The sequence below is a fragment of the Oxyura jamaicensis genome, chromosome 5 (assembly GCF_011077185.1).
Source record: "Oxyura jamaicensis isolate SHBP4307 breed ruddy duck chromosome 5, BPBGC_Ojam_1.0, whole genome shotgun sequence".
Classification (NCBI taxonomy): Eukaryota; Metazoa; Chordata; class Aves; order Anseriformes; family Anatidae; genus Oxyura; species Oxyura jamaicensis.
Genome location: NC_048897.1, coordinates 33,614,277 through 33,686,365, shown reverse-complemented (window position 1 = coordinate 33,686,365; position 72,089 = coordinate 33,614,277). Strand labels below are relative to the sequence as shown.

Genomic DNA, 72,089 nt, shown 5'->3' with positions numbered 1-72,089 from the left:
TTAGGAGTGGGTCAGGGAAGGACTTTTTAGATGCAGTTGGTAAGAATGTTGGCTAAGAAAACATTAACTCTCCACTGAGAATGAGTAAACTTTTAGAAGAAAGTAGCATGCCAAATTCAAGTCAGAAATTTGATATTTTCCTGCATTATCTGCCTTAATCTAGTTCTTTAGTTAATTCTTCTTTCCAGTAGCTGTTTCTCTTGGAAAACATTTTGCTTGCAAAGTCTCTCTTTGTGTAAAGAACTCTGATTTCAGCTGTTATTTCGCTGATAGCTCTCTGGGATATAGAATCCTCAAAGTTAAACATACTATGCCGAATACAAGCGCAGCATGTATAAATTGAATCCAAGTCGTAAAAGTACAGCTCATGGCAAATACTTAGTGATGCTGAATGATAGCATCATCATCACTTAACCTTTGTGATGTTCTATAATCTATGTCTTTGAAGCATCTTGGCATTGTGGTGCGTCTTTATCTACAAAACTGTTTTCTCTGCAGGAGATTACTTCTTGGTTGTCATTTTGTTACCTTTTTTCTTTCAGACAAGCTCCTTTTTTTCAGTGATGATGTGAAGGCCTGTTAGCCTCCACCCTAGCAATATCAGCTTCTATTCTAGAATCTGCCCTCCAGTCATAACAAAGTTCTGAATTTGGTTCTGGGAAAGCAGGGGAAAGAGATTCCATATATGAGCCAGAAGTACTTTTCACTATTGTTGAGAGAAGAAAGACAAGGACAGTGCTAGAGTACAGATTATTGCTTTGTTGTTCCTCCTGGACAAGGGCTGCTTGTGTGGTACATGACACAGTAAAGCCCCAAGTCTGAGAGAGACTTTTGGCTCTAATATAAGATGAGCAGTTAATAGTAAATCTGCCATGGAGCATGACTCAGCTTTGGTAGTAAGCAGATGGAACAAAATAGGTCTCTTCTGTATCAGGTTTATATATACTGCAGATTCTAAGCTGAATTCAGCCCTGAAGCATGACATCCAAGCAAGAACATTTCACTGGATCTAAAGATTTATGAATCACAAGCAAGCCATATGAAATTGAAATTAGTACCTACAAAAATCGCTTCCTAAGAGTTGGAAAGAATCCTGTGAAGCACTGAGGTATATGGACAGATGTAACTTAGAGATAAGGTAATATGAAAGAAAATGCTTATATGATTACTTGAGTTAAGAAAATTAGATCTGGTAAGGGTTACCTGATATGTCTGAAGGCAGCCAGGAGCATAGACAATACTACAAGTAATGGTGACGTATAGAGGGAATAGGATTCCAGCGCAGATACCAACAGGGAAAACCTGAAGAGCTCTACAGGACTTCCTCTGTAAGCCCATTTAACTCAAGGTGAATCCACTAACTACTCCTTTCTGGTAGCCTTTAGATTGGCTCTTCCTCGCACCGTAAGAATAGGTTACAACCATTTTAAAATGAAGGAGTACAAAAGCAGCTTTGCCTGTGGAAATGCTTACTCACTTCCAAGAGCATGCAGCAGACAGAGCAAATGGGTGTGAAGGATAATTCCTTCTCTTTGCAGTTTTATGTTGACAGAAGCAGAGGAGAAAAATGACACAGACTGGTTTAATCCCTGTACATCTCTTTTACCTCAGGAAAATGTGCATGTGTGGTGAGAATTGTTGAGCCCAGAGCTCTAAATGGACATGTTTCAAGTTATACAATCAACAGGAAGACCAAATAAGGGGATCCATGTTACCCTTTTTCACACCCATTTCCAAGACTGCATCCATTCAGATGATTAGTGGTGTTAGTGTTTCTCAAAACTACATTTTTTTTTTTTCTCTCCAGGCATTGCTCTTGCCCACAGCAAGAGTACCGGTGGTTGAGCAGCTGCAAAGAGGTCTCAGCGTGATGTAGAGTGCTGACGCTACAGTTTTATTCTCACAAAGCAGAAATGCCAGTTCTTGCTATTCAAAAGGCTGTAAAAGGAAAACTGCTTAAAGTAGAAGTAGCAATGCTAGCAAATTTGGCTGTGTTGTTATTAATATATGTGCACCTACTTTTGGAAGAGACTATACTGCATTTAGACTGATTGTAGATGCTTTTTTGAGGACCTGAACCTGACCATGTTTTCTTGTGTTTGTTTATTGTCTTTAAAAAACAAACAAAAAAAGAGCAGCAGAAGATTTTAATCATGCTGCAGATTTCACACTTGAGAGAAATCACAAGATGTCCCATCCTTAGTCTGCTGAAGAGCTAGAAAAACAATTAGGCTTAGCTGGTCTAGCGTTGGAAACTGAAGAGAAGTATTTCCATCCAGCAATCAAAGGTGCATTGGAATGAAGAGAAAATTCACATCTAAGGAGGAATTGGAAGAGAATTATTATTTTCAGCTCATATTTTTAAGTTTTGTTCTCTCTTGGGTGAGATCCTGAAAACAGAGGATTAGAGAGTAAATGTTTTCACTCTTCATTCTCTCTATTGCAAGATTATATCAGAGTTGATGATGAGTTGTTAAAGTGATGAAATCCCCAAAGTTAGAGACACCAAACTGCTGCTGATGGCTATATTTTGTAGTTGTTAGTCCATCTTCATACAGAGAATTTAGGATTAAATCAGAACATTTCATTTTTCTTTCTCCTTTGAATGACCAGCAATTCAGAGATTTATAGGGTACGTGTTTGCCTTTCCTATAAGCTCAGTATCATCTTTTCATCTTTTCTTCCCATATGCCCACTCATCTGTGACAAAGGCATGAAAAAAGAATGAATGCTGCCTCTTCTATCCCACCCCCCTTAATACAGTTCTGCATCTTACTCAATACCAGAGATTGTGAAATTTCAAACAATGATCCATCAAGCTCATTCTGAATGCCTGAGGCTTCAGAGAAAGGCAGCACCCATATCACTTCTCTGTGTCTTTGGTCCACAGTTCAGAATTGTGGCTTCTTTAGAACACAGAACTGGATTTCATCACTGATCTTTGGTGATTTGCTGAAACAACAATTTATGAGCAGTTATTAACCCTCTATTAACATCTAGAATTACAGAAGCTAGTGGCATGAGTGTTTTCTTCCTGGAAATCTGTTTTAAGTACTTCTGAATAGATCTGAACAGCACATTGAACAACTGACTGTGTTATCAATTGGGAAAAGTTTCTCCTTTGTCCCCTTTGTTTGGTATTTCAAACATGCTTTTTTCAGTAAGGAAGTTCATGCATGACCATTTTTACATAGAGAAAGAAGTGAGTTGTTGAGAGGTAAGAGCTGTTCATTTAGATTCAGTAGTAGATAATTTGCAAAATGCACATTCCTAGTGTAGTCCTACTGCTCTTGTCCAACTCTATCTCCACATAGCTCAGATTTGGATATGGGGAGGCAAAGATGGGTCATAAAAAGATTTTGCAAACACCAGCAGTTGCAGTGCCTGAGCATAGGTGTGGATGGGAGGCAAGATGGGTCAAAATGACCCCCCCAAAGTGATTCTCTCTGTGTGAATGCTTGTATTGGAGACTTGTTCTTTCAGAGAGCCAATGTGGGGGCCAACCTTGTGGTCTGCTTATATCCCTTAAGGAAATGCAGTAGAATTCTGAACCCTCTTCCACATGAGAGCTGTTCCATATTTATACCCATTCCCCAATATTTTTGTTTCCCTTTTTATGTAAACAGAGATGTCTTTAGACATATGTACATTTGAGCCAGGTCTAAATCTTAGAAATCTCAGAGTACCTTATAGATGTTACAGTTGTTATGTAAACAGAGACAACTGGTCACAAAATTTTTTTCTTGCTCTGAGTTTGAGAAACGTGAATTTACACACTCCAAGAACATGTTGATGAGGGATCTTCTTCACTTTGTATTGAATTTCTCAAATTCTGTTCCCTTAACACAAGGTTTTTTTTTTTTTTTTTTTTTTTTTGATGCAAAGCAGTGACAGAATGAGAATAAATACATTTACCCCTCAGACTTCTCAGGAGAAAAGTAAATAGAATTACAAGTTTGAAAGTTTTCCTGGAACTTTCTGTGTCCCTCATATTTTTTCTCTCTGCCAGTTTGCTGAACCCAGTCACGACATAAAAGAGTGACTGGACATAACACGTTTTTTTTTGTTTTGGCTTTTTATTTGACCATATGACTCAGCAAGAGTTGTTAACTTAAGTCCAGATAAATGGTGTTAATACACTTTTAAAAAAATGTAGGTGTAGCTGAAATTATTGGTTGAAGGAAAACACTATGGGAGAAAAGCAAAGCCAGTGAGAAGGTGGTAATAAAAGAGCTGTGATACTTGTTTCATAGCAGAAGCAATGGCAATAGCATGTTTAATGAAACTGCTTCATCTTCTTTATCTTTCTTCCTTTGTCACATTTGTACTGTACTGTCCCAGAAGAACACACATTTTTTCATTTGCAGGAAAGTTTGCTTTGTTTCTTTCTTCCAATCTTTTCCCTACATACATTTAAAAAAGCTGTTCATGAGACATTCTATATTGTCAATATATCCTTTATGTGTCTGACTAGACGTGAGGTATGATTAGCCTCATGGGTTGTAAAGCATTTTTAGAGCTCAAGTTGGGGCTGGGAGGACGTTCAGTATTTATGCAACCTAAATATGCAAATGAAGGCAGCAATGCAGAAAGGGTAGTTGGGAAGTTGGTCACTGAAGTCTAAACTGCAGGCCTAGGAGACCACTTGTAAGCTCCTAAATACAGTCATATTTAGGGAAAGAATGAAGTGTACAACAGCCAGCTGCTGGTTTTGGCAAAGAAAACGTGCATGCATATTGCTTACAGCCCTTGTGAGGGGTACACTCAAAAACCAGATTAGATCTAGACATGGACAACCTAATATAACAAGTATTTTTGCATTGTTATAACAATGTTATCATGAGGTTTGTCCTCAGATGTGAGGTTGGTTTCTGTTAGACCACGTCACCTCATCTACCCATGCCTCAATCTACTTTTCTGAAAAGGAGATAGTGGTTTATCATCTTTCTCTTTAAAAAAGCTTTGAAATCTGTAGTGGTGGGGTAAAAAGTGCTAGTGATGATTTCAGTAGAGACTGATGAACTGCAGTGAAGAACAAAGTATTTTTTAAGTATCTGAAGAAATAGAGCACAGTGTTCTCACAGGGCGTAAACATGGAAAGGCTCCAGCTGATGTCAGTGGAGCTGTGCTGATCTACATCAGCTGAGAATCTGGCCCACTCTTTATGAAGACCATTTCATACTATTCTGCGTGTAAAGTGACCTACAAGGCCTCTGTCTCTGGCTGTCCTCTTATTGTTGGCTACTGGCTCAGTCCTTTCAGCACAAGATCTCCCTGCCAGAGGCACCTTGTGCTCCAGATGACAAATGGTATGTTGAGATTATGAAAACCCATTGTAATCAGAAGTCTGGCATCTGCGAAGCTGTAGTTTGCAGACTCTTCAGCCACTTTGCAATAATGTTTCAGGACTGGTGCACTAACAGGTTTAAATGTGCCTTAATCCACTTATGTAATTTAAGCTCCTCTGGAAGTGGTGGGCATTCATTAAATTTTTTTTTTTTTTTTTTATGGTGGGAGTTCTATAATATTGAGCCAGATGCTGCTTTCCATGAGATATCCTATTGTGTCTGGCCCAAACTAAGCTGAATAACTCCATCAAATTCGATTAGGCTATAAAATAGGTCTCTGCTATGTATTAGAAAGCATCAGAGCACATCCTTGGCTCCTCTAAGCACCTGAAAAGGTTTCCTGAATGTAACTTTATCAGCTATGCTACAGCTGCCAGTTTTTCCTTTTCTTTCAATATTACTTTTGACTTTTTCTACATCATTACCCATCCTACAGACAAATGCTCATAATGGCTGATTTAGTTGAGGAGGATAAATACATTGGTATGCAATGGCTCAGGGGTCTTCTTTATTGCTTAATATTGCAGGAAGGTATCCAAATTAGAGCAAACTTCATTCTGAAGGGAACAAAGAAAAATGATTCAAGACCATGTTCTACGTTATTTACTCATTCACCATTTAGTGAATTAATACATTTCACAGCAAAATAGCTCTGCATGTTTTGCAAATGTAGATCCAGTCCTGCGTTTCTGCCATGCTCAGAATGCTCTTCATCTTGCAGGAGTTTGGAATTTGCTAGGAATGTGAGGGCAAACAGTCATATAAGGCACGTGCTCTCTTGACATAAGCTACAGCTGAGATAAGGCCAGACCAGACGCTCTACAGGGGTAAATAATGTATACAACAGCAGTGACATTGTTTTTTCAGTTCCTTTTTGAAACATTTTCTCTAAGCATTCTATTTTATTTATTTATAGTTGAAATTGTCAGCATCTCCTGGATAGGCCTGAAATATATTTTCTGTCTTACTCTCTCTATTGGCTCCCAGGGAGGAATAGTTGTGTGTGTTTGCACATCACCAAGCACTATTCCTTTGTGGCTTTCATGCTCTGTAGTCAGTGCTTGGGCAAGTTCAGTTTGATTCTCTTGAACTGTCAGTTTAGATTGCAGCCAGTATGCTGATACTGCTTGATCTTTTGCTGCTGAGTTTTCTGGGACCTGCCTGGTGTTCTGCTTCCTGCCACGTTGCCCAAGTGCTGCATCACCTCGTACAGTTGCTGGGCGAGGCAGGACCTCATCAGTTACACTCTGCTTAGCCAGGTTGAGACACTCATATCTGTGTCCCCCATGTCAACAGGCCTGGTTCCTGAAGGCTCTGGGTCTTATTCACATCCCTAGTGCTCCTTCCCATACTCCTTACACTTTCATTTATTTAAAAAGCAAAATGGACAAAAGACAGCCTGTCCATGTCAGAAGTTGTGTAGCACAATCACTGTTAAATAATATGCCCTACAAGAACTATGTGTAGATTTCTGTAGGTATCTGTAACTTCAAGAAGTGTTTGGTTTAAGTCCTATAAATCCTTTCTTGAAAGAAACATATTTATGGTTTGAGCATAAGCCAGATATATATATATATATATATATATATATATATTTTTTTTTTCTGAGTCAAAGAAATAAAAGTAAGTTCTTATGTCATGTTTTGAAGATTACCTTTCTCAACTTGCAGACATTTAGGCATCTTTTGGAATATGAAATAATTAATTTTTTATAGAGTGGGGAGAAAAACAAAAACCCACAAGAAACACAATAACCATGTATATCATCTGTGTAATAAACTAAAAGGTAAAAAAAAAAAAAATAGTTTGACTGGAAATGTGGCCAACTTCAGTGTTCCCAGCTGCAACTATCTGAACTGAAGCTGCAAACTGTCACAGAGCAGCTCCCTGAGCAACTCCCTGAGACTCAAAAACTCCACCTGTAATTCCAGACAGGCTTAGCAAAAGTGAAGGCTACTGGGATGTGGCCTACACCACTCATTTCAGGCCTTGTGGCCAGGTCTTGTTTGATGAGGAGCTCTGGGGTTCAGCCCTGGCACAGGAGCTGGTTTAACTCTGTGCTGTCATGGACCCCTTCTGACCAATATCAAAGTGGAGAACATAGGGAGAAAAACCACCCCTGGAGGGAACCCAGCCTTCCTGGCACAGTGTCCTGGACCATGAGAGAGTGAGCTCTATGTTCCTTCCTTGACCTGTTTTCAAACCAGAGATTGCTGCCTGTAAAAACAGGAACATGTGCTTAGTTCAACACTGATCTTGTGCAGCTCCTGTACCTTTTCTTGTCTCTGCACAGCAGCAATCTTTTATCATTTATACAGCTGGAATACAGACCAATGCTAAAAACACCAGCAAAGTATGGTGCATGGAAGAATCTGTAAGCAACATATAGATGACCTGGCATTAGACTTCAGTGGGTCCCCAAATGTAGTGGCTAGACCACATTTTGGCTATTATCCTATTAGACTATTATCCTCCTAAAAATGAAATAAATCATGCTGCTGGTGAGGTGAGAGCGTCCCATACCATTCTAGGCCTGAGAATGACAATTTAAGCAGCACTATCCAAGGTAACTACAGTGTTGACTACAGAGCAAAACCTGAGAAAGTCACAGAAGTTAAATAAAAATGTTTTTATACACATGGAGTTTTATCACATGCATCTGGAGCCAATCAAACACTTCCCTAATGATATGTGTAATGGCAAGCATTACATTGTTCTTAAAGGTGGCACACAATTTAGTAAATGATTTTAAAGAGAGTTCATCAGCTCTGAAGGAAATATTACCAGCAGTGTTACAAGATTTAATGAGCGGAAGGGAGGGTTGTTACTGAAATGCCTAGCTCATTTAGGACTAAGAACAGTTAATGAGCTCCTGACATGGGAGGTCTTGTTCCAAGTAATTTCTCTGAATTCCTGGATTATATTAGCCCTGATCTTTTTCCACAGGAGTCAACGGGAATGCCACTACTATGCTGTGTGGGAGCAGGCCTGTCTTATTATTAGCTGCTTTATGGTAGCCAATGAAGACATGGTATTTTGGGTTTCTTCTGTTTAGTTTGAGATTGCAGATGGAATGTTATTGGCTTTGTGTCTATTTTGCTTTTATTTCTTACGTCTGTACCAAAAATACAAACAAGGGCAGAATGTAACATTCAAGATTCTATGTCTTAAATCTATTAGTAGGTAACTCATCACAAATGCTTTTTCCCCACCTAAAAGAAGAAAAAATATTTTTTTGATTTTCTTTAACTTCTTCGCTGATTATAACAGCTGAGATTTCTAAACAATGTTTACTACTCATAGATGACTCGGATACTATTCCACTGAAATTTTGTAAATATTATTTATATATTACTGTTTAGAGTCTGTTCTTTTTGTCCCAGATATCAGGTTCCTCAGGTAAACTTGAAGAAATGTTATTGTATCTAAATAGAAGAAAGCATTCCTTGACAAGACTGTGAAAAGACTATTGTGGGCTTTAGGGTAAATCTAGATTCCTGAAAGGTATTTTCTTCTATTAGTTCTTCTTACTGTGAATTTTGTGGTAGTTACCATCTCCAGTTTGATTTCTCCTGAATCGAAATCCTTCCTAGCTAAAATTTATAACATGGTGTCAGTAGAATTAGATGCTTCTTTCTTTGTGAGAGTTTCCCATTTTGCCTCCATCTGTTCAGCTGCTCAATGAAACACCAGTTTTTGTGAACCATTCACTATCTATGCAAGCTGTGGAGTTCCTCTCCTGTGACACCTTGGAAAGACGCATTATTTGGGAAAAGCTGAGTTGCTGTTCCTTGATGACCTAAGCCAATGTAAATGTGTTTTTTGAAGACCACCCAAATACTATCACTCATGTCTATCACTCTGTTCAGTTCATCCTGATGTTAAGTAACTCACTCTGATAAAATGGTGTGGTGGTTTTACCGTGCTAGGCAGTTGAACACCACAACCGCTCTCTCACTCCCCCTCCTCAGATGAGGAGGGGAAGAAGTAAAGGAAAGAACAACTCACGGGTTGAGATAAGGATGATTTAATTAAAAAGGGGAAATATATATATATATATAATTAAGGAAATATTATTATTAATTAAACAATTCAACTAAAGGGAAAAAAGGGAAAGGGGAAAAGGGAGGGGGAAAGGGAATAACTAAACAAAACAAGTAAAGGCTATGTGGAAGTGCAGAGGAAAGAAATTACTCTCTACTTCCCACAAATGAGCGATGCTTGACCACGTCCTTGAAGCAGGGCCTCAACGCACGTAGCCAGTGTTCGGGAGGAGGACAGACGTTTTCGCAACGAGAGCCCACCCCTCCGCTCTTCTTCCTTTTTCCACCTTTTATTGCTGAGTGTGACATCATATGGTATGGAATATCCCTTTGGTTGGTTTAGGTCAGCTGCCCTGCTGATGTTTCTTTCTCACTTTTTGCCCACCCCCTAGGAGGGTGAGAGAGAGTCCTGATGCTGTGCCAGCACTGCTCAGCAGCAGACACAACACTGGTGTGATACCACTGCTGTTCTAGCTACAAGTGCAGAGCGCAGCACTGTATGGGCTGCTGCAGGGAAAGTTAACATCCCAGCCAGACCCAGTACAAATGGGTAATAGAAAAAATAATAATAATAATAATAAAGCCTCCTCTGCTACTCGATAGACAGCTGTCTTTCCAAACATAGTTTTGGGTTTAAAATTTGTGTTATTAAAATACAGTGCATATGTTAAAATGTTAAGCAATTACATAAAAAATATACTGGAAGTTCTTACATGGAATAAGAACCCCGTTGCAAATTCTGGTGTGTGGCTGAGTAGTAGAACAGGCAAGCAGATGCTGAGAAAGTGATGTATGCCATTACAGAGTATGAAGCCTGGAGACAAAATACTAAAATGCAGAATCGCTTGCTAAAGCACATACGTAGTAGGAAAATATGAAGAAAATCTCAAAACTATTTACAGACTTTATAACTGAGGAAAGTTATGTTGTAAAGGATTTGTAATGACGGGCTGGAAGGGTACAAATTACCTGACACAATACAGTTATAGTGTAGAACAAAAATAGGGTAGTTTAGGAGTGGTCCTAACTTCAAAGCTACTCCCAGAATTGGAAGAACAACTCAAATGGACCAAAATAGTCATGGATGATGAGGTCCGAATGGCAGACACACCTATTGACATTTTTCTATCTGCCAATTTTTATAACCTTATAAACAATCGGCAAGTGGGACAAACACCACAGTTTCTTGCTTTCACCACCCACAGAAAAAAAAAAGTTTTTCTGAAGGAACCTCTGAGACCTAAGCAGCTCTGAGATTCTGGTGAACTTAGAATGAAATACAAAGCCAGAGTCCTGACCGTTTGTGGTCACCAACATTTTCATGGCACTTCTCGTGTGAGTAGGAGTGCTGGCACCAGCAGGCTGGCTGGAGCCAGAGGGGTCAGCACGTTCTGGTGACCTGAAAAGACCCAGCACAGTGTAGTATGCTCACGTGTCAGAGACCTTTAGGTTGTGCTGTGTGCAGCTAAACAGCTGCAAAGTTCCACCTCTGTGGTGGGTAAAGCAGGGACTGATGTGATTTACATTTTTTAGATGGAGATACACATCAATGAGCTAGATATACGTAAGAACTTTAATATAGATGTGAAGAACCTCAGAACTATATTGTGTCCATGGCTTATGCAGTCTGTATAGCTCTCTGGACCCCTTTCAACATAAGAAAGTCCAGTACACCTCTAGAAGGATATTCTGATGCAAATACTTGCTGTAAGAGGACAGAAAAGGAAAAATGCAATGGAAAGTTGGACTGGCATCCTGGTTCCATTCATGTTAATGGCAAAGAGCCCTATGATTTAAATAATTTAGGATATTGCCTTAATTGGTTCTGGATACACAATCTTCTGTTAATGTCTTTCCTCCCACAGTTTCTCTGAAGGAATGTGCTCTAATGAGAAAATGTTCTGTCTATTTTATTAAGGACTGAGTGCTAGCCATGAAGACAGTTCCCATAAAAATCACCATGCAGAGGTGGATTAAATCACGAACTCCAGAGCCAAGGGCCCCAGCTGCTGGAGTCATGTGATTATCACAGAATTCAAGCTTCTGTCTTTTGTTTAGGGGAAGATTAAAAAAAAAAAAAAAGAAATTTAAAAAACACAACTACTGTGTAACTGAGGAAGCAGTGTTTGAAAAACATGGAGAGCCCTGAGAGGTACAAACTGTATCTTAGTACAAAACCAATTCCAGATTCATTGGCTAGGTCAACACAACAAACCTCTTCATTTGCAAGTGCCTTAAAGCATTTTGTATGAAAAAAAAAGTCAGAATTTAACTGAAGTGCTTCCGCCCAGGCCACCTATGGATATTGACCCAGAGGTTAGGAACAAAGTCCTCATACTCCATTCTGCTCTGTGGACACAAGAAGTAGCCAATTTTTTTTTTTATTTATTTTTTTTCTCCTGACCAAGTGTGCCTCCTGATCACGCTTTGTACACCTGAAAGTCAGGCAGGCACGTGGCAGCTGTCACTGCTTGTCCCGGGCAAGGAATTAGGCTGCCTGCAGAGATCCCTTGCAGCGAGCTCTCTTCCCTCCACACCCCAGCTTTAGAGCCCTGGCTCAGCACAGGCTGTGAGTGAAAGTAATTGCAGCCAGCAGCTCTGCTGCAACCCAAACCAAGAGGATTTTTTTTAGAGATTCGTTACTTTAGGATATTTTGTTTACATTTATCCTCTTCTACTTGCAAAAGGGCATCAAGAAGTCTTGTCAGCAATTCAGAGTGAAGAGAGAAGGGAGAGGGAAATGGTTACACAGGGTTGTTGCTGGTGGTTCAGGCAGGCTTAAGATACAGTAAAATAGAAAGATTAACTAAAGGTTTGTGTTGCTTCATGTCAGAGCCTCATTGCATCACTTAAGGGCTCATCTGTGGGAAGAGCCTGACTTGGATGCTGCGAGGAAAGGTGAAATGCAGAATCTAGATAGTAAGTCATTTTGGGATGAGGGAATGAGTAGGGGCAACCCCAGTGTCACTCGTGTAGAAAAGAATCCTCTGACATTTTATCCCAGTAGGAAAAGATGACCATATGCTGGCCTGGGAGGGACAGAGACCCTTTGCCAGTGTGCTTGCAAGAGAGGAGAAGAGAGCCTTCTCTGTCTTTTCTAGGGCACCAGGGTGTCCTCTCCCAGCTCTGCAATTTAGATCAGTGGTTCTCTTTTCCTAGACACAGCAAGAGGTTAAAGCACAAGCATGTTTATCTGCCTGTGAGGAGGGTGAATAACTTTAACTATTTCTTGGATGGGAATTGTGTCCTCACATCTGTGTGCACATCTGTGTGTTTTTTTGTTGTTGTTGTTGTTGTTTTTATTCATATAACGTGTGATGATTTATTGTGGAAATTAAAAAGTTAAAATGCCTGTATAGAATTTAAGAGTAACTGTCTTATCTAGGCACTCCTACCTTTTCTGCAAACTCTGCACATAATAGATTATAGTTAAGTGAGCTTTCAGTATGAATAATAATTTCAGCAACTCTCTTCAGCAAGCTGTAATCACTGCATCTGCTTAATGGATTATTGATTATAAGGGTCCTTGAAATCTCTCTGCAGCCTGTCTCTGGTGCATTTTGAGATACATCCTCTATGGTCCTTCATGTCAGTCTATTGGTACATATAGCCGTGTATAACCCTTTGCATGCTATATATGTGAACAGATATGCTTTTATGTCACTCATCTGCATTTTCTCACAAATATATGCATTTCCTACCAAAAGCTGTAAAGGCTTGGATGACCTTGTATTGTTTTTCCTTCAGAGCAGTAGGTTTGTTCTGAATGTTTCATCAGGTGAACATCATGGTTGTCTAATATTGTTTCTTGAAAATTGGATCAAAGGTTTATATGTAACTCTCAAAATCTTAGCTGACACCTGAGCTCCTGAAAATTGGCAGTGAAGTTATTTTGCACTGCTTAAAAAATTGACGCCACTTAGTTTCCGGTGAAGACTGGTTCTGATTGAAGTTTTCTGATTTCCTAATGTATAGCTCAGGAGGGCTCTTGCTTTTGCATATACTTTTGTAAGAAGTTGGAAGGAGGTCTGCTCCCCAGCATTACCTGAAGTTAGAGATCAGTGTGTTGGGTCTTGTGGCACTGCAGTGATTTTGCTATGGAAAAGTTTTGTTTGAAGTGACCATGTGAAATGAACTGTGGCACTGCACTGAAGAGGTACTATGTGCAACCTTTTGCTAGGGATATGCAAATGCTTTCCTCCTGTTCAGGCATTCTGTGGTTGAATTTTTCTGTAAACATAGTGAAAGAATGAATGGTCAGTGGCACAGAGCAGGACTTTGATATTGATTGGTGTCACCATTGCATAACACATAGGGACCCTGGAAGAAGCAGGGACAAATCAATCTTAATGTGTTTAAATACCCAGAAAAAATGTGGTGGATTTTTTTTTGGAAAAAAATGATCAAATCTTACCAGAACATGATGTTCATTAAGCACTGAGCCAGACCAAACTCCCCTTGTCTTCAGCAAAGCCATGATTTCAGCAGCTGTTTTAGCTGAGGTAATGATAACAGGTAATTAATATTGAAATCAGTGGAAATGCAAGACAGTTTACATATCAAAATGTACTTTGCAGATTTATATCTTCATTTACTGAAATTAATAGTGTGGGCCACATACTTATGGCTTTTTGATGCAAGAATATATGGAATTTCTACATTTATGTCAAGGTAGAGCTAAAATCCCTAAAAATGTATATGTTTATATTGTTATGCTGAACATACACATGGGAGTGTGAGACACAGAGAGCATAAATGATTTGCTTAGATCACCTGGTAGATTCATGAGTAAAGTAGGCTATATTTTACTTGCCTTTATTAACCATCCCAGGAGCTACAAACAACCACTGCAGGCAGTGGGCAAATAGTAGAATGCAAGCCCTTCCTGTATCAGCTTTGTGTTAGAAGACTTCTATTGCTACATAAACACTCCTTCCACTTTGAAGTTCATGGCCCATTATTTTCACCTAAAAATGCCTTACCCTGGGAAGTAACCCTTACCCTGGAAAGTAACCTCTTTGGTATATAATTTGTTTTTGAAGCTGTTTTTACATGTGAAAGTATAGATTCCACCTGAGACTATTTTGGAGTGGCAGCAACTAAAGCTTGTATGTTTACTGGCAATCTGTATGTTATACACAGATCAAAAAATTAATTCTTTTGGGGGTGGGATTAGAACTTTAGTTTTAATTTAGATTCACACTCAGAATAAGACTACAAAATAAATTCTAGTTCTGTATCAAAATGTCCTCAGTATTGAACTAGGCTGAGATGTAACATTGTGGCTTCTGATTTGTATCCCCAGATTTTTCATTTTTTCATGATTCTTTTATGCTTTATTTATTTATTTATTTATTTTTAAACAAGGATAGTTTTTAATCTTGCCTATTGGCACATGAAACATTCAGCTTTCTGAGAGAAAGAATGTGTTTCTTAAATAGCTGAAGTAATGCTGTTTTAAAATCTTCTTTGAGTCTGGAAAAACTGTTCTGTGAGGTTTCCAGAGGTTCCTGCCAAAATGCCATGAGACCATTTTTTCACATTTGCTTCCAGATTTATCTGGAACCCAGAAGTGCAGACACAACATAGAAGAGCTGGAAGAAACAAGAGTTCACCAGCCATTTCTGAACTTTCAAAATGAATTATTTCTGGTTCAGTTTGAGAAAAACGTAGAACTGTGCAGGGAGGAAGTTGACTTTATTTCCCAACACTTTTCTATTCTAAAGCAAATCCGCTTCAGATTAAAGATCAGTTTGATTAATTAGAAGATAATTATCCATTTGCTGACTAAACAATAGTTTCTTCTGTTGAAACTAAACAATAGTTTCTTCTGTTGAAGTCTATGCTTAAAATATGGTCCTATTCAGAAAAAAAAAAAAAAAAAAAAAAGAATAATTGCCATAGAAAGTTTCTATATTTATTTCTCACCAATACCAGAAAAATATGCTTCATTTTAGAGAAAACAAGAATAGAAGACAATACTCATAAAATAACTAGTATTCCAGTGAGCAGGACAAACTAGTGTGTGTGTCAGGGTGACATTCAAGTATTTGATCAGAGTCAGACAGAAAAGGGACTGAGTACAAATCTCTCTTGTGCTGTCTAAAAGCACTGCCCATCAGCCAGGTACCTATTTTGGGCTTATCCAGTATCTGGTTTTGATCAGAGTTGCTATCCTGGAAGGAAGCTTTTCTTGAAGCTGTTCTACTTTTAAGAAGAATTTCAATTTCAACAAGCTGAGGTTTTCAGGCAAAACAAATTTCATAACAAGCTGCATTTGATTAAACATTTGCTTTTAGGGAGTTGATTTTTTTTCCCCTTTCTTAGTATCATCCTTCATTAAAAGGAAAAAAAAAAAAAAAAAAAAAAAAAAGTGGCGTTCCTTCAGCCAAAGCCTGCAGAGTTAAACCACTTCATACTTCAACTGGTCAAACTTCAGGTTAGTCTGACATCTGAGGGTACGTAAGTTACATTATTCAGTGGTGGCACACACATCTAGTGAAGCACAACACTAACTACAGGTGTGCCTGAACTTGAGGAGAGCATTTTGAAGATAACTACAAAGTTTTTGTACTTCCTGTGAAATTGCTTGAGGTATGTTAAAGGGATAATGACAAAATATTGCAATTCATCTGCTTAAGTTTCTCTTCAATATGTACATGTGTATGTGACTACATGATACAGAAATAACAGTTTCTGCCAGCCCCTCACTCATCGTCTTGCACGTATTGGCAGCAGATCTTATGTGCATACTGAGGAAAAGTTTGACAAGTTACGTCCCTGTGGGAATGTGTGCATGTGGAGGAAAAAAAAAACAGTCAAGTCTTACTGGAGAGGGGTGATTATAATGCTGTGCACATTCCTTCAGGTATATGCAAGTCAAATACCTACTGACCTGAAGCAGTCATGTTTCAGGCAGCCTAGCACGGCTTCCTGCCTGTTGTGACCTGGCATAGCCTAGGACAGCATGAGGTTCCTTGATGAGTGGCTGGCAGCCACTGCTTCACTAGGAGTGGAAATTCAAAGGCTGGTGATAGAAGACAAGAACATTCTGTTGTTAGCTTTCTGAAGTCATGAAATAGGCAGGTTAATTTATTCAAATTATTGCTTTTAGGTAGTGGTCATTCTTCCCTCCCTTCTGCTGGTGAATGGGGAGCTTTCCTGAGTAAAGGTCCGGACCTCAGTACTTCTCTAAATGCTTAGCAAAGACCACCCCCAATACGATACAAATGCAGTGGAAGAGATTATTTGCTTCTGCCTACCTCCTTTGGACCTTCTTTGATTTTTTTTTTCAGTGAGATTTATTATAAGAAAACTGCTTTCTCTAAGATAAAGTACATTTTAATTTCTGGAAGGGAAACCAGTTGAGACATACCTTTTTTTTTTTTTTTTTTTTTTTTCTCCATGTACATTAAATTTTTGTTAGTATCACAGCAGTAGACAAGCCTCAAGGAAATGCAAGCTGATTTTCATAAAGCAGAACACAATAGCTTGGGTGCTTTGCCACACAGCTGGGTGCTCCTAAACTTAAGGATAGGTGTATGCCTAGATATACTAAAAAGGAAGCATTTCCTGGGGTGCTCCTGTTTGGCTCTAGGTAGAACCAACAAATGTAGAATTCATTACAGACATGAGAAATAGCTGCAATAGTTTGCATTTGTGCAGTGGTCCAGATACTAACAATAATGGGCTGTGGTTTTAGTGAGAATGGTAAAATGGCTCTGTTACAAGCACATTGCTTCAAATGAAGCAGTGAAGAGAATGAAAAGACATTAATTATATTCAGGCTGTTATACTTTGATTAGAGGTATAGCTGCCTATGAAATTGATATGACTGTTAATTCAACCACTGACATCACTTAACTCAAAATAATGGATGTGTGACAATTTTTAAATAAAGGTAAGAGACTTTAATTACCTAGAACTTAGACGTGCTTGGGGTTGCGAAAAAAGGGACAGGTTGTACATCATGCCTTATGTAAAGGCAGGTCTCATTCTGCTTTACACATAGAGACAGAGTCAACATCAAGTAAAGGGTTTCAATAGGTTTAATTCATGTAGGTTTAATTCATGTAGTGAATTCCTCTAGACAGTTTAACAACTCCTACTGTACCTAGGGATATTTTGTCCTCAGATACAAAAATATCTAAATTAATGTAAGTAAACATGACCATTTTTGTTATGAACATAAGGGGAGCAGGGGAGGCCTGCAGCTGACTGACATGATTTAGTCTGAAAAATGAACATGGACCTGAATGTTCATGGAGAGGATCAGATGCTTTACTTGCATTGAGAATTCTTGACTGCAGTTACTGAATTTGATGGTATCTTTTTACATATATATTCTCGGCCTATATGCACTCAGATCAAGTTTGGACTATGCAGATCGATTTGTTGTACCAAATCCACTTACAGTTACTGCCCATTCAAAACATTTGGTAGGTAATCTCAGACAATTACTGAGGTGACTGCATTTATAGTGTCAAAAATAAATATTTTTGTCTGATAACAGCAAGTGGGAACTCTCTTTCTAGTAACTTTTATTGCATAAGCACTGAATTAAGACAACCCAGGCTTAGGTGCTATCATGTCATGTTAAATGCTAAAGAATACCAAAAGATATAGTTTATACCTTAAAAAATCTTGCAGGGTCAGTGGAAAATACAAGTTAGTGTTGACTTTTTAACAGCAGTATTATCCTTGCATCCCAGGAAAATCAAACAACAAATCACATTCATGCAGTACTCATCAGTAAAACACAAAGCTGAGCTGAACAACATTTACATGACATGAATCACAAACTGTAAAACGCCCAATAAAATTTCACAACATACCTGTGGAACAAGTTTTGCAATGTGCAAATAACACAGATTCCCCATTACCAGGAACTAAAAAAAAGTCTACCAACGTACACAATATGAATTCTACAGCGTACATGAAAAACAAGTTTCACCGTATGTATGAGGGTTTGAAGAATAAATAGAATATCTTAATAGTCACTTAAACCTGAAGTGACCCATTGCTTTTTTTTTGCCTTTTTTTTTTTTTTTTTTGTGGTCTTCTGTTACCTCAGGGTTTCATTTATGAAGGTGAATTAATGTGAGAACTGGTCTTCTAAATAAATTTTCGTATCTGTGACCCAAAATACCAAAAAAAGCTATGTCTGATCTTTAATTGGTCACATGGATTGGCCACTGACAGATTCATGAAAGCTTCTGCAAAGCAGAAGTTCAGATAGAAATGAATATGACCACCTGAAACACAGATACAAAAACTCTGAGCTATGTACATGCGCAACATACACACTGAAAATTCATGGCTGAACTCTGTGATAACCAGAGGAACGAGCTTCCAGCAAGAGGAAAGACAAAATGCACTATATATATTTACAAAACAAATGATGCAATGAATTCCACATATAGGCTTGGGCTTGCCCCACATAATTTTAAGCACCTAAATGAGATGTGTCAGGCTCTTTTTAGCTTTTGCTCCTTCCATACTTGGTGAAGACTAGAGACAGCGGTTGGCCTGCTTGGTAGTCAGCTCCTGTGGTATGTGCCAGTCTGCCCTTCTCTCCCAACCTGCCAAGTTATTGCACACTACCCTCTTTGCAGGCTAGGCAAGAAGCAGCATCTTCTGAGGTTGCTTTGAAGATATACGTGTGCAGGTCAGCTAGTTGTGTGGGTTGGCTGGCTACATGGTTTCTCTTGCTTTGCGGGTTGGCTGTCTTTGCAAGCTGGCGAGCTGTGCTGTTTGGTTAGCTATGCTGGTCAGCTAGCCTGTGGGTTGGCTAGCTGTGCTGGCTGGCTCGCTGTGTGGATTGGTGTGCCATCCTGGCACGTCAAGCAGAGCTCATAGCTATGATGCACACAGGGTAACGTTCCCTTCAGGTAGCCTTCAGCTTGTGTCTTCCATCTCTCTAGCTGCTGGGTTTTCACAAAATACATGGAAATATCCTATTTCAGAAACCCCTAATCTGTGTTTGGTTTTGCGTGTAATAAATAAACAGTTTACAGAAGTTACTGGGAAAGAGAGGGCAAACAGGTAGGCAGTAGCAGCATGATATGGGAAGGTTTTTGTTCTTAGGAGACCAGATAAAATAGCACCACAACAATGAACAGGAGATGATAGGAGTAAATGTCCCTAAGCATAGTGATCTAGGGAAAACTAAAACAAAACAAAAGAAATCATTAAACACAGCTATAGATAACAGAAATAGCCTCAATTTTATGTTACTAGCTAATGAATAGAAGATATATAAAGGAATCCACACTCCTAATATCAGTATGTAAGCTAACTATCATTGACTTTGAGTTAGAAAGATGCATCTCCTCTTTGTTCGTTTTTCCCAGCTAGATTTGTTTGAAGTACATGGCCTTGCAGCTGTGGAGGAATATGAATGTTGCTTTAGCCATAGGAACCCCTAGACACAGAGAAGTTTAATGACAGTGTCCTAATAACAGCAGAAGCATGCAAGAACTCAAATTGAAGAAAGGAGATGTATATTTCTTTGGTTTTAACTGAAGAAAAAGGGAGTGATGGAAAAGAAGAGTAGAAAGAGAAGGAAAGCCTGGGTATGGAGAGAAGAATGGGAAAAAAAAATACAAAAGTAAAAAACTGGAGAAAGTAGAAAAAATGAGATTTACCAGTCCCAGGCAATCTCTCAGGGAGAGTATTACAATGTGAAGAACTTTATTCTTGCTCAGGAAGATGTGCACAATGGAGAAGTATCCCATTTGTCTACAGCTGTAGGAAGGGGCATCTCAACCTTTCTTTCTCAAAGTTTCCTTGCAATAAATTATTTGGCCACCTGTTGTATAATCAGGGAAAGCACAAGCCCATGTGGTATCTAAACCTGGCAGTACTGTGCATTAGGCTGTGTCAGTTCATCCCATCAATATTCTATCCATTGATGTGCTGTTATAACTGCTGATTACAGTGATGATGATACTCCTTTGCCGACTGGAACTCTTCTATACAAACTATGGTTTATCTTTGGAGAAGGGTGAGGATTCATCAAAGAATGACAGGCTTTGCTTTCCTTGGGTTTCTGTGAGGCCTAGTCCACCTACATCCAGCAGCTAACAGAAAATGTTTAGGTGTACATTATCTTTTCAGTGCTGTTTAATATCAAATAAATTGGAAAATCTTGTAGTGAATGAATATTCCTGCAATTAGGAGTCAGAATCTTGTATCTTATTCCAGCCTGATCATTCAGTTTTCCTATGTGGCCTTAAAGTATACTCTCAGCTCTACTTGTTTGTTCCACTCAACAAAGGAGGCTCATATATTTAAAGTAGGGCACCTACTTAAGTGTTTAGTTGGATTAGGGTCCTTCAGAGGATTTCCTCACCTCTGAAAAAAGAAAAGGAAGAAGGAAAAAAAAAAAAAAAAAAAAAGATTAATTGTTTAAGCATTAGGCCCATAAGGCCTAGCCTTCCAAGAAATTCATCTCTGAATCCTGGGCTAGGCTGACTTAACCATTTTATAATGGCCAGACTTAGAATTTGTACAGGTTTTTGTCTTCTGGGTGTTGGAGAGAGGGTGAAAACAGGAAGAGGGAAGTGCTGAGCAAGTAGAATGGGACTTAACAACCAAAAGAAACAGTGGGAAAGAAAACAAGGGAAAGCATGCTACAGTTACAGTTTAAAACTTCCTCAGGACATAGTTATGGCAGAGAAGATAATATCAGATTCTGCCTTCTCATTCAGTTATGTCTTATCAGCATTCAAGATGAATAAAATCAGAGCTGTGACTACACTAAATTTTGAGATGTTGCAATTGACCACAAAGCCCTGACCACATTAATGATGGTGATACAGCTTTCCAAAAGTGCTGTGCCATGTAAGATAAGTCAAAAAGAAACTTCAGAAATGTAACAATATTTTGAAGAAGGGTTAATGGTATGACAAATAGCAAAGCCCATTTTTTGCCATCTGAAAAGCATCCTTGTTTAACATGATGATATTTCTTTAACTTGATTAGAAGAAAACTATCAAAAGTTCCCATAGTCGCCCTATGTCCTCAAAGACCTTTTTGCTCCTCTTACATGTTGCAAAAAAAAGCTAAAATTACTTTCCTGCCACCTTGCACATACTTTGGATAATTTTAGCCAGTGATTGGTTTCCACGTAACCTAGTCCCTCGAAGTGTCTTTTCTTCAGAGTTTGCCAAAGGGTTTACTAGAAATGTTATTTCTTACAAAACTCGACTCACTTTGTTTTGACTAAGCCCTCCTGAAATGCTGTCTGTTCCACAGAGCATTCCTTCTACAGTGATCACATGCCACTGTGTTTGCTCTGCGCTCACTGAACTGCATTGTACTTGTGCATGCCCCTCAATTGTTTTTTCAAGAGAGAGTTTCTGTTTTTTTCCTTGGTTGTGAATAACTTATGATACTCTATAAATGACAAAAAAGCTCATAACAATCTGGAATAGCAGAGGAGATCATCCAAGGCAAAAATTGAATAATATGGCACTTCTCTGAGTGTTGATATAAACTTAAATGATGGTATGAAGCAAGTCAATAAATCACCTTGCAGTGCACTTCAAACACTTTTTTTTGACACTGTGAGTAAACACACTTGCTGAGACAGGTAAGACCTGAGATATCATAGGGTTTTTCTAAGAACTAAAGTTTTACCAGGTATGCAGGAGTACTTTGTAAGTTTAACCTGCTAGTCCTCCTTCACCCTTACCACCTATTTCCCCCAGCTCTACACCTTTTAAATGAATTTTTACATTGTGTTCATGGAAATACTAGAACAAAGATTACAGAGCTCTGAAATTTCAAACAATGAGAAACTCTGCCAACAATTTTTACCTGGAAAAAATATGCTTTTCAAAAAGAAAAGATAAGGGATAGTCTTTGTTTTAATCTAGAATTGCACAAATCAGTTGGCTACTCTGCAGCATAGTTATTTGGCATAATGTGTGGCTTTGGGAGCTGTTTCCAGGTACAGCGGAGAGCAAATCAAGCCCTTTCTTGTTTCTGGGAGTTCCCTGTCCTTGCTATGGAATTGCATTAAGCAGTCAGATTGCTGTGGTCACTGGCATAATTGGGACTGGTCCCGGAAATGATGGGAATTAAGCCAAAGTCTCTGAGGGAGATAAAAAAGGGCTCTGTAAACAGTTGCAATTGGGTCTGACTTTGAAAAAAATCATTAATGGTGCTGTGTCTTCTAAAGTCCTAAAGGCACTTTTACACCCTAACCCACCCTTCATTGTGTGCCTATTGTTATTCATATATCTATATGGAAGACATAGAAGAGACAGGTTGGACCCTTGCTTTTTTTTCCCCATGCTTTTTTATCTCTTCCCTCTGGTTTGAGAGACAGAAATACTGCTAGAAGGCAGAAGTATTAAAGGCTTCTGCCACCCAGTGAGGCAGCCAACTATATGTAACAGGAGAACTATTGCAAGTTCTCATTCCTACCATCACAGCTGCAGTTGTATGTAACCCAGCTGATAAGCAGGTTCTTTGAGTACCCTGTCTCCTGAGTGATCTTTCAGCAAATACCTGAATTGGTCTCTGCAGAATCTAAAGGACAGAGGTACAGGGGCAAGATACCTAAAGGAAATCAGTCATGTCAGATAATAGTGCTCTCTGTTGTGAAAGACCTAAATGTGAGACAGGAAGAACAGCAGGGTGGGTGGGAAACAGCTAAAAGCTGGGAAGAGAATTGGAGTTTAGTAACTCTTCTGTTAAGGCAGGAAAAAAATTGTATATCCATACGCCTTAAAGAAATTATTGGTGTATGAGAGAACAGGATGAGTAAGCTCATAGCTTTTTACATGAGGAACTTCTTGGTCAAGACAATGAAATCCCATCCTTCAGCTGACTTGTGTGGCGTAAGGCATGTTGGCTAATTTGCCTTTCTGTATTTCTCCAGCTCTAAGATGGTAAAATGATATTTGACATGTTTTCAGTTTTGGGCTCAGCAGGGTGGCTGTTGTAGGAACATGGAATGGTTTTCTTTAAAGGTCTTTCTTGCCTTTAAGAAATGACTGAGTCAGATCAAGTCCTCAATGTGAAAGAATAATAATAATAATAAAAAAACTTAGAGAATGATCTTTCCTGAAAGCTTGTCTGCAAGTTGATCTGACAAAATATATTGACTGTCTAGAAACTTTGTTCTAGATAGAAATAAACTAGAGTCATAGTGTAAAATCTAATATCAAGACAGGACTTTCTTCTTGTTAAAAACACCAGAAAAAATGGAAGTGCAAGAACCAGAGTGTAACTGTACCCTGTCTGTATTGGCACTCCAGAACAAGGCTCTGGTGTAAGGGGCTCTCAGCTTACTGGTGTAAGTTAACTAAGACACTTAGGTTAGGATTGCTGTGTGATATATCTGATGATCAGGAAAGAGTAAATTGGATGTTCTCCCTGCAGGCATGGATCTACACACAGAAAGACAGCTGTATTTTTCAGAAGTTGAGATTATCACTTAACTTGCATACAATGTGTGCAATTCATTAAAACTAGCACTGTTTTCTAACTAGTGAAGAATGGCAAAAATTTATGGAACTGAAATCATATAATACTCTGAAAGCCAGCCCCATCTGTATTTAGGAGAAAAAATGCAGTAGACACAATGCAATCTGAGAATCAATTTTCTCAGATTGAGTTCTCATCCCAAAGTTCAGGGATGGACTTGTCTAGGTTTCTGCTTTTTTTGGCCTCATCTCGGCAACATCTGAATGTTTAATGGTGTTTGGGAATCTTCATGATGCCTCTGAGGTAGGAAAAGTATTCTTGTTTTCCTGTTGGTTTAAGGAAGAAAAGAAAGATATGTTAACTGAATTGCCAAAGGGCATGCTAGTATCTGTGCCAGAGCCAGAAATCAGCTGCAATTCTTCAGTGTACCAGCCCAGTGCCTGAACCAGCAGGTTTTTTCATTCATATCTATTTATGCACCATACGAATAGGGAGATGTGTTGTGTAAAGATATTGTACTATGTGTTTGCTCGAAGCATGGGTGTTTTATGTAATATCTATGACATTATTGGAGCATTCCTTGCTTAAACACACACCGAACTCACTTCCTTGAAGACCATTTCAGGGTTCTGATACACAAGAAGTGGCTCTAATATCTTCCACCTTCTTGGCCCCTATTTAGGGTCAAGGGAATATTTCCAACAGTTGCTTTTTTTCAACAAAGAATGTTCTGAAGCACCAGGCTGTGTGAACTGAATAAGTGCTCAGAGCACACACATCTATAAGAAGCTTGCTTGCCTACTAAGCAATTCTCAGCAATGTCTTTGGCCGCTAGCTATTGTTATTTGTTTGTACTGTGGCAATGCCTAGAGGCTCCAGTCATGGATCAGGGACCCATTGTGCTAGGTATTGTAGAGACGCAACAAAAAGGTCTTTGTCATACTCTTAACGCAAATCTGAGGTAGGTCTGGGAAAAGAACTTTCCTGAATCCAAGGCCAACTTCTAAGCAGTTTACTGTACTCCAGGCTTTGGTTTTATTCTTGGTTTTCTCATCTATATGGTTCATTCAGCACAGATAATAAGTAAACTCTGAAAATATAATGAAAATTGCAACTGATGTAATTGCTTATATACTTCTCACTGCCTTTTTAAATGAATATCCAATTAGTGACTGATGGAGGTGCCTTGGGGACTCTGTTGCTGTTGGGGTCACCTCTCTTTGGCTTTCTCTGTCCATCAAAGTGTTTTGCTGTGGTGACTAAAACATATTCTGAGGCAGAAATGAAACTTTCCAAAAGCATTTTTATTTTTTTTTCTGTTCATATGTCAGTTCTGTGTATTTCATCTGCCTCATGCATATGCCATTGCTGGGGGTATTTGTACGACAACAGGATTTTTGCTCCTCAGTCATTCATCATCTGCTGGCACTTGAAGTCACATTCCTTTCTGTATCAGATCACATTTAGTTGCTCTGGATACTGTTGTGATGCCACAAACAGAGGATTAGAGCTTGCTGTAGACCTTCTTCTCCTAGAACAAAAAGTTCTGCTTCTCAGTGTTGTACCTGCAGTATAGGCAAGAGGAGCAATGATGGCTGCTGATTGTATTGAAGCTCCCTAAAATCTCCCATATTTTGCTTGTGACAATGATATACATACCTCCCCAGAGGGCCCTGGATGAATAGAATAAAGAATTAAACTGGTATCAAAACTATGAAAGTGCAGGTACCTATAAAGTTACATCCCATATCTGTGCCATTCCGCTAAGTCTTTTTTTTTTCTTTTTTTTTCTTTTTTTTTTTTTTTTTCTAGAAGTCCTGTTTACCTCTTCTCACAATCTCACAAACTAAGGATGGGAATATTTTTTTTCCATATTGTGGATATATTGCTTATCTGGGGCATAGAATAGCTGGACACAATCACAGAAAATGGGTCTGGAAAGTACCTTGCGGGGATTCATTATTCACTAGGGAAACATTGTGTAATGCAAGGGAAGAGGAGAAGGTCTGAGAATGTAGTTTATATATTTCTGACCCTTAAAAGCAGCTCTGTAATAAGTGATCCTATTTCAAAATCCACATTCAGCTAATGGAAATTAACAAACAAACAAACAACAACAACTAAACCCAACCACAGTTAAGAGAAAATAATCGTATCAAGGACCATGTAAATTCTCAAAATATTTAAACATTTAACACTGATAAATCCTAACTATTTTTATTTATATGCTGATTAGTTAAACACCTTTACAGCTCATTCTTAGATGAGTTTTGCTGAAGTATTTTTATCCCTAAAATAAAAATGGAATTAATAGATTTAGCCACTGATGTTGGACATGATTCATTATCCTTCTCTGCCATGGATTAAAACCTTTAGAGAACAAACATTTATCAGCTGGAATCAAGACTTTTCTTGGTTCCCTTCTTGTCTTCTGAGATGCATTCCAGACTTTCAAAGAACCCACAATAAAGCTTTTGTTTTCTATTTATATACTCATACATTATTTTCATTTGTGTATCTATAACCAGATTAACATTCTGCAAATTCACATGGAAGTATAATCACTTTGTTCTTCTTTTGGGATAGTGACTCATAATTAAATACATGCAGCTGAAAAATGAAAATGTGGAGTTGAGACTGTAATGCTGGAGTGAGGGGAAAAAGATGGAGACAGAGGCTCTAAGGTCAGCATAGATGATAAGAATGAAGACTATGAAAATTAAGATCATATTTTGGTGCATCCACAAATACCTCTGTATTTACACCTGGTGTTTTATCCTTCGGCTTCAAAATGAACTTATTTTTCCTGTGTTAAGGGCTTTGTGGGGAATAACATTTAACAGTGACTCTAAGAAAATCAGACAGTGTGATAACACATAAGTATCAAGAGAAAGAAGCTTAATTAAAATCATACTAGAGACTGATATTCTGGTTAGAAAGTGCAGTAGAGTAGAGGTATTAAAGGCAGCCAAAATTCAACACTTTGCTGTTTACATAATGAGCTAACTCACAGTTAGTATTTGTTGTGAATTGCACTGTGAAAGAATTTCATTTAAAAATGCCTTTTTGTTGAGTCTTGAGTGTCTTGTCCAAAATGTCTCAGATTTAACAAACTTTCAGAGAATTTGAACCTGACCTGGATTCTGAACCTGGCCAGATGTAACACTGCCAGGCAGTGTCTGGCTCCAGCCGCCTGCAGATTCCAGTGTCTGCAGCTCTTGCTCAGGGAGCTGCAGGAACATTTCCAGGGTAAGGCTGTGCACTCCAGGTCTGCAGCCCAACTGGACTTCACCACTCTGCTGGAAGGGGGCTCAGGCTCCTACTGTGGAGCCAAGACTGACAGCGCTGGAAGTTTTGAAAAAGGCTTCCTTGATCTTCTATGCAGACCTTTGTCACCACTCAAGCACAAGCTGTAGGCATGGTCTCCTCCATCCTACAGCAGAGTCTCTTCATGGCTTCTTGTTGTGGAGTCAGGCATGGAGGCAGAAAAAAGGTGTTAGATTTGCTATTTTATAAGCCCCTGCCTAAATGCAAAATATGTCCCTCTTGGGGACAAATTGCCCCTTAAATAAAAGCACTGTATTTCTTACAAATTCTGCTGATGCTGCTGAAATGTCAGACATGATCACTGTAATCATTGTTTTTAAGGAGTCAGCAATGTTCATGGTCATATTAGAACAGAGTTTGGTCTGCTTCAAACTGACCACATGCAGTAAGGAACTACAACAGCATCTAAAATATTTTTGAAAAAAAAAAATTAGAGAAGTCCTTGTTTAAAAATAGGTTTTACCCACACATTCTTAAGCAATTTAAACTCTTTACAGTTTGGGTCATAATAAATTATATTTATATGATTGAGTTTAATCACTTGTCTTTAGGTATAGGATAGGCAATTTCCCTGAGTTCTTTGAAATCTTTCTACTAAGGTCTCATTTCTTCATGTGGCAATTTTCCATATGAAGCTTCAATTTTATTAGAAAGGAAACTTTCTTGACTCACTGTGTCCCTGCTACATGCTGCACTGCAAAGGAAAAATAGGTGTTTTCACAAGACATCTGAAGCAAGGTGATCTGCCTTTGCATGCAACTCTTGAAAATGCAGTGCTGCCACTTTTATAATATATGATATCGTGGAATAGATATATCCTTGAGATATATTGTAGTGTGTTAGGAAATTAAGGTCTTAGCCAAACAGAACGTGGATTCTTAAAGTATCTTGTATCATTCATGGCTTATGTAACATTTTTTATGTGGAAGATCTGCTTAGAGTATAGCAAATGACCCATAAAGGGCAAAATATATCTGGTCTGAAGTTCAAATGCAGGTAATATTTTAGACATTTTACTTTCCTTAATCTTAAAATTTGCCTGTGTTACAGGCAAAAATTCATTAAATTTGACCATAATAGGTTGACAGTTCTTGATTTTATGTGCCCAGTATATAGGCAGAGGAGCATATGACTGACTCTGGTAGGTTTCCCATGACTTCTAGATTCCCTCTCACTGGGCATCCCTGAAGGATGTTTCTAGGCTATTAGACTTAGAGCAACCCATCCATCTGGATCAGCCTTTGCCAGCTGATGGCACTGCTCAGAATATCAATTTCATTCAGCAGCTGCAAGCTCAGGGAATATACTTTTGGAGGCCGCAAAGTGTGCATCCTAAAATATCCATCTGGAATCTGGAGCTTGTGAAAAAAACAAAGAAGATGCTGGTTTCAGTGTGGCTCAGGCAAACACTGTATTTCCAAAATATGAGATTTTCATAGAATCATAAAATGGCTTGGGTTGGAAGGGATCTTAAAGACAATCTAGTTCCAACCTCCCTGCCATGGGCAGGGAAATCTTGCACAAGACCAGGTTGCTCTAAGGCCCATCCAGCCTGGCCTTGAACGCTTCCAGGGCATGGGGCATCCACAGCTTCTCTGGGCAACTTGTTCCAGTACCTCACCACCCTCTGAGTAAAGAACTTGTTCCTAATGTCTAATCTAAATCTGCCCTCTTTTAGTTTAAAAACATCTCCCTTTCTCCTAACACTATCTGCGGATGTAAAATATTGCTTTTTTTTGTAAGTCCCCTTTAAGTACTGAAATGACTTTTTTATTAATCCTAGATCCTTCACTCTGGATAGATCTTGGTGAATTTGCATGTCATTGCACATGGCATTGTTATATCTTTGGCTAGAACAGGAACGCTAAAAAGAAAACCAAAAAGCAGCTTGCTGTTTAGATAGAGAGGATGGAGACCTTATTCTGAGGCATCACCAAGGATTGTTCCCCAGCCATTCTTGCTGCACTTTCAGCAGATAAACTGCCATTTTGTGTTTCATTTCAACTGCTATTCTGTGTATCCTCACTAAGTGAGGACAAGGCCATCCCCTTCAGCCCTTGGCTCATATTGCAAGTTGGCCCCAGGGCCAACTGGGTATGGGGCAGTGCAGACAGCCACTGAATTCCTGGGTAGTTCTTGCCAGAAGTAGAGATGGTCCACACCTGAGAGGACAAGGGCTGAAATAAACAAATGTAAGAAAAATGTTTATCTTATTATTTCCTGGGCTTCTTCAAATTAAGAGAGCAGCTTACACTGGTAAGCTGTTCTCTGTTGTGAGCAGAATCTTGCTGGCTTCGTTCAAGGAGGAATTTCATTTTCTGGCCCTTTGCACAGTTAAAGGAGTCTGGACATTTCCTAGAAGTTTGAAGATTTTTGGCTACTAGAAACACTGGAGATTTCCTCATCCTGAGAAAAACCACAGCCTTCTCCGATTACTAATATCATTGAAATCCACTGTTAGAAGTTACAATAAAATAACATTTCCTAGAGATCACTCTTCCCAAAGACCAGTTTAAACTTACAATCTTTACTTGGAGAGGGGGAGGATGGGACTGAATTGTGACCAGTACCATTTCTGTGGATTATGCATTGCCATAAGTGAAAGAAACATTATATCCAGTTTGGGCATACTGTTGAAATGTGAAGTAAAGGATTTGGAATAAGAAAGGCATTTCTCAAATGGCTTTTTCATCTTCTCCATCATTCAATTCAGTCCTGAAGAAACATTGTCATCTGTCAGTCTTAAGAGATAAAGGAAAGCATTATTCAATTCTTGAAATATTTCAGTGCCCACACATCTTCAGTTCTCATGGCTTTTTTTTTTTTTTTTTTTGTTCAGCCATTTGTGTCAACGATATCTATTCAGAGAAGTATGAGGCAATACTATAGAATGTTAAGTTCTATAATGTCTTTCATTTCAAGTTCTGCCCCAAACAAACACTTTAGTAAGTTAAACAACATAGCTAGAGAACTAAAATTGTCCAGAGGGAGAAAGAGGCAAGGAAAACGCCAGTGTTTTCAGCTGAAAGTGGGTAAATGACAACAAATGGCAACTTCTGAGGGCTGCTCTGGGATGCAAAAGAGGATACATGAGGTTCTTGTAAACTCATTGTCTGTATTTCAGGGGATTTTTTAAGAGCAGGCTGCTCAAGTAGAATTTGGAAAAAGGAATTTCCTGCCTCTTCCAAATGCAGGAAGAGGCAGGAAAATGAGACAGAATTGCATTTTAGTTCTAGCCTAATCAGTTGAGATCCAACCTTCTCTCATATGTTTCTTTCAGATTGAATTCAGTTGAACTTGAAGGGATACAGTTTTTCAGACTGGCATAAATTGATGTAACTCATTAATTTTGCTATGTAATGCGGGTTTATAAAAATTAGATGCCTGGTGTATCAAAGTGAAGATACTAAGGAGTTTGTGATTTTCTTTTAGCTGTGAGCTGAAACTTTACTCATTTGGCCTGTGAGATTTTGGTACTGCAGGGTAAAATCTGATATTCTACACAGAGTTTAGCTTCCAGCACAAATCTGAACTTCAGGTTCAGGTCTGAAGCTTAATGTTAACCCAGATCTGAATTCTCTGTCTTCAGTACGTTTCTCTCTTTAATCCTGTTCCTGCCATATGGATACAATATGCTGATATTGTCTCACTAATCTGTTCCTGATCACTGACTTGATAGATGCGTATATGAAAGTAAATATAAAAACAGAATAAAGTCTAATTACATTGAATTCAAATCTTTGGCAACTGGCTACTGAAAATAGTCACTAAGATAATTTTTAAGTCTGGACTGTGCTACCATCGATATCACTAGTAAGGGCCACAGCTTTATGTTTTCCACTGGAAATTATACATAATCAAAGCAGTATTCTCCTTACAAAAATCAGATCAGTCATTCGGTGATTTATGTGGGTAGATTTGTCATCCTCGTGAGAGCCATTAGGTAAGCTTTTTCATTTTGACATTTGGTGATCATTAACAAAGTAAATCTTTCATATGCATGATATGTATATGCTTGAATTTGATACTAATAAGAAATTGTACTGGGAAATGCTATGAACTCTTGATGCCTAATGAAAGAAAAATATATGTTTATAATCATCTAGACATCATGGAGTTCAGATGAAGAGGGTGTAAACTCTACCCTCCTTGTGTACTTGAATATATTTTCAGTGTTATACTATTAACATCATTTTGTGAGTGAAGAATATAAAAGGTATATGTAAAATAGAAGAGTTCCATTTGCAAGAGACAAGCTATTCTTTAACAGAATTTTTTAAATTGAAGAGATGGAAAAGATGAATATATTTGCTTACATTTAAACATGAAATTAATCTTCACATAATCCCAGTAGCAGACATGACATTCCTTACTATCTTCCAGTATTTAGGTTAACAAATACAGAACAGCAGTGTTTGTAATGGTATTTAAAAATTCTTAGCTATTGTTGGTGTTTGAAATTCTGCAATTCTACCTCTGAATTTATGAATGTATTTGTCAAGCAGTTATATACTCTAATCAAAATCAAGTACTTTTGAATTAACAGTCTTGCTTTTGGACTTCAGTCAAAGCATTTCATTTTAGCATTTCAATGACTGTAGAAAAGTAATGACAGCAGCAGCTGGCATGAGTCTAAATGATACTTTTTAAAGGAAACTTTATGTGGGAAAGCCAGCTGGTCAGCAGATTGCATGACCTCACTTGAGCTGGCTGCTAAAGGAATATGCAACAGGAGGGTGAAACAAGCGAGTATTTCCTGCTGCTTTACCCTGTAGTATTTGCCACAAGTACCGTTACCATACACCCTTTATGTGTTCTTTATTCATCCCTGTGAACACTCTGCAAAGAAAGGTCAGGGAACTATAGAGCTAAGCTTAATACTGTTATTGAAATAGTCTGTACAAGCAGACCAGAATCCAACACATGAGAAGGCCTGATTATCTCCACTTATACAAATTACCATCATATCTAGTGACTCAAATTAGGTACAGATGAACAGTTGGTTTCCTTAGGTGAATTCAGAGTTTTCTAAGGTATAAAGGGAAAGCTAATCCTCTGTCTTCTGAAACAAGTTGTGAATACCCCAAGGAACTGGAAAAAAACTGACAGTCCCCTTCATGTATAATCTCATTTATTTGCCTTTTAGCATTCTCAGAAAATCTGAATCTGACACAGCTGCAGCAATTCTCAAAGTGTGAGCTAAATACTCTGGGCTGTGCTGCTCAAGAGAAATACAAAGGAAACCATTCACCCTCCTCCATATTATAGTATATAGATACACAATGACAACATTTTAAACTACAAACAAAATATTGTTAGCTTAATACCTGTTTAACTGAATCCTGTAGATCCAAGCCCTTCTAGTATTTTGCTCTACTGGTGTAACCAATTACAACCACTGATACTTTTGCACTGAGCATTCTAATGGCACCTCCTATAAGGGCTGGATTTATTTAAGTGCTAACCATAGGACTCCTTAATTTTTGCAACTTGCTTTTTTTCTGAGAAAGTTTCTTCTGCATAAAATATAATTCTGTTTATGTACATAATGGTAACAATAGTTGATAAAACAGGAAGTCCAGCTAGCTTAGGGTCTTGCCTCTACAATTGTGGCTGTAAGAAGAATTTCAGAAAAGGGCAAACAGGTACTACTCTTTCTACATCACACATTCCCAGCATTCTGTATTTCAAATGCTTCCTAGGGCAGCAATAATATTTCTTCAATAGAAATATAAATAAAGTATCCATCATGTGGGCACCTCTCTTATAGAAAATAAATATATCAAGATTAGTCCAAGTGCACATAAGTGTGTTGTCAGTTTTAGTATGTACATAGAGAGTTACTTAGCATTCTAATGCAAAAGTGGATGCTTGTTATACAGGTATGTAGACCATGGCAATATGGAGGTCTACTATATATCACTGTGTGTCTCCTTAAAAATGTTACTTACTGTCTACTCAGTATACCTTTGCCAGTTCCAAACATCCAGCCTTTGCGTATCAGGCCTGAAAAACCATGATCAGTTGAAAAAACATGGAACTTAATCATTTAAAAAAAATAAAAAAATATTTAAAAAAGTAGAAGGGATATTTTCATCATTTTATGAGTCCTAGGGATTCATCTGGGGTGCTTTTTTTTTTTTTTTTTTTTTTTTTTTTTCCCTCTGGTAGATTTAATAGGAATTATTGTCCAGTTCACGAGGTATCACGTAGCCACATCTTCCAATAACCTGAGCTGTAAGGAAAGTACCAGATATAGTTATTCACACTAAGTCATTCTTTACGTAAAAAGCTTCAGTCAGCTTTCACAGCCACTAATACATTCCTTCTTTATGATGCTTTAGAAGTTCCAGACAGAAAAGGAAGTGCTGAAATACTCAGAGAAAGGCGCTTCTCTGCCCCAGGATGGAGTTCTGGCTGAAACTCGGTGTGAACCACTACCAGGGAAAGGAGACCATCCCTGGGTGGGAATGATTCTGGCTTCTGCAAACCTATGGCAGCTGAAGACTTCAGCTAAGATGAAGGGCAATAGAGTCTGACCTTTTGTGCACATTCTTCCTACAATAATACAATAAAAATGCAGACTGTTATTTCTGTTTTTCTAAGTATCAACTGTGAGCTTGAAACCGTCCAAGAGCAAGACTAAAACACTTTCCCTAACCTAAAAGCTAGACATTTAAAAAGTAGGCAAAACCCCAGAAGTTGGAGATTAGGGATAGCATTGTGTGATACAAAAAGAGGCATGGTATTACAATACTGATGGGAATTGGTATTTGTGAGTTGGGTAGAAAATGGAAACTTTCCAAGAACTTCAAGGAAAAGGCAGTATGGTGTGTGGTTTGTGCTGTCAGAAAACTTTGAGAGCCCTCGCATGGATATATCCTTTGGGAAGGTCAGAGAATGGGCTGAGGGAAGAATCCAAAGAAGTCACTGCTGAATTTACACAAAGTGTGAAGTCAGGTTAAGAAATAAGGACAGAAGCATAAAGGAACAAAAGTCTTTCTACTTACTGAAATTATGTTTGCCAAATGAAGCATTGTTAATTAATGAGAACAAGTGAGAACAATTCCTGAGGAGACATTATGGAGCTCCTGCACATTTAATACTTGCTCACCTGTGTACTTACAAGAACAAAGTGGGAGAAGAGTCCCTGTCAGGTCAGCAGATTTCTTTTTGGCATGAATCTGTGCTTCCCTTCCAGATCATCAGAGAAACTTGTACTGAGCAGCATCTTGTGTTCAGTGAAAGAGCAGAAGACATTGTAGCTATTTTGGATATTTGTCCAGCTCTGTGCCTGCACCAAGCCACAGCTATTCCTACTGAGATAGTCAGGTAAAGCTCCATGTCATGCTGACCAAGCTTTTCCTATTCAGTATGAAACACTTGCATGAAGTTAACTCAGAGCAGACTATCCATCTTGTCAGGTATCCAGAAATTCATTGGCCAGTTGTTTTGTGGGGTTCATGGTCACTATGGTCCTTGCAAAACAGAACTGTAGTCTCTGCTCCTCCCTCTGAAGCACCCTCTGAAACATGTACGCACTGCCAATTACCATTCATGCCACTTCATTCATTTTCTCTGTTTGCTTCTCAAAATATCTTGTACTTTCAAAAGGTTGTTTCTAAAAAGGCTGAATGGTGAACTTTGTCTCATGGTCAATAGTAATCCAGATAAGAATGAATAGGCACGGTAGACTTTAAAGAGTTGGATTCAAGTCAAATCTGTCAGCACAGCTCATTGGCATACCAAAAAGATCAAGATGTGAGTTATGATGTATGTCCTGTGTGTTGTAATTTTTGGAACATGGAATATTCAAGGGGAAATATTAATGGTGGCTTCATTGTACTTCTGATGCAATTCTGATGTAATTCTGATGCATTATCTAGAAATCATACACAGTTTTGAAAAATTAACAAATGGAGACATTTTGTGTGCTGTTGAAGAAATAAGTTCTTTGAGAAATTTATTTGTTGTAATAAAATCCTTTTGCTGAATTTTTATACTTCCAGTTATAATTTTGTTAGGACACTGTAGTAAGTCTAGATTGGAGTTTTTAGTGAAGATGAAATGTCTTTGCAGAGCAGATGATAACTCAGTATGCAGAGCCTGATTCCAATCACAAATCTCCAGCATCCTAGAAACTTAGTGTTCTCTCTTTTCCTCTCTCTTCTTTTTCTTTTTGAAGGGCTTTGTTTCATGTTGTGTTGAAGCAAGTATCAAAACCTGGAAATTTGCACAAAATTAAATTCCTTTTCTCCATTCAGCTTCAGTCATAACCAAGAATCATAGATTCCTTTGAGGATTTTTTTTTTTTTCTATAGAATCTGGTAATATTTAAGCCTATCATAGCCTAAAATAAATGTGCAGAAAAAAATGAGATATGATTTTTCAAGTATTTTATACGACAGTAGAATTTAACCCATAAATTTACCGGCACAGCTGTGCCTTCTGCCAAGCCCAAAAAAATTTATGGAAAGCAGTCATCTTATTTTTTGTCTTGGTCTTCTATCTTACATGCAAGTGTTCATATTCATGCTGAAAATAAATTCAACACTGAAAATAAATAAATAAAATCAGTATTTTAATAAGATTTTCCTCAAATCCAGAACTGTCCAATGATTTTGTGAAGGAAGTAATTACCTCCACATAGAGTCTGAAGTGACTCTGAAGTGACAGACTTGGAGAGAGCCAACAGAACTATAAGCAAAATTTGTGTCTATCCATAACGTTGATTTTGGCACAAAGGGAGATGACTGAGCAAGTGCAAGAATAGGAAATAGTTTGACTTTACATCAGCAATTTTTCAGTGTTTGGAAGAGGCCTGTGAATGAATCTGCTAGAGAGAGAAAATCCCCACATATCTCCACAAAATTACCTCTCAGCAGACAAAGGGTGGTGAACAATTGCTCTCTAGGAGAGCATTGGCTACAGCTGAAGCAGGCCATGCTTTAGGCAGGACCAGGATATGTTTTTGTAGGTGATCCAAGTAAGGAAAATAGGGAGATGATAGGAAGTGGGGAGAGTAACAGCAAAATCTAGAACAGCATTATTGGATTTATTAAATACCTTACTTTCTCTCCTGTGATAAATGAACATGCAAGGCACAAGGGCACATGCTCCAAGCCTTGGACTTGTTTACTTTTCAGGCCAGAAATAGATCTCCTGAGTTTGTTTGGTGTTGTCCCTGAATTTGGCAATACTATATCTTGCCAAGCAAGGGCAACCTTTTCAGTGCTGTTGCTACCTTCTCCATGTCCACCAATGGTGACAGGCTGAAAGGGCTGATTGAGTCAAGCAGAAAAAATGTTATGTTCTCTATTTTTTGTTTTCTAACTTTAAGGTTGCTCCCTCTTTGTACTGGAAAAGTATGGAAACAGCTTCTGGATTGCCAGCTAATAGAATTCCCCCCTAAGATAAGCAGAGGATGGGCACTCATATGAGATCAGCTGTGCCTCTGTATTTTTTTTTTTTTTTTTTTCTCATTTGCAATTTTGGCAAATATACTAAGATAACATACAAAGATTTTTGCTTTCATTCTTGTCTTTACTATTTTAGGATTCTTTTCTTATAAGAGAACCAATTATCATTTGGAAATTTTAATTTTAGAACAAATATTTCAACATCTTGTAAACATAGGCCTGAATAAGAATGTGTTTACAAAGCAGTTTTGGGGGTGGGGTAGAGAGTTGTGGCAACATGAAAATCTAGAATTTTTTTGCAGATAAGAAAAGACCTTAGTACCTTCTGTGAACATCACATCTCTGAGGGGGGAAAAAATCTCAAATGTTTTCCAGCTTCCCTTGGGTATAATCTGAACAAATAGTTTCCTTCTACAAAACAGCTATGATCCCTTTCACAATGAACTGTGTACTCATAATAAACTGGAAGAGATTTTTTTTTTTTTTTGGCAGTAAAAGGGGGACAGTGGTACTTGCAGTGGAGTGTATATCCTATCATATGGATGTAGGAGAGCTGCAAATGGAGCCTTTTTTTTTTTTTTTTTTTTTTTTTTTTTTTCCTACACAAGTATTGACTTGGGCCCAGTTCTTGCAGACACTACTCTACATGTTTTTAACTTCTGACACATGAATAATTCAACTGAAATCAAACTGACATGTGATTCCACAAACCCCTCTTGGGAAAGTAGTTATTACTGCTGGGAATATTCCATGGAGCTATATATATGCAGGCTACCTATATTGAGAACAAATGTAGACAGTGTTGCCAGGGAACCCCAGGATTTCTGAAGGCAAGAACAGACTGAAAGGGTCTGTCCTCTGCTGCTTACACTACAGGTCTACACAGTGTGGATTATACTCTGCACTGCGAGGTCTCCCTGCTTATTCTGCCTGCATTTCACTGCAAATCATTCTTCTCAGCTTAGTGCATAGCTGCTTGAACAACACAGGTCATTTAGGCTGAGCAAAGATGTCCTAACAACAATTTTGACAGAACAGGGATGGCTTTGTAAGTCATTTCTGAGCACCTGGAGTCCAGTACATCCTTATTTGTTTTGGTCTCAGCTGTTTTTAAAGATTTGGCTACAGAATTAAAACTTGCCAGTTGGGTCAATAATGTTAACCAGGTACCTTCCTCCTCTCTTCCACCATATTCAAATGCCATCCTTGCATATGGGTCAGAATATAGCTATTTATGTCTTTCCGTCCTGTTGCTTTTTGACCATGTCACCACTTGTTTTCTTCTTTCTCACAACTGCTTAAAAAACAAGATTTGTCTTTGCCATCAGGGCATTTCTTGATTTAAGTCTTTTACAGTCAGGGCAGCTGTAGCTGGTGTTGAGGAAGACGGCTACAGAGCTCAGACAACCACTGCAGTTTGCACCCCATCTTGTCGTGGTGTCACCTCTGCCTGACTTGTTTGCGCATTTTCACTCCAACTTTTCTTCACCTGCTTCTACACTACCATGTGGGATGTGCTTTCTGACTGAGCCAAAAGACCACAATACCACAACTCTTCCATATTTGTCTTTTGCTGTGTACAAGATCTTAGTCAGTGGACACAGTTAAAGGTAACTGTATACACAAGGATTTGTAAATGTAATATATGTGTACGTTGGCAACTATGCTGCTTAATTTTGTCTGTTGTGTGGTTAGCTCTTTAGGCAGACTTGTACTTCCCTTTGCATGGGGTTTCTTTAGATAATACAATGAATATGTATATATATAAAAAAATAGGAACATGAATTCACACAGCTTTGGTCTCTTGCCTCTGAAAATTGTAGGTACAATCTGAAGAACAAAGACAAAAACAAATAATTGATGTGGGTCAGGAAAACAGAACACCTCTGTAGCTAATTTAAGGGGCAGAGGTGTAAGCGAGGAGAAGTCAGAGTGCCTTAAGAGATTCCTGATCTGCCCATCAAGGCTCTGAGCTTTAATTCCTCTGTGCCAATCTCCACCTTGTTATAGAACCTTAGAATCATAGAGTATCTTGGGTTGGAAGGGACCTTAAAGGTTATTTAAGAATAAAGGAAGGGACCTTTAATTCATTAGGTAACACAACACTATTGCTTCACGGTGGTTGTTTAAAAATTAATTGGCCACTGTTTATGAAATTAGTTTCTAAATGCTAATGAGGAACAATACGATTTTCTCAAATTTGGCTGAGGAGAATTTTATACTACATTTTGACCCCATTTTAGTGAAAGTAATGATTTTCTATTTCAGTCTGGCTACTCAATGAACAGGATGTAGGTATACCAATGAATTCATTGAAAATGCTTGGTAGGGTAAACGCATGGAAGCAACTGGTGCAAAAACTAGCCAGGTGTTTTCAATTCTAGAATAAAAACTGATCTCCTCAGAGAAAGTAGGGACCACGCTTCTTTGATAGAGGTGATCTGCCTTGGGTACTTGGTTTACTCTTTGTCACCTGTGCTGTTCAGATGGAAAGAGAGGGAGAGACTCGCTTCTTTCTTCCAGTGAGTTTGTTATTTCATTTTTTTTATTTTTTAAAAGGCTGTTTTATTTTATTTAAAATAGGTGTTCTGCTTGTCCTCGTTCCCCACCCTCCCACCTCTCTTTAGTAGGATACTAGAGTAAAGTTAAAGTATGGGTTTTGTGTGTGTCTCATCTTTATTTCAGAAACTTCAGTAACAGACTCCCTCAATAGGCAGCAAGCTGTAATACCAGATATGCCCCAATAACCTGAAGAAAATGGGTAAGTAATAATTTTTTTAAATGACATTAGACACGGGGCCAAATCTTACTTTTTTTTTTTTTTTTTCCCCTCAGAGTTCTGTTCTTTCATATAATGGTACAGCCTTGAGTGAGTTCCTATGAGTGCTGGAGTTTAATTCACCCACACAGTGTTGTTCAAACATTAATTGCTATGGGAGGCTTCTAATGTATGAGGGGCTGATAACTGAAGAGTGTGTTTGTATAGCATGTTACGAAGATCTTGGGGAGAGTGAGGAGGACAAGGAAGGTACCTGTATGCTATTGCTGTTTTTCATTGCATTTCCAAGTTCACTTTTTATTGTTGTTATTTTCTGTGAGTATAAGTTTAAATCTGTAAGAACACTGCTGCTGAAGAGCTTCTCCAGGTGCTAGTATTGTCCCTCTGTCCTTAGTAACTGTGTGTACTAAAAATGCATAGATTTCCAGCACCTTGATGACAGGAGAAGTGTGATTATCCTGGTTTTAAGGGCTGGATTTGTGACACAGTGTGACACAGCCTTTCTAGAATGAAGCTTCTTCTCTAACACAGAAGTGCTGGTTAGTTTTTAACATATGAGCAACAACTATATGAATGCAGTGCAGGATAGATCCTTGGCTGATGTATGTTGGCCTGACTCCACTGAAGTCATATGAAACTATGAAAATTGTCAGCAGCTGTGGATCTGCTGTGTTATGTATGCTCATATTCATTACAAGAAATCATTCTCTCTATGAATGATGAGCGACCTCTTAGAAAAATCTTATTCATTCTAAAGACTGAATCTTTGGTCTCTTAGCTTTCCCCAAGTATTGAACACTGTGGCCCTTGCTTCAGCTCTTTGAAGCTACACTGGAACGTAACCCTTCTTTTCTTTTTTACTTCTTTCCCTTGAACAGCCTCACTATCAGAGCACTTGAGTGGGCCTCCAGAAATCTGTTCTTGCTACGGGCCCCTTCAGCCGATACATTAGACTTTCTAGTTTTAGTAGGCTACAGATTTACAACTGTGGCCTGCTGCATGTGGGGGAAGAGACTTAATTTTTCAGTAGCTACAGTACTACAATGATGCAACCATGACTAATCCTATGAATAACGTGTATGCATGTATATATGTGTATATTTGTGTTTATATGTGTATATACACATGCTTTGAGTCTCACTCACACTTGTGTCATGATTTGGGCACGTGAAAAGAAAAATAATGATAAAGTGTAATAATTTAGGACTTGGCAGGCTGAAGGGTGCTATCTCTTTGTGCAATCTCAAAAAATCATGATGTAGTGCCTAGGCAGGAAAGGGACAATGCCCTGAAGCTTATTTCCCCTGCATGCATATGTGTTTTTTCTTCTCTGTATTTTCCTGTGCTTTTTACCACTGCAAAAATTCTTTTAAATCTTCCTGCCATCAGTTGGTTGATATGCAAGTGACTTAATTTAAATAAATTCAATTATGCTAAAAAAAATAAATTAATAATGTTCATTAAAGTGATTATTGTTGTTCACATCAAAAAGACTTAGCAATATACAGGCATATAAACGAGAAGCATGTACTGGTGTATATGCAATAACAAGAAGAGGCTCTTTCTCACAATATAAATATATCCTGACTGTCAGTCAAATATCAAGCATTTCAGTTGAATCTGAAGAAATAAATCCAGTGAAAATTATGAAAGTTTAAACTGTACAAGTGATTGCTGAGTCATACGGAGATACATTATTGTTCAGATGGTGCTCTCAGTGGCAGCTCTTGTACTAGATGAGCTCTCCTTTTGTGTTAGGTGCTGCACAAACACTGGGCTCAGTAGTGAAGAGAAATCAGATGTTAAGATCTGCTACATTAGACAAAAGCAGAGGAATCTCAGTGTCAGTGGCAAAAATGAAAATTCCTTAGTGCAGCTTCAGAGATGAGGGAGGAATAGGAGGCAGTTATGGTGAAAGTCTTCCTATAAATGTGGTTTTAATATATATATATATATATATTAAAATTTTAAATCCAGTAGTTTATCTGAAGTAATCTTCCATTTTTTCACATGGGAAATTTAAGTAAATGAATAGGGTGGCCAAAAAGCTAACAACAAAAAGCCCACAGTAAAATGCAAACTAAAGCCTGTTAAGGCCAGGATGAGACCTTACCTCTTGGGTCCCAGCTTCTTGCAGTAACTAGATCACACTGCATCCATCAGTGTTGTTCATCGTGTGTTTTGGTCTTCCCTCTTCTGACAACTCTATTTGTTCAAAATGATTCATCAGCATAGATTGTCTTGAGTCAGTAGAAATAATATACTCAGTCTACAAAATTCTCTCTCCTCTAAAAGTCTGCTGTTCCTAATTCCCATATAAACAGGAAGACCTCCCGTAAACACGATCGTTATATGTTTTTCCATATTTAAGTGGTATCTCTTAGCCTGTGTGATCAATGCCTGGCTTGCCTGCCCTTTGTAGAAGCCAGAGTGTTTAAAGAAAAGCCAGTGTTTCTGCACAGTACAAGAAAACAGACATTGTCTATGGATGGCAATTATTCAATTACTCCAAATATTTTTATTATGTTCTATGGCTCTGCTCTTTTACAGCAGATGGTGTCAGCTGCAGGTTGTTTTTTTCACCATGGATTGTTTTTTTCCCCCTAAAATCTACTCATTTTCTCCTTAGTGCCTCAGCCACTTTTGCCAAAAATTTTTTGTTGTTGTTGTTTTTATTCCTTGCAATGGGACATAGAATGGTGTTGAAAGGTATTGTAGCTGGCATAGCCTGCAGGTACTGTGAAGCTGCGTAGAATACTTCAGCTCTTTCTCACTCTTTTAAACTTGGCTTGCAATCATACTGACTTATTAAAAACAAAATGGAGAAAAACCAACCCACCTAAATATTTCAGCTTGATTTTTATCATGAAAGAGCTTCTGTGCCAAGAAGACACCTGGCTGGTTTCAGAGTGCTGTTGTCTAATATGGCCAGATTTCCAGATTATTTATTTTTCCAAGTGCCATGGCAGACTTTTGAGGTCTGAACATCAGTTACCTGTCCACAAACAAATCAAAAATATAGAAAGGCTTTCTAGAATCACCCCATCCAGAGATTGTGGTATGCTGACAGAGGGCACAGTTATATCAGCCAGATGAAGATTTAGAATCTTCCTGTGTTATTATGACTTCATCTTTTCATCAGAGTACTCCAGGACCTTTATTTTCCTTATATTTCCATTGTGGTTTTAGACTTCTGTCTAGTGTTTATCAGATCTTGCTTAGTTTATGACCTTGAACACTTGGAGACAAACTCCTGAACTTACTGATTCCAAACCATAGGATTATGGCAGTGATACAAATCAGGAGCCAACTGGAAATTCAGTTGCAGACATGAAATTCAGAACTACCAGTGTACTGTGAGTCCAAAGAGGTGTTTCCAGTGAGAAAGCTTGGAAGCTGTGATTCTGCCTTGCCAAGAAACAAAGCTGTGGCTGTCAGTTGCTGCTGTTATTGTCTAAAAAATGACAATGGGTGGCACTCAGGAGGTTCTTTCGTGATCTTGCAACAGGAAGTTTTGGTTGTGACCCACTGGAGTAAAAGGGCTATCGAGGATGTACTGAGTGGGCTCTGTGGCAGAATGAGACTGAAATAACTGCTCTTCAGTGTTATGCTTATGAAAGAATGCTTCTGAGGCTGGCTGTAGACTCGTTCCTGGTAGTTCCTAGTGAACTCTAGACATACTTCATATTTACAGCAGCCCTACGGACATACCTACTTGTCCAGGCACACTCTAGCTCTCCAGTCTTCTCTCTTTTGATAACATTGGTCCAAAAAGAAAGCTCTAGAGTCTCTCTACCAGTATTCTGATGTTGCCTACCATAAATTGTTTGGGATTTGTGGTCTATTTGAGCTCAGACTGAGAGCTTATTTTTTATATATATAAATGAGAACCTTGGAGTATAACATTCTCTGTACTCTTTTGTTACTATTTTGTTCTTTTTATACTATGAAAACTTTTTCTTTTTTCACAGAGAAATTCATCCTGACCAGAATCAGGTGTCTATCGTCTCTGAACCATTTCATCATATGAGTACAATGTATTTTTTCATTATGCCATCCTAGATAATTTACTGTTTCATCTCAAAGACTAAGCAAGGTTGAGCCTGTGTGGTATCTGGATGAATGCCTTCCAAGAAAAAGTTAGTATCATACAGGAAATAGTGTTGGTGATTCATGACAGAATTACGACTGTTCAGATTTAAAGTACTTCAGAAATAATTAATCTTTTAGATTGTGAAGAGGTGAAAAAGTTGAGTCATTCTCTTTACCATGAATCATAAGATTTTTTTTTTTTTGGTGTTGTGGGTAACTTGTAATTTTTGCTTTTTATTAATATTATTTTTTTCTTTTTGTAGGAAACCTCTCATATGAATCATGTTATGCTGTTCTACAGTTGCCCCTTAGCAGCCTTAATCTACTTGATTTTTCTCTCAGGTGTTTGTAAAGTAGGATGCATTTGGTCATAAATCCCTTGGCCTACCACTGCCACCCTTGCTGCCAAGGTACCAATACATTACACTTCCTCCATGTTATGGCAGGAGCAGAAAACTACATCATGTTGAACTAACTCACTGCTTAAGTGAGCTGAGTAGTAAAGGCAGATGGCTTTTTAATATGAATCACCTGTGTTGAAGAAAATTTTGCTGTCAAAAAAAAAAAAAAAAAGGAAAAAAATAAACTTTATGGAGAAAACTACTTGATAACTCCTAGCAGGAATTGAGGATATGGATCAGGATGGGTAGAATGGTCAAGGAATGAGATTTTAAATCTAAAAGAGAATCAACTTTGCACTGCCAGTTTTCCATTAAGACTATTATCTCTCATCAGCTTTCACATTTGTGTCAAATGGGAGACACGAAGGTGAGAGGCTTACTGACAATCACAAAGTGAGCTGATGATCAGTGTGCATTATTTTCCTAGTTTCCTGGTTTTGCTGTACTTCTGAAAAGTTTTTTTTTTTTTTTCCTTTTCTGTGTGATTTTAGGAGAAAGATTTTGTTTTTCTGAATTAAAAAATAAACTACATATCCCATTATATGAATATGATGCATCTCTACCAGCATAGACCCTCTACTCGGTATAGGCTTTGCAAGGCCTGTCACAGCTGTCAAAGCTTTATCATGATCACTTTGTGCTAACGACACAAACTGGGCCAAACTGAGACTGACCTCAGAAATAATTTAGCTGAATTTGGATTATAGACTTGCTTGGTCAAATGCATATTTTTTGCCCAAAGGGTGATTCAGAGAGGGGTGATGCACCAGATGGTTGTACTGCCATTCAGAAGCACATCAACAGGCTGGAGAAATGTGCCTGCAGGGATTTTGTGATGTTCAACAATGGGAAATGCCAAGTCCTGTAACAGAGGAGGAATAACCACAGGCACCAGTATATGCTGGCGGCTGTCTGTCTGCAAAGCAGCTTGGAAGAAAGGGACCTGAGGGTCCTGATGGAGACAAAGTTGAACATGAGCCAGCAGTGTGTCTTTGCAGCAAAGAAGGCTAACAGCCTCTTAGTCTGCATGAGGGACAGCAGTGCCAGCAGGACAAGGGAGGTGATGCTTTCCCTCTACTCAGCACTGCTGAGACCCTACCTGGGGTGTTGTAACAGGGATCCCAGCACTGGACACAAGAGAAGCATGGACCTACTGGAGTGAGTCCAGTGAGTGACCATGAAATTGATTAAGGTACTGGAGCATCTTATATGAGGACAGGACTGTTCAGCCTGCAGAGGGGAAGGCTCAGGGCTTCATGTATAATATCTGATGGGGGAGTAGGGGGATAAAGATGATGAAGCCAGACTCTTATCGGTATTGCCCACTGGTGAGACAATAGGAACAAGCAAACACTGGAAAGTATATTTTAGCAGAATAGGAAAAAAAAAAAAAAAAAAAAAAAAAGCTGCTTAACTGGGAAGGTGTTCAAATACCAGAACAGGTTGCACTGAGAGGTTGTGGAGTCTCCATCATGGAGAAACTCAAAATCTGGCTGGATAATGCCCTACTCTAGATGACCCTGATTTGAGCAGGGGGCCTTGGACTTCTAAGGGTCTTGGTTAACCCCCACCACTCTATGATTCTGCATAGCTCTATAGATAAATGAACTGTCTAAGCACAGTGGGGAAAGCTAACTGCCATACTTTGCATTCCTCAGCAAAACTAAGGTCAGTGGAATGACCTTTTGAGAAGAAAATATAGAGATTGAAAGCCTTTTGAACTCTAGAAGTTGTTGGTTTGTCAAATCCTCTGCATGACAGAAGTGGCAGAAGTCACATACCTTGAAACTTCTACCAGTTGAGACTATCTCTTCAGAATAATTGTAGAGATCAAGCCTATTTTGGCATAAAGGTGGACTGCACAGGTCTCTGCCTGTGGAGGCAAATATCTGTGATTCAGGTATTGCAACACAAAGGGACACATGTTACTAAAGCAGTATGTTACATGCATTATTTGGAAATGATAGAATATGAGAGTAACTCAAAAATGCAGTTTAAATTTACTAGCAAAAAAAAAAGTCATCAAGAGGAGGTGACTCACTTTGTAATGTTTTTACCTGGAACAGTTTGAGCTGACCCTATTATGTTCTAGAGTATTTGAAGGATTTATCTGCATAATGCAAGTGGGTGTCCTGGTTTGCTTAGAATAGATTTAATTTTCTTCATGGTACTTTGTATATTAAGAATTTGTAAGGAAAATAGTGCTGGTAACACACAGATGATTTAGTTGCTGCTGAGTGGTGCTTACAAAGAGTCAAGGACTTCTCTGTTTCTCAAGCTGCCTGCTAGTGAATAGGCTGGGGGGGTGCACAAGAAGCTGGGAGGGAACATGGTCAGGAGAGCTAACCCTAAGTGACCAAAAGAATATTCTGTTCCATATGATATCGTGTTTAAACATAAAACTGAGGGGAGCTGCCTGGAGGGCTGCAGCTGGGCATTCGTCAATTTGTGGCAAGCAATTGTGTTCTGCATCACTCTTATCCCCCTCTGCCTTCTTCTGGTGTGTGTGTGTGTGTGTGTTCTACCCCTATCCCCCATTCTTATTAAACTGTCTTTATTTCAGCCCATGAGTATTCCAACCTTTGCCCTTACAATTTTCTTCCCCCCATCCAGCTGGGGATGAGAGGTGGAGTGAGCAAATGAGTGGCTGTGCGGTTTTTAGCTGCTAACCAGGGTTAAACCACAACCAGTGGGCACAGGAAAATGAAATGCATGAAACTAGGTTTGTTAGTCTAGCTGTGCTCTTCTGGAATGCTTATCAGTTCCTTACATATTTTTGCCTGTCTACAGAACCTGAAATTGGAGGTTTGTTGGTTTTGTTGTTGATACCTTCAAATATCTCTAAGACCTTTAGAGAAAGCTGGGACAGCAAAGCCTTCCTGGCATACTGTGTGAGTTCACCCAGCTACTGCAGCAGAAAAGACATGGTCCTCGGATTTTACCAGGAGAAGTGTATTTCTGCTTGCCTGCTGAAATAAAGAATTAGTTTTTATTGCATGCCCCCTCATTAATTTTTAATTAGTTGCTAGTTGGTTCCTTAACTAGATTCACTCTAATTAATTAATGCGATAAGATAGAATACCCTAATAGTTCTTGCTTACATGCTTATTAATACAAATGAGTGGAATCAACATTATGCACCTGTTCTAGGTAATCTGTGCACATACTAGTGAATTATTGCCTCTCAGAAATAACATTCATAGTGATGTTTTCTTTTATTCCTTAATGCTGGCTGATAGAAGCTCATGTTATCACATTGCATAGGATGCTTTGGAAAATACAGTCATTCACTGTGACTGTGAACTATGGCTGAACTTCATACATCCAGAAGACATAGCTTTAATTTACTTGCTACCCCCAAAACATTTATTTAAATTCATGGCCTGAAATGCTGTAACTGGAAAGTGTCTTAGAAATATCAATATATTAAATATCACTAAGGTACAAAAAGTCAGAAAGCATAAAATACGTGAGCATCTCCCATCTTGCCCTTTTCTCACTCCCATTCTTTTTTTTAAAAAAAAAAAAAAAAAAAAATAAGAGAGAAAGGGGAAAAAAAGATAAAAAATCTTTTTGTCTTGTTTAAAACTCATTTTCCAGAGCTTGAGCTTTGACCCTCCAAGAATACTGTGTTAATGCTCAAGCTCAGAGTTCTGGCATTTTGCATGTGCTGGAATAGGCAGAACTGACATCCTGAGTGGTAGATTCTTATTTAGGCTGTGGACACTTGAAAGCTACTTCTAAATGTTCATAGATGAACTCTTCATGTAGAATGGTTTGGGTTGGGTGGGACCTTGAATACCATCTAATTCCAACCCTGCTGCCATGGGCAGGGACATCTTCTACCAGACCAGGTTGCCCAGGGCCCTATCTGACTTGGCCTTGAATATCTTCTCTGTGCAATCTGTTCCAGTGCTTCACCACCCTCTGAGTGGTGAAAACTATTAAAAGATTTGTATTTTAATATCTAATCCTACCTACTTTCTTTTAGTTTTAAACGGTTACTCCTTGTCCTAGGAGTGTAGGCCCTCTTTAGATACTGCAAGGCTGCTATGAGGTCTCCCTGGAGCCTTCTGTTCTCTAGGCTGAACAACTCGAACTCTCTCAGCCTGTTTTCACAGGAGAAGTGTTCCAGCCCTCTAATCATCCTTGTGGCCCTCCTCTAGGATCACTTCAACAAGTTCCTGTTTTCCTTAAGCTGTGGGCCCCAGAGCTGAATGCAGTACTCTGGGTGGGTCTCATGAGAGCAGACTGGAGGAGGAGAATCCTCTCCCTTGACTTGCTGGTCACATTTCTTTTGATGCAAGTGCGCATTGCCAGATCATGTTGAGCTCTTTATCCACCAGTACTCCCAAATCCTTCTCCTCAAGGCTGCTCACAATCCATTCTCCACCCAGTCTGCATTTGTCCTTAAGAGTGCCTGAGTCACATGCAGGACCTGGTACTTGGCCTTGTTGAAATGTATGAGGTTCACACAGGCCCAGCTCTCAAGCCTGTCAAGATTCCTCTGGATGGCATCCCTCCCCTCCAGTGTGTCAACTATACCACACAGCTTGGTATTATCCACAAAATTCCTGAGGGTGCACTCAATCCCACTGTAACTGTCACCAACCAAAGTGTTAAATGATACTGGTCCCAACACAGACCCCTGAGGGACACCACTTCCCCTGTGGTCTCTACCTGGACATCATGTCATCGACTGCAACTTTTATCCACCTTATCTGCCAAGTATTCATCAATTCTATGTCTCTTCTATTTAGAGACAAGGATGTTGTGCAGGACAGTATCAAATGCTTTACACAGGACTGGGTAGATGATGTCAGTTGCTCCAAATCCTCTCACCTAATTTTACCCAAATTCATAAATTATATATCTTGGCTTCCAAAGTAATCTGGAATTGCTGATTATTTCTGGTATAACTGTTCCTCTATTGTTATGTGTTGTCCCTCTAATTTATACTTTACCCTTTTCTCCCGTACCTCCTTCTACAAAGAACATACACAAGTGGAACACTTCCCTATCTTTTCTACTGAGAAATTTATAAGGTCTCTAATGCAAGCAGCAGTGCCTTTTTCATTCTCATACAAATCTGCTGAGAGTGACCACAAATCAGGACTTTATTGGTCTTACACACTTGCAGACTGCTTGCTGTAGGCATGTTATGGTTTCAGGGAGTGACCTCCGGGAGCACAATATGAAGAAGCATATACTGTTGAAACAGAAAGGATGATCTATATAAATTTAGTTAAAATGTTTATGGAATGGATTGCTGAAAGTTGTTAGGAGGACCAATGGATTTCCATAGCCAGAGGGATATTTTCCTGCTCTCATTGGAGATAGCAGTGACTGGCTGGGCTTCATATTGCACTGAGTAGCTCAATTAAGTACAAAATTATTTTTGCACTGTAAAAAAATGTTGGGAGGGGTGTTAGTGTTATAAGGAACAAAATTTACCATGCTCAAAAATGAAAAGCAAAATCGAGAGATGTATCACAAATACATGTTGGCCTCTTAGGATGGAGAAAGTGAGTCAGATGAGAGAAGGATAGAAAGTCTTAGGGGAAGAGAGGCTGAAAATTTGTACGTCAGGTTGTATGGCATTTAGCAGTGAGAAGAAGCTGAAGGAAATGCTTGCTTGCTGCATGCAGCCTTGACATTTTGTCCAGTATAACAGGGAGAACAGCAGCTGCAACTGGTGTGCAACTGTCACTCTAGAGGAGCAGCTCCTACCAGATATGAGCAAAGTGTGGGGGGGAGTAGAATGAGGATGTGAAAGTCAGTTGGTGCAGTGTATGGTGTTTGAGCCCTTTTACTGGCAAGCTCCTTCTTATAAGGAGCAAAACAGAGGCCTCTGATAGGAACTGCAGCATTTTTCTCTATGACAGGTGGCAGGAGTGATGAGATCAAGCCTTGTTCTTAGAAATATAAAGGTGTGGTTTTGTGCACACACACACAAAAATCATTTTATAGATATGAACACCACAGCTCAATTGTGAAATGGAACAACTCAAGATAAACAAATGCTTTCTTAGAAAGCATCTAACAATTTAGAAGGGACTGCTCCTGGTGAAGTCAGAGAGACTTTTTCCCTGGTACGTAGAAAGGCTGAAATCTTAGAATAAAGAGAGAGAAGAAAAAAGTGGGGACAAATCGTTACAGGATTTGGTCTTACAGCTTTTACTCATGCAAGTAGCTTCACTGATTTCCAAAAGTTTATTCCATGTGATTAAGCATTGTTTTTCCCAAAGCTTAGGTTGCAGTGTTAGTTTCTTAATCATTTTCAAACGTAAAGGTATTTGGAGCCAGATCTTTCTGCTGTTGAGGTAATGAACAGCACTTCTTACTTATTTCAAGGGTCCTTTAATCTCTTCAAGGCCTTTTTAATTAAAATGAATTATTTAGTATTTGTACAGCATGTTGAAAATACACAGAGCTGCGTAAGTGCAAAGAGCTGTTGTTATTATTCACCTCATTATTATCTTTTACGTTTCCCATAAAACTAGCTATGACTTAGCAGTTAAGCTCCTCAGTTCTCAAGGAAAATAGACATTAGAAAAAGCTTTGACTTTTTTTTTAGTAAGCCACAGTAAATTAATACTGCTGATGATTACAACAGTGATGATATTGTATGAGTACCAACTGAATCAATATACACCCTTGAGTTGCCATGCCAAACTGGATCATGATCCTGTTGTTTGCAAGCATGGGCACATAAAAATGATCTGTTCTCTTTACACTCACAAACATTACACACCACGCATGTAAACTGATACGCCCTTGGAAAATGATAACCTCACACCAAACCTATGCTGGTGTCAGTCGTCGTAAGATATATAGGCAAGTTGACAGTCAAAAGTGGAAGGTCCTTCCTGCCAGATACTTCCATTATCCCTGTGCATATGTGTTTCAAGGATGGAACGCTTCATGTAAAATTGTTACAGTAAATTGATCTATGTACAAGTGCAAGATGCCAGTTGTATTTGAAAAACAATGGTTTTAACGTTTTTATACTGCAGTGAAAAATCCTTGCTTAAAATCAGGTGTGTGTATACTTCAGTATTTTGGAAGGTATTTTGAGGGGGTTGTAGAAAAATTATGTTTTTGTTTAGAATAGGTGCAACTTTAAAATATTTTCTGTGAAATTAGAGCTCTGCTGGTTTCTGAAAACACACACTGCCAAATTTCCTTTGGTATAGTTATAGTAGTAAATATAAAAGTGTAACTAAATGTGTCTATAAATATATCTTTTTATGATTGTATATACATACACTCGATGTTTTGATTTAAAACAGTTTTATATAAGCAAATAATTTGAATTAATAATAAAAGTGGGATCAGACGATAGTGGCAGTGGAAATTGTATATCCTTAAAGTAAATGCTGCACAATGTTATGTAAGCTACCACAATACTTGCCTAACTCTTAGTCATCTTTTGGTTTGGTTGTACCAGAAGGAATTTTTCATTACTTCTTATGTGGCATACAGGGCATTACAATACTTTAACTCTCAGAGTTTTTTTGAAAAATACATTGCAACAGATTGGATATAGTCTTTTTTTTTTTTTTTTTTTTTTTTTAAGTTTCTTGGCACTTTGAGCATAAGAGAATATTAGGCCACTGTGCCTAGGTAACTCACAAGAAATAGCCCGAGATATTCCTATAATCAAACCTCACAGGTGAATGGCATTAATTTGCATCTTGGCTGTGTTATTCTTATTACTGTTGTTAGTAACATTTTACTTATACAGCATCTTTAGTCTGAAAATATTTTTTAAAAACTTTAAAAATTCACCTATGTTTCATGAAAACCTCTGTTTGCTGTAACTCTTTAGGTAAATATATATATGTATCTTACGTGTATATATGTATATGGAAGCCTTGGCAGAGGTTTTCAGTGGCTTATTTAAAAGCACACAGCAAGTTGCTTGCTGAATGGGGACAGGTTTTTTGACTCTTAATCTACTATTCTGTCTAAACTCACTTATTTCCACCTCCAACAGGATTCTTATGATATAAAGGGAATTATATTTATCTTTCTGAATCTCTGTTTCCTTTCATATGCCTGTTAAAATTTTGTTAGGAGGAAATGAAGACTAATGTTCTTGAGTACGTGCTCACTGCTGTTATTGAAATGGCCTGTCATACTGAATGTCTGAACAAGCAGCTTTCATCATCTATAATGACTCTACCTTTCCCAAGATGAGGCTAGCTGCTTGGAAATTTTTTGCTTCTTAAGGTTAGGAAGGTGGCATAACTGAGCAAATAACAAGTATTTAGGCAACTTTAAACAACAAACCATGCCTATTCAGAACAAAGGACACAGTGAAGTGGAAAAAACAAAACCAAAACAAACAAACAAAAAAAAACAAAACCTAGACTCTCTACCTGTGCTAAACTTCTCTTTAAGACAAAGTTGTGTGGTGTTTTTGTTTGTTTGTTTCTTAGTTATGCTCATTGGATTATCCTACTTTATATTCTTGCTTTTCCAGGCTACTTTAATATTAAATCATTAAGATCTTTATTTTTTTTTCCTTTGTCTTTGACCAGCAGTGAGTGTGGCAGCATCAATTGAATAAAGACCCAATGATCAAACATTATTATTCTACTTGTTTCTGGTTTAAATGATTCTTAGACTTAATAAGATGGATAGAGAGATTGATGGAGATAAAACCACTATAGAACCCCAAACTCAAGTTCTTGCTGCTATATGACTGTGCAAATTGCTGAGTTTCTCTGGAATTACACCCCTTTCTCCAATTCTTTCCTTTAGTCTTTTCTACTTAAATTGAAAACCTTCAAGGCAGGGATAGTCAATAATATCTACTAATATAACACTTAGTACGGTTTATTATATAACCTAAACACCATATTTACTATTTTAATGCACAGACCATAAAGGGCATGAATCATGATCCTAATGTGGGAACTGTGGGAGGAAATAGATGGAACAGGTTGCTGGATAGTGCAGGTTGTCATACGGTTCTGACCATGTAGAAATTGAACACTGAAAGAACCACGCTTCTACAAGGCTTCCTAGATCTAAATAATTTCTAAGTAAAATAGGGTAATGGGGTTAAAATCAATTTTAAAATACCTCAAAGCCAGAATGAAGAGGTTATATTTCACTGGTTCAAAGCAAAGGTGTGAATAAAGCTACAATCTTAATGAGCTTGAAACATGTGCCAGGAGAGCAGAAGAAAATCTATGCTTATATCTCACAGTACACAATTCTATTGTTCATATTTTTCAGTTAGTATCCCCTGTAGCACCCTATTATCTATGGAAATACAGCTCAGAAATGTGAGGAGTGCTGAGAAATGTGATGAGTGTTTCATGTAAAAATGAAATATTATTGAAAAGAAAGGAATATTTTTAGAGCAATGACTGATTTCAAATATTTTCCTCAATTTCATGTCACCAGAGGTCTGGAAAGTACTCTTAGAAAAAAAAAAAAGCACAACTTTGTACATATTTGACATCTCACTATGGGAAACACTGTGAATGCTTCTTGCATTATCATCTAGATTGTTTTAGGATGATAGAGTTATCTGTTTATAATACAGTAAATAAAATGTTCTGTGTACGCAGTTTTTCCAACTGAAGGAAAATGAGGGTGGTTGGGTGGGGAGTACAGAGGGGAAACCATGACCAGATGTTCTGAGCAACTTAGGAAAAAGCTAGAGTCCTGGGGCTAGGGCAGACTTTGAACAATATTGTGCAAATATGTCCCATGTACGTTTAACAGTTTTAAATAAAAAATGTGGGAAACTGAATGAGTTAATTAAAGAAACAACAGCCTTTAAATGGCCTGAAAGGAAACAAAAAAGTAGTTTATAAGGAGCTTTGGACCACTGTAAAATTGTTTAATTCAAAGATCTGTAGTTTCTGTCATGAATACTGAAAATGTTCAAGTGAAAAATGAAGCCTTGGACTTGTATCTTTGATATAAGTTATTCCATGTCCTTAATTAGGAAAGTGAAGCACCTATCAACTCCTTACTGCCGCAGCTGAGAAGGTCTAGGTATTTGTTCCTAAGGATGCAAAGACAAATATTTCATCTGCAAACTCACGATTTATAAATGGATGAAAATAACAATACTAGAGTATCAGACAAAACAGACACAAAGCTAGGCTGGGAATTTGAATCTTATTCAAAGAAACAAGCAAACAGAAACAACCCACAAAACCCACCACCACCACCACCAAAGTCTGAATTGTATTTAGCTGACAGCTGAAAATGAGGCCCTGGTGAAAACGCTCATGGCTATCAACTGTGATAGTCATTCCACCACATTCCTGCCTGGCAAGACTGGTGTGTGTATGAAATGGACAAAGGGGTATGTAAGGGTGCTAGGGTGGTAGTTTGTGAGATATTAAATGTGTAACAGGATTAAAAATCTGATTTACAGAATAAGAAGCCTAGGAGAGGGACAGCTGATACTGACCTCAGAATGGGAATGGTATTCTGGAAAGTATATTGCTTACATTTATAGTATTGACCAGGTCAAACAGATGATAAACCACACTGTTTGTATGTTTTTAAGCCAGCAAGTTTAGTTAATTATTTTTACTGGTATGTTAAGCTGAAGAAAAAGATGGAGACACTACCACTTCAATATCAAATTCTGAACAGGATGAAGATAAAATAACAGATTTCTAATGACTTCCACTTCAGAACCCACCACTTCCTGAATTTTGATTAATACTTGGAACATCCAGTTCCTAAATTTACGCGCCTAAGTTGTTCCTCTTGAAAAGGAGCTGTCCTCTCAGAAAGGCAAAATGCTGCTATTGTAAAGCTTTTAATTTTTCGTGTGTTCCAGAAAGCCCAGCATGTAGAATATTCCATTCCCTCCTGAAGCAAAGCATTTTTTATGTTAGACCTTCCATAACGAGGTACCGTGGCCACCTTATTCTACTGGCTGATTATCTTTTGATATAGATTAGCATCCTCTGGTCTCAATACAAATAAGATCTGAACTTTCTAATTTTCTTGGTTTGGGAAGAAAGGGTTGGAGAATGGGATTCAAGTTCAAGAAAATAAGATTCTTGGCAATTTCTGTTTCTGACTGAACTGGAAATATAACAAGAAGAACCCTTATAATGGTATTTCAACATTTCTACCTCCACTCCTGCACAGAAAATTATCCATAGAGGGTGGAACTTTAAAATGCCTCAGGATATGAAAGAGGGAGATGGAAAACTTGAGTTGTGTATAGCTATCATCAGCAACTAAAGTTCACATACGAATGTGGGACAGGAATGACAGGAGCACACACCTGATTTAGTTCTCCTGAAACACACTGGATTAGGAGGAGCTCTCCAGAGGAACACCGTAAATAAAAGTGTCAATAGCTTGCCAGGAAAAAAGGAAATGGCCCCTTCTCAGCTGAGAATGCTGGGGCTGGAAGACTTTTCTAGAACTCTGAGTTTACCCTAAATCGGTTAGAAAACTGATTAGAAAGCCCTACAGAGGCTTTACTAAAATTGTAACTTCTGGTGCTTTAGATGGGGAGGAATATGTTACCACCATAATTTATGGAGAGCCATATGAGACCCTCCTATACATATCCTTCAGCTGGAGAGTCACATGAGTGGAAAGCTTCCAATCCTAGTCCCAGCATCTCTCAGGAGTTTGGGAGGTGATTTACAGAATCTTCAAGGAGATTAAGTTGTTCTGTTCTCATGCTCAATACATTTGAAGTCCTTTTTCTTCCTCTTGTGCAACAATCAGAGTATTTGTGCTGATTGATTTCACTTGTGACAAAGTCTTCTGATTGTTCTTATTCATAAATCAGCTTTTCTGTTTTTCTTAAGAGGAACTACTTTATCTTTTAGGGTGGGTAGGGTGTTTTGTTTTGTTCCAAAATTAAGTCTGAGTCAGCCAGGTGTGTTTTAGCATCAGGTTTGTTCACTGTAGTTTATTGAAACAGGGAGATTATTTTTGTTTTGCATAGAAATTTGGGGTTCATTAGCCAAGGGATGCAGGGAATTTTTCAGGCCTCAAAGTTGTCACTATTACACACCCACACCCACAAGTCAATTATTTCACTTTGCTGTCATACAGTGAATGCAGGCTCTCAGAAGGTGCCAGACTGACAGCTTTGAAGTCTACAGAACAGGTTTCGCAGAGGCATCAGCAGTCCCAGTTCTCGTGCACTTCTGTCTTTTTGAACCATAGTGATTTGACTGTAAGACAGCCCAAGTTATACCCAGAATCTGTGTATAGCTTGCAATTTCTTAAGATACTCTGCTCTTTCCTTAACCAGAGGTATCCAGTTATAAAGACTTTTTCTTCCTTAATTCACTTGAATACTGTCTTAGTCTGGGATCTCTTGGATGGAATGACTTCCATTTGTAGAGCTGCCTTGTCAACTGAGTGGGCACTGAGACTGGCTTCCTTTTCCTGCTATGAGGGCTCGCCTCCAAATTGTCATGGTGAGCAGCTCTGTGTGGGTAGTTTGCATTCTCAATACCTGTACTCAATCCCACTTCAGATAAGCTAGGGGCATTGAGTCTTCTGGGCTATTATTATATCAGTAGCTTTTTTAAGCCCACAGTTATGCAGCAAATTGGCAGTGGCAGAATAACCCAAATAAAACAAAACCATGGATGTAGTGCTGCAGCCGGGAGTGACAGAGGAAGGCAGGGCCTGTTGACTCCACACTATGGATAATACATCCAGGTATAACTGTGGCTTGCTTGTAAAATTTTATTTTTAATTGGAGACATTATTTCTTTAAGAAAATCCTTTGCTGATCCTAATAAAAAAAATAGAAATAGATATTCAGTCAATCAACACCCCAAGGCATTTTAAGTGAGGAAATTGTTGCTGAGACATGGGAGATGTTTCTCTTTTGGCAAAGGAGAAAATGTAGTTTTATAAGAGGGACAAATTATTGTTTGGCTGTAAATAAATTTTGCCCAGGGCCAGGGAGGCAAAGATATGGCTAAGCTAAACGATCTCCTCCCCATCTCAAGCCATATCACTCTGCAGCTGCACAATTCTCCAGGGATAAGCTCATGGACACACTAACTAGCCCTCAAACAAAAAGCTTCATTCTTTGATTTTGGCAGTGAAAGCAGTGGGAAGCAGCAAGGCAGGCACACAGGTTATGTGGAATCCTTTGGGATGATTTCTCCCATGAACCTCCTGGGAGCAAGACTGGAGCTGCAGCCTTTTGCTTGCCTGTCACCATGTACCCTTTTCCAGCTGTGCTGCAAAGAGTAACTGCATTCAAAATGGTTTTGTTTAGTCCAAGAAAAAAAAGAATGAGTAATTAAAATATCAATCCAGTCTGCTTGTTCTGGGGTTTAGGGTCTTGCATTTAAGTACCTAGATATGGCAGGGCTGAGTTCTGTGGAATCTTAAACAGGTAGTTCAGCCATAAACACATGAAGATCTACACAACCAAATGAAGACTGTTAAATACACCATCTGGGATGCAGAAAGTTCATGTAGTTCTTGTATAAAATGAGATCAGAGAAAGTGGCCTGTGCAGGAGTAACTCCACCTCAGATTTCCTGTGTCTAGGCACAGTTATCAAGAGAGTCACAGTAAACAAACTCACTAGCTGCCCGTGTCCTAATCTTCACGCTACTGTGGTTGAAACTGGGAAGAAACATGAAGCTATGCATGGATATGGTTTTGATGGCACTGATTTCCATAAACATTACAGAATATGAACATCTATACCGATACTGTTGACTTTAGCCACATACAAGGTCTAGAAACAGTGAATGCTTTAATGTTGTTGGCTTTACTCATTCCACCTTGACAAATTATGGATGATATGTTTAATTTCCCATTACTGAACCTGACTGCTCCTTAGATTACGGGAGGACTTGTATTTTCTTTTGCTGATGGAGAACTGAGGTCTATTGTAGGGCTGTGCCCAAATAATATAGGAAGGTATGGCAGAGCAGGTAACTGAAAGAAGCTTTAAATGAAACCTATCTCAGTTCTTCCATGCATTATCTTTATCCCTGCCTAATTCTTCCTCATGTATCAAATGCATCCAGTTTTCCTTCAAGAGAGTAAAGGCTCTCTCAATGCCTCTAGATCTGAAAGATCTAGCATTTCTTCCTTCCTTTGAGAAGGTCAGCAGGGAAATAGCAAGAGACTGTTGACTTCACCCCTGTGTGTGTGCTGCGGATAACCTCTTGCACTTGTCTTTCAAAAAAGATGCAAAGTGGTTTACCCTGTATTTTTGGTGTCTGAGAGAAATAAGCACAGCGATGAGTTGTTTCAGTTTAGAAGGAGAGGAGTGATAACAATTATAAAAAGCAGGGATTAAGGTTTCATTCTCTGTTGAGGGATGCCATACTCCATCAAGCTGAGAAGCAGTGCTTGTGTCCTGCAGGGACAGACTGCTTCTGAAGACAGCAGTGGCAAAAAAAAAGTGTCTTTTTGCATCTTTATTTAGTCAAAAATCTGCCTTACAGGCAAGGAAGGTTGACAGAATAAATATGAAATAACACCTCACACTAGTGCTCCACGAGCTTCCTGCTCAGCTTCCGATGCACTTCAAAGCTCCATAGCTGTCTGATCTCCAGCTGTCTTACAAACAACCTCTTAACCCACGAAGCACTCTGTGGGTAGGGGCAGTTGTTTCACAGGAACCCAGAATACATTGTGTTCCCAGCATAGGTTCTTGCCTGACTTTACCTCTAGGGAACAGGAAGAGCCTGAGCTGGACTGTCCTCAGTGCTGTTTGCAAACTGTTCTCAGAAACAATGGCCGATGATTCATCTGGCATCATCATCAACAATCCCCAAGCCTGCCTTTTAACAAACCTTCCCAAAATAAAGAAAGGAGACCTTCACAGACAGGATCATGTATGTTTTAGTGGTGGATCTACAGAAGAGTAATCGAGGTTTATGAGTGCTTGTAATCAAGTGATTACGTATGCTTGCCTGAGGTCAGACAGTAAGCTAGTTTAGCAGCTCAGGGGACCCTTGTTCCTGTGTTGTACTCACATGACAAGAGCACACTGACTCATCCATGTGTGGGGATATATAAATGACTGCTTATAACATGTTTTTGCAAGTTTTAGTAATAAAGCCAAATCTGTGAGGTTGCAGTCCTATCTATGGCAACAGAACATAGTCATCACCAACATTTTGACTTAAAAGTTGTTATAGTTTGAGAAAGAAACTCAGTGTCTTATTTTTTGTTGTTTATGCTAGTAATGCAAAAGGTCAGTGGTTTAATGTGCATAACCTTTTAAAGTTATTTCTCTGAGTAAACACTTGCTGGAAGTTATCCTGTCTGGGTGATATCTTTTGCAAATGCCTGGTACTGTCCCTCCTAAACAAACTTTTCTTTGGTGAACCCAAGACAAGAAATGGGGTGCCTTTCTAGAGGTATGCATCCTTATGTAGTGGCAGCCCAAGTGATATTACAACATATGAAAGTAAAAGACCAAGAATAGAGATCGATGGTGTTTAACTTTTGCAGTTGCTAGCAGTGGAAGGATGGTGATGACTGACAAAGACTAAGACATGTTAATGAAGGAAACTTGAACTACTCATCAGGGATGTGAGATGACAGAGGTTAGACATCATGCTGACACCTGTGGGAATGAAATGTACTTGGTGGGGAGAGCCCATGTAAGCACCTAGGGAAGACATCCACTCAAAAACAAAATTATGGATGTCTGCAACATGAAATAAATTAAATACTTACCTAAGCAAGCTAAAGCAATTAAAAAAAAAAAAAAAAAAAAAGTCTTCTCTACAAAAAAATCACCTGGAAAGAGGACTAAAATTGAGGGGGGGAAGTTGAAACAGATAAGTAAACAAACAAAAACCTTCAGCATTGGGCTGCAAGGAAAGCTTATGGTTGTTAAAGTACATGTGGATCTGCCAGGGTAAACTTTTTTTGGATAAACTTTTAAACAAAAATTACTTATTCTTATTTGACAAGTTGAGGTAAATTGTTATTATAGGGGAATACTACAGTCTTTGAAATTCAGCTGATTAACAGCATCTAAAGATGTAATGTTATTTTTAAAGGAGTAATTCAGCTTAAAAACCCCAAATCCTTCAAAAAACCCTTTCTCTCTTTCTTTCTTATCTTCTTCTCTTACACATCAGTAAATGAAGTCAATGCTGGGTGTTTACTTCCGTTTCTTTAAGTACTTAGAAAACAACAAAAGATATTTAAACACTATACACGTTGTACCTAAAGGAGGTGGGAGGAAAACGTACATAAATGTGCCCTTTCTTGGGATGCATCACCTCACACACCTTCCCGGAAAAGACAAAAGGGCAAAGAAAAAAAACAGCCATGAGAAAAAAAACATCCACAACAGAAGCCTGCGTTGCTGTGTCACCTTCCACGTAATATGAAAATACCTTTTCCAAAATTTGAAAGCATTTCTTAAGAGCAGTCAGAAGCATATTGTTTTTTTCTTCTTCCTTTTCAAAGCAAAGCAATGTTCCACCCTTGCTGTCTGTCTCTCTTTTTTTCTCCTCTTAAAAAAAAAAAAAAAAAAAAAAAAAAAAAGTTTTGAGAATTTCACTTTTCTATTCACTGCAGTCCTGGCCAAAGTAAAGCCCTCTTTTACATTGACGTCAAGATCTTTACTAAGATTAGGGTTTCATTTCTCTATTGCAGCAATTAGCCAGGGAATGTATAAAAGGCTTCAGGGAAGCAAGCTGGGACTCCAGAGGGGAAAGCACTTTGCACCATAGGCAGATAGCAAGAGAGAGGGAGAGGAGGAAGGCAGGAACAGAGAGGGAGGGGGGAAAGAGAGAAGGAGGGAGGGAGGAAGGAACAGAAAGTTTATGTACATAAACCTTTTTTAAAAAATGTATTGTTGCACCTGGTAGCTAGCTTTCCTGACACAGAAATGAGAGCTCAGTGCTTAAATAGCTGAGAGACAATGGGATAGTGCAGGAAAGTTAACAATTAACAATCTCAGCTTAAATTTTGTAACTGCAGGGAACTGGAAACACAGCTGCCTCTCTCTTCAACAAAATCAGAAGGACTCCTGGTTAAGGGAAGAATTTCTGTTAACTTCTTATTCTATGAGAAACAAGCAACTCCGAGTTGAGTTAGTGTCATGCAGTTAACGCTTTTAACCAGCCTGCTCGTATTTAACCATCTCTGCTCGTTTTAAAGAAAGAGAGAGGGGGGTGCGCAACGAGGCGTTTTAAAATGCTTTTTACTTTACTTTTCTAAATGAGGGCACAGGGCTAAAAAGGGAGCTGAAGTCATCCGGCAGAAGAGAAGCAGCGAGGAAGATGGGGCTGCTAAGTGTGGATTTGCTGATCACGCTTCAGATCTTGCCGGTCTTTTTCTCCAATTGCCTCTTCCTTGCGCTCTATGACTCTGTGATCCTCCTGAAGCACATGGTGCTGTTCCTGAGCCGCTCCAAGGCTGCGCGCGGCGAGTGGCGGAGGATGCTCACCTCGGAGGGGCTGCGCTGCGTCTGGAACAGCTTCCTCCTGGACGCCTACAAGCAGGTGGGTGCCGGGCACCGGCACGGCCCCGGCACGGCCCCGGCGGGTGGGCAAGCGCTGGGGGCCGGCCGTGGCGCCGCCGCGGAAGGGAAAGGAAGGAAGGAAGGAAGGGAAAGGAAGGGGATGAACGTGTGCGCAGCACGGTGTCTCCTCTTTCAAGCTCAGCTGGGTGGGAGAGGGGGGCTAAGGGTTGGGAAGACTGGAGAGCTGCCGGCTCTCTGTGTTGCCCCTCACTCTCTGTGTTGCAGCCACGGCCGAGCCACTTTACAGCCGTGCCTCAGTTTCCCCACCGGGAGGAATAACCATGTTCATAAAGTACTTCAGGCTCTCCGTGTAAGAATAATTACACGATGCTCTCAATGCTCTTAAAGTTGTCGTTTGTTTGCCACCTGAGATCCTCAGAGATTATGCAGCCTGCATCTTGAGACAGAGCTCTAGATACACAGATGTTATCTACGCGACACAGATAGAATTGTTTTAATTAGCGTAAAGGATAAAAATGAACCTTTGTCATTGCACTGGCATTTTCTCTTACTCATATGTTATTTTTTAGATTGGAGGAAGCATCCATCTAGTAGTAAAACTGCATGGAGTGAAACAGTGAGTCTTTTTTTCCTCGTGAAAGCAGTGACAGAGGGATATGTCAGAGATTAAAAATGAACTTGACTAGCTGAGAGACAGCTGCCTGGTGATTTAAGTTAATAATGTTAATAGCAGTTATGCAACATGTACTTTTTTTTTTCTTCCTTTTAAGTTATGTACAAACATTACCCAGGGGTGCTGCTCAGGTCTCAGGAGGTAGTTATAGTTCCCTTTTATAGATTGAAAAGGTGGACCCAAAAAGATGAAATTTCTTTCACAGGCCACCCTGTTAGTAAGTAGAAGAGCTGGATTCAGAGCCCTGTGGCTTCCAAAACAGTGCTTAGTCTGTTAATGTGTTGTCTTATTTAGACCATCTAATTTAACATACCTCATGTGATGTCATGAAGTCATAGGGATCCTATCCAAATGATCACTCTGTGTCTTCTGAAATATTTCTTTTTGTGTCACCTTACCCACCAGCTCCCTTTCACCTCCCCTCAATGGCTTTTGTAGTTTGCAGTTACCTAGAGATGTGAAGAGCTGGTGGTAGTGATTGCTGGCATTGTGATGTGGAATACAAGCTGCTTAGCCTGAAACCAAAGCCACGGAGACATTAATGTTCAGTATAAGACAAATATAAATAACAGTAGTCTTTGCCAAATGGGTCAACCTCTTATTGCCATCCTAGGAATCAGCCAGCTGGCTACCCAAATGAAGTAATGATGAATACTGAAACTCACTATGCTCCTAACCCTTTTAGTTTCTGGTTTTGGTCTCTTCACAGGCATTAAGTAAATTTTTCAGTGACCTCGTTAAATGGGCCAGTGAATGTTATTGTTCCAGTTTTACAGACCAGTCAAGACAGGACAGTTAATGCATGACTTGGTCAAGACTCCAGTGGAAGCTGGTAGCACAGCTCTGAAACAGCCAAATTTGTGCTTCCCAGAATTTTAACCTGTATACAGCCCAGGTTCCAGAGAAGGTATAGAGCCATAGAGAGCCACATATCCATGGATTTTCTTCAATCTTATTTTACTTGGATAATATAAAATGATTTAAAATAAAGAAGGTACATGCCATTCTATACATTCTAAAGTCAAACTTTACATTTCCCTCAGTACTGTTGATATCAGCTGCAGAAGATACAAGTAGGCTGTTTCTGTGTTATTTTTGGTGTTTGCAAAGAAACCCATAACTTGAACTTAGGTGTCTTCCGTATCACCAGTAAATGACCTAGGTTATTCAAGTCAATTAAGCTCTACTGTCCTTAGAATAAATTCTGGGCCTCAATGAACTCAGCAGAAAAATTCATAAAAACATAATCAGATTTTCTCACCTTGTTACAAAAAGGGGATATAATCCATTCCTGCTGGCCTCAAGACAGCAGGATCATAATTGACCAACAATTAGTTGGCTTCTTTTTCCTTTATAGAATTATGGACCATAAGGCTAGAAGATTATTGGAAAACCTTGATAATCACAGAGAGGTAGATAAATGTAGAGATCAAACTATAGAGATTACAAGTAAGCTGAGGAGTAATATTAGCAGAAGGAGGAGAGTCATTACATTGACAGTAGAGGAGAGTCTTCTGCTGATTCTTTAGGGAAGAGAGAAAAAAGTGTTCAGCTGGAAAACTACTGGTAGAATTGAAAAAAAAATAAATATACCCTGTGTTATAGCATAAGAGTTTAAAGAGCATGAGAAAATAGTGAAATGTATTAAATGTTGTCCTACAAAATATCTTTTCCTCAAAAATATCTTTTCCTAAATGGGACCATCCAGTTGTCATATCTTAATCTTAGCCAATTAGTGAAGGCAGGAAATGAAAATACTGTATGGATACTGAATAGCAATACAAAATGCAGTATGTATCATAACTGTGATTGCTTATTACTCCAGTTTTCTGAATAAAGTCAAGTATTAGCAAAGTACTTAGGCAAGTGCTTAAGCTCATTCCATTTAGGAACATTTATGAGCTTTTTCATAAGCTCATAAATGAGCTTCACATTTTTCAGCTAGAATAGCAATATTGAAGATGGTTGAGGTAGACCAAAGTTTAGCAGAAGCTTTGCCGGTTAGCAGAAGATAGGATCCAGACCAGTAACTATTCTTGGTTGTACAATGTTTTGTCACTTACACAGAACTCTTTTTAGTACATTTCACAGCATTTTACATAAAAGTACTTCATGTACTATTTGTATTCACAGGAAAATTTACTGGAAGCCATTCCAGAAAAACTCAATGGGTAAATACTTGGTTCTAGATTAAATGCGAATTTGTTCTAAGAAAGGAGCTCTGTCTTGACAGCACACAGACTGTTCCAGAATTAAGGGAATTTTATTTCAAGACTAGTGTGTACAAGAGATGATCTGGGAATAGCTAAAGTAGAGTATATTTGAAATAAGTTATTCTGATGCAATTTCCCTTCTAGAATACCCAGACTTCAACTTCCTTTTGTTCTGCTTTTTGTTGTTATTAAGTATTGCTGCATATGACTTTTTTGTTAAGGCACTAATTTCATATGCAAGATTACCTAGCAACAGTCGAAGATTTTAATATCCTCAATGGATAAGCAATGCACAGTCTGATGTATTGTATGTACAGTATTTTCTGTATTCTCTTTTATTGGCACATTTTATATTTGTTTTCTCCACGTTCTATTGTTGTACTGGAATCAAAATGACTGGTATCTTGTTTATTTTCTTATGTAAATTTTATCAGAGATTAATATGTTTCTTTTTACTTCCTTAGCTTTGAGTTCAGTATCTGTCACACTCAGTGTTGGTATTGTCTACACTGCACCATATTTGTAATTTAAGGAACATCTTCCTCCTACTCTTTCCCAAGTGGCAAGCATATCTTCAACAAGGGAGTCTTTAGGACCAGATTAATTGTCATAAGAGAGATAAGTAGAGCTAGTAGACAAGCTACAGCAACTTTATATAATTGAAAGAGTGCAACTGTTTTATTTAGATGTTATTTTTCTAATTTACTGCTGTGCTCTGTTTATCTACAGAAACAAGTGGATTGACTCCTGAAGAGCAAATCATGTATGTATATGTGTGTAGGTATTTACACATTCATATGTTTTTGTATGTATACAGTTACACATGTGTGTATCTGTCTATATATATGTACATAAATGTTTGTGTATAAATGCAAAAATACACACACATAGGCATACATAATTTGCTCTTTAAAGAGTCAGTCATTTCTCTGTATTTGTATAAACACATATATGCATAGATTGAATGCATGGACACCACCAATAAGAGATTATAAACAAAAGAGGTTTTGGGGAGGATATTAGTATGCCTTCTGCATGCTCTATATAGGCCCTCTATATGAATGCAGTGAAGCATCACAACATGGGTGTTGAACATGTCACGTATCTTACAGAAATCCAGAGAAAAAGTGAAAAATCTAAAGAGGTTTTGAAGAAGTATTGTATTTCATTTGAAAAGATGTCCCCCTCCCCCAGTAAGCTTCATGCTTCATTTAGTACAGGGACTAATTTCTAGGATTTCAAAGGTGAGAAACTGGTATACTAAGATGCTATTAAAATGGGTACAAAAACGTTTTTCCATAGCAGCACCCAGTGGTAAGGCCTTGTTCTGGGAGCATTTTCAGTGCCAGATATGAGCTTTGTGTTTTGGTAGCACAGTTTCTGCTCCTGACCCCCTGCACAGATCTGTAAGACTACCCTAGAGGAAATCCTCCCTCTTCTCCAACCTAGTGTGTTTCTTTGGGAAATATCTATGCCAGGTATTATTTTCAGTGTCATCTTTCTGATGCAGCCAAATGCTGAGCAGTCCACCTGCAGGCATACAAAGCACATGTGCATATATGTGTGTGTGTAGATATGCGTTACAGTCCTCAGAAAGATGCTGCTATTTCCACAGGGACATGGTAATGGGTGTGTGCATGTAGTTGTACAGCTTTTGGCTGTTTTTGTAATGGGACAGCAGCAAGCTTTGGCATGACAAGCCCAGCAGAGAGGGAAGGTCTGGTGCAGGGTCCCAGCTTCAGAGCCTGGGCCCACTTCTGGTCTCCGCAGCAAGTAGACTGGTCCAGTAAAGCCCAGCGAGATCTTCCTGACGCTGCAGGGACGCACACTCATTTTGCCTTTGGCTACTTCTGCCTGCCTAATAGGCACATTTATACTTAAAAGTAAAAATCAGCACGCAAAGGAGGAAAACTGCCAGCTTTTGAGATGTTAAGTGTGTGCTATGCAACATTGTCACAAAACAGTATATGAAGGTAATAGGATGCTTTACCTGCTCTTTGTTTGTCCAGTATCTCTCTGCTTCTGGTGACATCCTTTAAAGATCAGAGAGAATGCTACATAGTTTCAGGGTTTAGAGCTAGACATTGTGTGGTATTAAATGCTTTCATTGGTTTTACAAAGTTCAGAGTTAGCAGAATTGTTTTCATTGACGTTTTCAAATAAAAACAATCATGAAAGAAATGAAAAAAAGCCCAAAACAAAACCACAATTAAAACCTTTCCTGAAGTGTTTGGAACATAAATTCAACAGGATTTGGGCTTGTCATTGGCATTATTATTAAAACATTGTAATTTTTATTAATATAATTATGTTTGTTACAGCACTGTCTGGGGACCAACCTAGATCAGGAACCCATTGTGCTAGGCAATGTCCTAAACAAGAGCAGCAGACAGTTTTTCCCAAGGAGCTTACAGTTTAAACATTCAAGGCAGACAAAGGGTAGGAAAAATAATATGGTGACTCCAGTTATTGATGGGATCTCAACCTGCCTATTTCATTTTGAGGATTTACATTTCTTCTGCACTATCTCTGTGCAGTCTTCTGTTTTCACCCTTATGTAGGAAAAAAACCCTCTTGAACTGATTGAAAGGACTGCTTGCCTTTTTATGAAACCCTTGTGAACCCCCCCCCCCCCCCTTTGGCTGTAATAGCCACATGAAAATTAGCTAATGTGCACCATCCAGGAAAAGGATTGCACCCAGTCCTTGCAGTCCAGCCCTGCCTGTCCACAAAAAACAGCACTGTGAATCTGCACAGTACTAAAGATGAGGAAAAAGAATAAATAATCCTTCAGACTACTTTCAAGTGTGCCTCAAGTGTCCATTACTCAGGAGCTAGTGATTAATAGAGACTGGTGAAGGCCTCTGGCATCTGTAGGTAGGGTTCATGGAGGCAGCCAGTGTCCCACACATCACGGTGTCCCGAAAGCCACAATGTCATAGGCCATGCTCCCATCTTTAGGGGGTCATGAGCTATAAGAAATGTTTCTACAGGCTCCCTGTAGATCAGAGAAACAAAAATTGTCTTTTTTCTTTATAAAAGTGCAAGGCAAAAGGCTCCTTTATGTTTTCCCTCTGCCTTGCATGGTCATTTGTGGGACTGTCAGTTTTTAAATAAAGAGGGCAACATATGACTAGTTATTTTTATCTGGACTGTGACCTTTTAATTTGTCTCCCACTTCCCTTCCTCAGCTTCACACACCTGATCCTAAATAAAGACTGGACTCTGGAAGAACTCTAGCAAATTCCAATCTCTGCCCTCCAATTCGGGTACTCGAGTTTCTTAAAGCAAGCTGCCACCTCCCCATGATAAATGAAGAGTTCCCATTCCTGTACACTGCTCCTAAGATGAGCGTCCTGTAATTTTTATCCACTGCACAACTCTGGGATGTATAAAAAGAGAAAACAAAAATAATACTATGTACACTTCTGTAGCCAGAGTCTGATTATGATTTGGACGAAACACTGAGAAATATCGGGCTGTTTGGAGGCTATGTTTAGCTGAATGGAATCAAATCAAAGAAAAGCAAGGAATTTGTAAAGGAGCAAAAAGCTCCAGGGACTCAGTTCATAACCAACTGCTGGACTCCAGTCCTGATCACAGCATGTCTGCATTTAAATAGCTAATATCACAGACTGCTAATTGTCTGGCAACACCTATTTTCTTTAGGGAGTTGACACAGCCTGATGGGTCTGCCAAACTGTTTGAAAATCTCTCATGCAGTGAATGAAAGCCATATTCCAGTGCAGAGGATCCCAGGAGGGCTATGCTAAAGCTGATAAAAGCAAAGCAACAAAAAAAGGTAAATGAGGAGGCAATGTTTTGTCCATGGGGCTTTTCCTCATCCTCATGTAGCATGTACAAAGTTAGCAGTATGTGCTATTTCTAGCCTGTAGTTTATGAATAGGGCTTTCTTTCCCACTCCTAAGTCTCCTTCATTTTGCAGTCTGCATGCTAAAACATCAGCAGCCCTGCTCCCTTTTTGCTCTGTGTGCAGACTCAGAGGAGGAGATGCAGTACCAAGGCTGTTAAGCTGACACAGAATTCACTCAAACGATGCAAGTCGGTGCTTTATTGCCAGTCTGGCTCTTGCTCTTGCTGATGGCTGGGCTGGCTCGCATGCGTGGTTGGCCTACCTTGTCTGGTTTCCACCTCAGTCTGCTTCCTGCCCAGAAGGCTGGCAGCAGAACGCCCAAATCTCCACACACACACAAGTACGTGATTATAGAAATGCTGGATTGCGTGTGAGGGAAATTATGCTGGTTTGTTTCTCAGAATATATATTTTGCCTGCCTTTGTGTAAGATTTCAAAAGTGGTTTGGCTGAATGCATGCTTTTTTTGTTTGTGTTGATTTTCTTTTCCAAGAGTTTTTTTTCTTTCAATAAGTAACAACAAAGAAGACAGCCAAGGCCCACAATGCAGATGATCAGCAAGGATGATATTGTCATCCTGTGTCAATCGGTTCCCGAGCCTGGTGAAATAAAGAGTCCCTTTGGGAACGTCAGCGCTTCATCAAGACCAATTAGTGGAGATGCCGCTGCTTATGTTTAAGCATTAACGACTGGGCAGGGCGGCTTTTTGGAGTGCCTGACACTGGCATGGAACAAGGCACCGACCTAATTACTCCTCTGCAAGAGCAGAAAATGCCTTGTGAATGCCCTCTTGGCAAGGACGTCTCATTAATGGGAAAAAAAAATAAATACAAGCACTCCTAGAAACAAAAATTAACATGCTAGGTAACCTGCGGCCATGAGACTTACTTTGTGGCTGTGGGAAATAAAGGGAAACTGCTATAAGGTGACATTGGACATAGTTGTACTTTATTTCTTAAATCCATCCGTTTCTTGGTCAATAAGAAGTATGAGAGAATACAAACTTGCGTCATCGGAGAATAGTGAAATGCATTGCCACCATTGGTATCAATGTTAAAATAGTACTTGAAAGGCATTCTCATGCTGGTGTTCAATGGGAGTGCTTTTGTTAGTCTGTTCTTTCAGGGTTTGCAAACTTGCCTAGGAAAAGAAACATTTGGTAAATCCGAGCAAGGGGTTGGTAATGAGGAGCTTACAATATTTAGCCTCTTTCTGCATATAGATGTTCAAGGAGCAGACTGTGGTTTCTCAATTAAAGATTTTATTGTTGGTTAGAGTATTTTCATGCATAATACTGTTGTTAACTAAAGCCAGAAATGTCAGGGGAACAGCTGCTCAGACTTTTCTTGTCACCTGAGCAACTCCTGTTCATTGCTCTTATTTTTTTAGTCTGTCCTTTTTACCTTTATTTTTCTTCTCTGAATAGTGCCAGCAAATATCAGGAATTCAAAGTCTGTTGCTTAATTGTGATTTATGAGATAAATCACATGTGATTACTTCTTTTCCTTGACTGGTTGAGAACATGCTCCTGAATACTGAGGTCCATTATTCATCCAGTGAGTGGGTGCAGCGCAGATACTTACATGTCAGGCTTTGCCCAAAAGACACATTTTGGGTAACTCAGCTCTGAAAAAACAATCGTTTGGTAGTGCAAGAACAGTTAAGCTTTCTAGGTAAGGGGGGGAATCTAGTGTTTGTGCAAATGTGCAGGTGTTGTGTTTTTTGGGATGTGCCTTTTTTTTGGAAATTACAGATATAAATCTGTGGAGTTGTCTAACTATCTTTAGACTGAATGCAGCCCTTGGGATGATGATATCACCTACAGATGATCGTGACCTCTGTGTTTTTTGCTCATATCTGGACCTTTACCTTACTTCTGCTTTGCTTATCTTACTGCATAGAATGGCAGACAAAAATGAGATGTTCAACAGCTCTGCAGAAGAGTACCTACTACCTGTAAAGGAGTAGGTGGCCTGCAGCAGCACCTCTTAAGTGCTACAAGGTGAATCTCTTGTAATATGGACAAACACTATATCCTGAGTCTCTGAGCTTGCCTCTCTCCAGAGACATAATTTATTCTCAATAACAAGGATACAGCATTTTTCCTCCCTTGAGTTCAATGGAAGGAACACAGTCCCAGCAGGTCCTAACCTCAGCTATTTCAAACCTTGCTTCCTTCCAAAGGTAAACTAGCACAAGGCCTTCCCTCCCTCCCTCCCTCCCTCTCTCCCTTTTCTCTCTCCCTTTGTCCCTTTCTCTAATTTTTTTAACTGTTACCAGGGCTCTAGCAGATAACACATGCTTCAGATGCAGGTTTACAGGGGCCATGTAGGTCTGTGCTTTCCCGGGGCAGCACTTGCTCCCCTTGCCTGTCATTACAGCTGCCTTGCTTTCAGTGGTGCCATCACTGTGTGCTCAGCCTGGAGAGATTCATGGGTCTCTGTTGGTCTTTCTTTCTGTGGTTCTCTCTCTTGCTGTTCTCTGAGTGAATGGCACCACCTTTTGTCTCATTGTGCCCTACAGAAAATAGCTGAAATGATGTTAAATATCCTGTGCCAACATGCTGTGAGACCTTCTCATGCAACTCTGAAATCTAGCATTTTTAAGGAGAGGGTCTTACAAAATCTACTTTAGTTAGATTCCATTTCTATGTGTATTCTGATGAAATAATGCTGAGTGATGATAACTATAGATTTGTTCAGGGCAGTCAGGTTTCTGGGGGGAAATGGAAGATCCAACATATACAATATACTTGTCTCTGGAAATGTGTGCAGCAGCAATCGCATCAATTAACTATACAGCTGTTAATATATCTTCTTACTGTATCTGACTAATCAGAATACCCTAGCATGAAATGTAGATTAAAAATTAACCCCCAAATCAGTAATTTAGTCACTTTTTACACAGTTCTAATCCATTGTTCACTTCTATTGACTTCATTTGGAGAGTAGCTTGAGAAAGAAATGGATGGAATATGAAGGAATTCAGAATTTGGTCCTGTATGTGTCCATCAAAGAAACACTTCTGAACATAATCAAATAGACAGGAGAAAGAGAGAGAGAAAGAGTTTGAGAAATATAAAAAGATAATTGCATAGTTGCACTAGGGCTTGATGTTAAAGGCAGATTCATAGGAATTGCTGTGGCAGAGGTCATTAAAACTAATTGTCTTATGTAGTAATATTTTGTGGTTCTATAGCAGTTATCAGCTAAGGATCTTGGAGCCCTCTGCAGGCTCCACCATATTCTGGCAGTCCCCTCTGTGAGATGTATATATTCTGCCTTCTTTCTGTAGGAAGGAAAATTGAAACAGTCAAGCAAAATGACTTTTCCACAATTGCCTGTTGGATCTGAGTTAGATCTGGGGGTTAGATCTGAGAACAGTTAACTTTCATTTCATCATACTTCAGCTATCATGTAAAGTTTCTCCTTTTCTTGCTGCTTTTGTCTCAATCTTATAGAGAAGTATTCGAATAAAAGAAAATGTGTCACTCTAGTAAAATACAGCAAAGTTGTTGGAAAACGCTTTGAGGAGCACAGTCATCAGTGGTTCACAGAATGATGTGCTGAGTGGATGTCTGCAGAGATCTCTCTTGTGTTTGGTACTTTAGTATTTTCATCACTGGACTGCAGGATGGAAAAGAATATACACATGGAATCAGCAAACCTCTCAAAATTGAGAGGTACTGAATGTGTTGTGAAGGTCAGGCATACAATGCAGAATGATTTTGAAGAATTGGAAAAATGGCTTGGAAATGGGAGATGCTGCTCAATGGGGCCAAGTGCAAAGTGGCAGATTCAGGTTGGACTGGTGAAGTACACAAACCCATGATGGGGAGCAACTGCTCACTAGCTAACTCCTAGTCAACTCCTACTCCTAGCCTATAGTTTACCAAAACAGTTATGATGCTTTTGGGAAAAAGCAAACATCTGGAATGCATAAGCAGGTGTAGCTTATGAGATATAGGAAGTAACTGACAGGGGAAAAAAAAAAAAAAAAAAGAGAGAGAGAGAGAGAGAGAAGAAATGGT

At 38.9% G+C, this 72,089-nt stretch overlaps 1 protein-coding gene and 2 long non-coding RNA genes across 5 annotated transcripts in view; 2 read left to right on the top strand and 1 right to left on the bottom strand.

Annotated features, from left to right (window-relative positions):
- Positions 1-15,797: 15,797 nt before the first annotated feature.
- LOC118168339 lies at positions 15,798-33,755 on the top strand. Its single transcript, XR_004751499.1, has 2 exons — positions 15,798-15,985; positions 33,502-33,755. It is a non-coding gene; the product is annotated as an uncharacterized LOC118168339 (long non-coding RNA).
- LOC118168338 lies at positions 27,309-41,761 on the bottom strand. Of its 2 annotated transcripts, XR_004751498.1 has the most exons (5): positions 41,469-41,761; positions 34,168-35,380; positions 32,485-33,392; positions 29,074-29,334; positions 27,309-27,562 (listed from the first exon to the last, which is right to left on the bottom strand). It is a non-coding gene; the product is annotated as an uncharacterized LOC118168338 (long non-coding RNA). The 2 variants fall into 2 exon arrangements; XR_004751497.1 differs by lacking the exons at positions 27,309-27,562; positions 29,074-29,334 and having other exon boundaries at positions 32,272-33,392; positions 34,272-35,380; positions 41,469-41,656.
- An 18,837-nt stretch (positions 41,762-60,598) lies between these two features.
- The window catches only part of DIO2 (iodothyronine deiodinase 2), a 17,153-nt gene continuing 5,662 nt past the window's right edge, over positions 60,599-72,089 (top strand). Inside the window, exon 1 of one of the 2 annotated variants that reach the window (XM_035328661.1) lies at positions 60,599-61,319. In XM_035328661.1, the coding sequence (XP_035184552.1) occupies positions 61,098-61,319 (222 nt within the window). In that variant the 5' untranslated portion in view covers positions 60,599-61,097. The remainder of the gene's footprint in view (positions 61,320-72,089) is intronic. The other variant, XM_035328660.1, reaches the window with a different exon arrangement.